Source organism: Sturnira hondurensis, unplaced genomic scaffold (genome assembly GCF_014824575.4).
Source record: "Sturnira hondurensis isolate 20B ecotype Veracruz unplaced genomic scaffold, ASM1482457v3 Scaffold0007036, whole genome shotgun sequence".
Taxonomy (NCBI): domain Eukaryota; kingdom Metazoa; phylum Chordata; class Mammalia; order Chiroptera; family Phyllostomidae; genus Sturnira; species Sturnira hondurensis.
In genome coordinates, this window is record NW_028079667.1 from 484,382 (window position 1) to 545,329 (window position 60,948).

General features: G+C 40.1%; 2 protein-coding genes and 1 pseudogene across 4 annotated transcripts; 2 read left to right on the forward strand and 1 right to left on the reverse strand.

The window, feature by feature from the left end:
- Positions 1–9,163: 9,163 nt before the first annotated feature.
- On the forward strand, positions 9,164–17,310 carry ODAPH (odontogenesis associated phosphoprotein). Its single transcript, XM_037051078.1, has 2 exons — positions 9,164–9,260; positions 15,565–17,310. Exons 1-2 carry the CDS (start codon positions 9,194–9,196, stop codon positions 15,957–15,959), a joined length of 462 nt encoding a protein of 153 aa, XP_036906973.1. The 5' UTR covers positions 9,164–9,193; the 3' UTR covers positions 15,960–17,310.
- Positions 17,311–23,985: 6,675 nt separating this feature from the next.
- On the reverse strand, positions 23,986–58,638 carry CDKL2 (cyclin dependent kinase like 2). 3 transcript variants are annotated; one of them, XM_037050945.1, is made up of 15 exons: positions 56,834–58,638; positions 54,337–54,535; positions 50,388–50,582; positions 48,252–48,430; positions 47,052–47,164; positions 45,819–45,958; positions 42,474–42,562; positions 40,211–40,346; positions 38,925–39,223; positions 38,390–38,483; positions 35,516–35,639; positions 35,188–35,294; positions 26,667–26,795; positions 26,004–26,092; positions 23,986–25,845 (listed from the first exon to the last, which is right to left on the reverse strand). In XM_037050945.1, the coding sequence occupies exons 2-14, from the start codon at positions 54,502–54,504 to the stop codon at positions 26,027–26,029; spliced, it is 1,839 nt and encodes a 612-aa protein (XP_036906840.1). In that variant the 5' UTR covers positions 54,505–54,535; positions 56,834–58,638; the 3' UTR covers positions 23,986–25,845; positions 26,004–26,026. The 3 variants fall into 3 exon arrangements, with proteins under 3 accessions (XP_036906840.1, XP_036906839.1, XP_036906841.1); XM_037050944.1 differs by having other exon boundaries at positions 26,683–26,795; positions 56,834–58,637; XM_037050946.1 differs by lacking the exon at positions 26,667–26,795 and having other exon boundaries at positions 56,834–58,635.
- Positions 28,185–30,052, forward strand: LOC118990426 (60S ribosomal protein L15-like; annotated as a pseudogene).
- Positions 58,639–60,948: the final 2,310 nt, after the last annotated feature.

Consider the following 60,948-nt stretch of genomic DNA (forward strand, 5'->3'; position numbering starts at 1 on the left):
CACACAAAGAAAAATAACAAAAAGTCCCAGGACTGGTTTTGACTGGGCCTGAATGACGTGGCTTGAGTCGAATGCCCATCCCTAAATATATCACAAAGGCTGTAGGACTGTATGCTACGATTGGCAGGTGCAGGCAGTCCTGGAGACAGATGAGTAGAAAAATGCTGGTTCCTCAGAGGAAACTCAGGGTTAGGTAATCAGAAGAACTGGGATGGATGCTGGGCTGGTGATGGGTTAAAGAAATGTTAAGAATTATGCCTGAGCCGTGACCTTTTATGGTAAGAATGAAATATAGGTATGTCATCTCCCAGGGAGAGCTAGCCCCTTTCCCGCAGAAGACTAAGCATCTTTAATTGTTAACTCAGTACTTTTAAACACTGACCATTCATTTGGGAAAGAATTGGCTATTCTCCCGGAGGGAACGGTGGGTCAATCGAGTTGCAACAGGCCCTTGGTGCATAGCCACTTCTGTCTAAAATATGTTTAACCAGAGCCCCCAAAGTGACACTGTGGAATCCCACCTGAGGGATGGACGCTTTACTTGGAACTGTTCCCAGATGAACCTCGAATGTGGCTGCCTCTGGGATTCCCCAGCATCTGTGTTCAGGTGTTGGTGATTTCCTGTCTGGCGATGTGTGCTCTTAATTCTTGCTATCTCTTTGCTCTTGCTTAATAAATTGCTTAACTATTCACCTTTGACTTGGGGTTTTTATTGTGTATGAATCCGAACCTCCAAATGAAGTGGCCAGGAGCTCATATGTGCCCCTTAACAGCACAGCTGGGCAAGCAACAGGGCATGGCAGTGGTGCTCAGAGATGTGCCGAGGACTTTTGTGTTCAGTAAATTTCTTTGTGTATGTTTGTCCCCCAGGATAAAGAGGAACAGTGGAGGGGCATTTTGGTTCTTGTTATGATTGTGGTAGACGAAGCTGTCTTTAAATGCACTATTTGGTTAAATGAGAAACACACAGAATCATTTTATCATTATATGTGGTCCAGAAATTAGATTCTATTTCTAATCTTGTGACAGAATGGTTCTCCAACTCACTGTAGACCAATTTATCCACCTCCATTCATTGCTATGCTCACATATTCATACAGTCTAGAAGAATGTGCTAAGAATCTGCCATGTGAAAAGCCCCGGGGGTCACCCTCAAACAAATGACACCCTTCGGAGGGGAGTCTTGTAAGCTGTGTCCCACACACTCTCTCCCTGCGGACTGTGTCCTTCCCACCAGCCCTGGGAAGGAGGTCCACGGCGCTTCTGGCATTTCCAAGAGAATTAAAAAATGTATCCTGGGTGATTTTTAAAAATTTTTACAATGGAAAGTTCCAAACCAAAGTAGAGTATAATAAACTGGAATGCGCCATTACCTAGCTTCAACAATGATTAGATACGGACAATCTCCTTCCACCGATACCCCCCACGCATCCCCTCTTCCGATTGTTTGGAAGCAAATCCCAGATGGCATCTGATCTGTAAACAGTTAGAATCTATTAATTTGGGGGACAAAGCCATTTATCATTATCACACCTACAATAAGCCCTTAATATCAAAACATCCAATTTGTTTTCACATTTCCCCAATTGTCTTTTTTCTTCCTCTTTTTTTAATTAAAATGTGCTTATTTGAAATAGCGCCCAAATGAAGTTCAACACTGTAATTGGTTGATATGTCTCTTAGATCTCTTCTAATCTATAGGTTCTCCTTCTACCTCTTTTTATTTATTTTGCCTTGAAAAGAAATTTTTTAACCAAGACTTCTTTCCTGCATGACATGACTGAATTCTAGGGGTGCTTTCAGGGGGCGTTCACAGCAGTTAGTCTGTGGCCAGGCTATCAGAACACACCGAGCACAGTAAAAGCAAGAATCCTGCAGCCTGACCACCGCGGGCCTGTCCTGGCTGTGCCACTGGTTAGCGGCACGACATCACCTCTCTGTGCCTCGGTTTTCTCATCTCTAAAGTGAGGTTGATAATAGCACCTATCTCGTTGGATTAATGAGGATTGAGTGGCCCAATGGATGTACAATAATTAGAACAGTAATGCTTAGAATACAGGAAATGATGTATTACTAAACAGGTAAAGAAACTGAGGGGCAGTGAAGCTGATTTATCCCACTGGTGTGATACTGTTTCAAACCACAAATAAAGGAAGGCTGTCATACTGGGCGTCACAATGCCCCTGCCCAGGACAGTGTTGCCATCCTGTTGTGAAAGCAGTGGGTGATGTCAGGACACTTCCCAGGCTTCCTCTGCTCTGCAAAATGGGAGAGCGGAGATGTGTCTAAGAGGACTGAAATGCCTCTCAGAAGAAACCCCAGCAGAAGATGCCCTTGCAAGCCTTGCAGGGCCATCATCCAGGCCACCAGAGAGCAGCACCTCCAAATCGGTACCAACCACAGAACCTTCAGATGCCCTGAAGGAGCGTCTGCCCATCCTGCCTACAGAGAACCCTGGGCTGCCACAGGCCTCCAGGGATAAGCCTCACAGCGCCAGCCACTGCTTCCTCAGCCTGACTCAGGGGCCAGGCCTGGTACCCACCACTCCCCAGGCTACCTGACTCATATAATCCTGACTCTGGGAGGCCCTAATGGCAGCCTTCCACATTACTCACTGTGGCCGACCCACCGTGCGAGGGGAATGCCTCTCCCAGACAGGTGGTTTCTGCAGCAGGAGACTAGCCTCCTTGGACACAACCATAGCTTGCCTTTGCTTCCCCAAGGCATGGCAGCCAAATTGGACCTTTGTTGCATGCAGAGGAGCCAGGTGAGATGCAGCTGGTCCACCCTCAGACAGACATCCAAGCGAAGCCTCAAGGATGTGAAAGGCCATCCCACAGAACGGCCCGCAGAGCTACAGAGGAGCAGTTGGGATGGTCCAGCCTCTCTGCACACTGCTGGGTGCAGGTCTTTCCCTCTCGGGCTCCTTAGTTCTATTTCTATTATGGCAATTTGAGCATCTAAAATAAATTACTTTTTATTCTTATCATTTTTATTGTATTCAAACCAAGTTTCTTCAGAATTTGTGCTCCCTGAAATTCTAAACACATTTCTGAACAATGTGGAAGGAGGGTAAGGGAGCCTGACAGGAGAAACAAAGCAGGAAAGTCACTACGAGATTCTCCCCACAACACAGTGTTCAGCCCCCAGTTAAAAGACAGGCTGCCCGGAGACAGAGGCGTGGGATACTTGGCTCACAGAATCTTTCTGTCTTGTATGTGTTAGAGACAGTTCAGTGCTCACAAACCAGCCGAAAATTCCTAAAGTCTTAGCACACATCTCTGGTCAAGGTGCGCGGGGCTATGCCCTGCATTACCTACACACACCCAGACTTCTGTTTTAGGAGAATTTGGTTTTTTGTCTGTTTATACATGTTTGTGCCCTAAACCTGCAGAGCAGCACATATACATGAAAATGAGAGACAAAGACTATGGGTGCATATTCGTCAGCATTCTCTGGAGAAACAGAACCAATAGGATGCATGTATAAAGAGAGGGAGGTTTATTTTAAGGAATTTGCTCACATGATTATGGAGACTGGCAAGTCCAAAATCCGCAGGGTTCCAAAAGCCTGCCAGTCTGGAGACCAAGGGGAGTGCCGATGGTGCAGCTCAAGTCTGGAGGCTGCCTGCCATGGCTCCTCCTTGCTCTTGCTCAGAGGACATCAATCTTTGTTCTATTCAGGCCTTCGACTGAAGCCCTACCCACATGATGGAGGCAATCGCTTTACTCAAAATTCGCCATTTAAAAACATTAATCTCATCCTAGAGCATCCTTGCAGAAATATTCAGAATAAAATCTGACCCAGTATCTGGGTACCACGTGTCAGCCAAGTTGACCCATAAAAACTAACCATCACAGTGGGAGTGGGAAGAGAAAGGAAGGAGACGAAATTGTCCTGAGCTCAGATCCAAAGAGCAGGGGGTGCCAGAGACGAAGAGACCCTGGGTAAAGCCACCTTCTTGCCCTACGTCATTTCCTAACAGGTGGTTGCCAGGCAACAAGATGCATGGACTCCTGTGCACAGGCAGAAACCCTTCCCTTCCCTGCTCTCCAGACATTCCTCTATCCCTGGTTTCCAGACCAGTTACTGGGTTTCCTATGTGTGAGGCACGGAGGCCACAGCTGGAATTAAGACTCAGTTCTTCTGCACACTTAAAAGTGGTTAAAATGGTAATTTTTATGTTGTCTATTTTATCACAATTTAATATTAAAAAATTTAAAAGCCCTGGCTGGTGTGCCTTAGTAAATTGAGTGCCAGCCTGTGAACCAAAGGGTCACTGGTTCAATTCCCAGTTGGGGCACACGCCTGGGTTGCAGGCCAGGTCCCCAGTAGGGGCCACTCAAGAGGCAACCACACACTGATGTTTCTCTCCCTTTTTTCCCTCCCTCCTTTCCCCTCTCTCTAAAAACAAATAAAATATTTAAGAACAAAATTTAAATGTTTTTTAACTTTTTTGTTGTTGTTCAAGTACAGTTTTCTGTCTTCCCCCCCTTTAAAAACAAAATTAAAAAAATAATTAAAACAACTTCGTTTTCACCATCAAAGATCTCAAGTTCAGAGAGAGGGAAGACAGATACAAAGCACATTTTTAATGTAGGGGCTCATTCATGGTAAGACAGGGCAAGCTAGAGAACCCAGAGCCCTCTTGGGTCAAGAGAGACTACGCTTCACCCACCTGCTCACCTCATCCTTTCTCCCCGCTCTGAGCAAAGCTGCTCTGGACATAACCGTCCGGCACACCGTCAGTGGGGCTGCAAGCCAGCTCCTCTTACTGCCCAGACACGACTATCTCACTTCTCCAGTCCTGCCACTTTACAGGACTGTGCCCCTCAGACTAATGTGCTGTCTGAAATGTTCACGTGTGTTAGTATTGGGTCACTAATGCACTAATGTATGCTTTTCTTCCAATTTTTATTAATGCAAAAATCAATATTATAAAAATTGCTTTTAAAAATTAAAAACTTAAGCATTTAAAAATTTAAGCATAATCTCACCACCTGATCACATCTAACCACAGCAGTCAAACCCTCAGACCAAATACCTTGCTATGATTCATGACTCCCCCATCTCTCACACCCTACTTCCAATTCACCAGGAAATCCTGTCTGTTCTATCTTCAAAATACGTCCAGAATCTCCCTGTTTCCCCCACCTCCGCTGCTGCCACCCCAGTCTGAGTCACTGTCATCGCCCCCTCCACCACTGCTATAGTCTATTATAGCTGGACTTCCTGCACCCGCCATCTGTTCTCCACAAGTGGTCGGAGCTGTCCTTTCAAAATGTAAGTCAGATCACGCTGTGCCTCTGCAAAATTCTCCAGTGGCTTCACATAATGACCTATTGCTCCTTGACCTCATCCTGCCACGGTCCCCCTGGACTCACTCTGTCCAATCACAACACCCTTTTGCGGTTGTATGTTACATGGCGAGCCTGCTCCTGTCCCAGGACATTTGCACTGGCTGTCCCCTCTGCCCAAAATGCTTTTTCCCCATAAGGCCTCATGAATAGCTTCCTCACCTCCTTCAAGCCCCTATTCAAACATCATCTTCTACTTAAAACTGGGACACCCACCAACATTTTTACCCTTATTTTTCATTTTTTCTATAGCACATATTATAAAACATTGTAACATTGTAACATATTCTACCATATTATATAATGTACTCTTTTGTTACAGTTATTATTCACTCTCTGTGTCTGTCCCACTGGAATGGTAACTGCACCAGGACAGGTATTTTTTGTCTGTTTCACTCATCAGGAACAGTGTCTGGCACATAATTAAATAGTTGTTGAATGAATGGTGAAAAAATGGACACATTCACGAAGCAACACTCTCCAGTCCCAAACTTCCTGCTTTTCCCCCCTGACTGGTACGGCTCCTGCAAAGCAAAATGTTGCCAGTTTGATTCCCAGTCAGGGCACATGCCTGGGTTGTGCATTTGGGGTGCATGTTTCTCTCTCACATCAATGTTTCCTTCCTTGTCTTTCTCACCCCTTCCCCTCTTTCTAAAAATAAATAAAATCTTTTTAAAAAGAAAACAAAACAACAACAAAACCCTCCATGATTCTCTGGGCTCCAAACCTGGGAGAAAGACAGGGACCTTTCTCTAAAAAGTTCAGAAAGCCTTCTTAGACCAGGGTTCCTTCTGCACTGAAATATGCCACTACAGCATATGGGAGACTTTTTATCAGGGAAACCCAGACGCAGACCCAGGATCCAATGAAAGCAATGAAAATTTCATCTTGGTTAACCTCTGGTTGGAACAAGGTCACATACCAAGAGGTGGTTAAACCCTGTGATCCGTCAGCCACCAGTAACTGTTTCTCCCCCAAAAAGCATTATAAATACTGCTGTATTTTAGCAATCCCAGCCATTTAGTAATAAAAAGTTCTTTTTCATTTTCCACAGGAGCATTGATTGGCCTTTGCCTGTTGACAGGTACTCTGTGTAAGTGACACTTAGGGGAGATGGGCAAAGACACATCCTGAGGTCACGTGATGCTGTAGGTGTAATCAGAGCGAATCAGAGCAAATCAGAGCAGCTCCTGGGCCCAAGTCCCCAGGGGTCCCATCTCTGTGCGCCCCGCTTCTTCTAGCAGCTGCCCCTCTCTCCCTTCTGCAGACGCAAACTCGCAAACTCGCAAACTCGGCCGACCGGAGTTCTTCCCCAGGCCATTTCTAAGTGGTTCTGGCTGGGTAGAGCTTCTCTCCTCACAGACTGTTAAACCACAGGTAGTAAAACAAAAGTCCATTAAAATAAGAATATTAATTAATTCATTCATTCATTAGTAAATGAATGAATGGATTCTAAATCAAAGTAAACATACACATTAGAAGAAAAATCTCATTTCTGAATCCCAGCCCAATAACTGAGTCAATAGCTGTGTCAAAATCTCAGTCAATAGCTGACTCTTGGGGAAACAAATGTGACTGCTGTTGGGTTCTACATCACCTCCTCATGAAGTGATTGTTAGAAAAACACCAATGCCAGCTGTCTGCTTGGGCCCTTCCCCTTAACAGGCTGGACCAACCACAGTGACCCAGGGCCGTTAGAGCTTTTTTGACCTTGGGAATGGGGAAATTTGAATCTCATCCATCGGCCTTCCACTAAATGATACAGTGATGGTTCACGGATTTTTAAAGTATACAACTGAAAAGATATTTTTATTAAAAAGTTATCACTTTCTGCAATAAGCTTTCAGAAGTATTTCCTTTTTAAGTTAAAGATTTTTGCACATGAATTTGATAACCTGGTAACCTCACAAAAGCATTATTGATTTTATGTACTGTTGAATATTTGGTTTCACTCCACAGAAAACATATAAATAAATAAGATGTGGGAATTCCTAGTTACTCTATACATCAACAGTGAAGAAATATGTAAGGATTTTCTGCCAAATAAGAGTTTAAGAAAGGGTTAAGAATTTGTTCTTTTTGAAGTTGTGTTTCTTTATTTTATAAATTTCAAGACAAAGATGCAAATGAAAACAATGTGTCATTTGCTTTTGTTATTTATTTTCATCAACATTTAAATTGGAAGCTCCTTAAAATCTCATATTGAAAGGGAAGACAATCAAGAGAAATAATAGAAATATCTGTTGACTAAAGCTTTGGTTAATGTACAGTAAATCCACAAAATTGAACACTGGGCGGCAGAGAAAGAGATGACATGGATCCGACTTTATTGGTGTGGCCCTGTGTTTCCAATGCAGGGGCCAAAGTGGCACCTGTAATGTGCACCCATAAAATGGGACATAAAGTGACATAAAATGGGACATAAAATGACAGATTTTGTTGCTCTGCTTCAGAGCCTCTGGTACTTACCGCCTCTCAACACTCAAACCCCTTATTGTTATTACTCGGTTAATATTTAATGTCCCTGCCAGACAGTGTGCTCCATGAGCGTGGGAACCCTCGCTCTTTAGCCCCTGCACCTAGACCCCGGTTTGGCACATGACACATGGTCAGCAGAGACCTGTTGCCGCCGGGGAAGTACCTTCATCTAAGGAGAGGACCTTGAGCTGGATGATCCCCGCTTCCTTTCCAAACTGCTGACAAATTGCCTGCTTAATCCTCTGCTCTAGGATTATGACCAAGCCTGTGGAATTTGCCATTTTCTAATTATGAGTGTTTGCCTTCTTACTCATTTTGGTTCTCGGTTTGCATAGTCTCCCTGGTTAGACTGTCAGCTCTTCGAAGCCAGGGACTGCTCTCTGTGTTGTTCATTCTGTAACGCCCACGAAAACGTTCTGCCCAAAGTGGAGGCCTTTTGAGCAACTCAATAATTTGGCAGGTATCATTTCCTAAGAGAACAGGAAATTGGACTCAGTATAAATTTATAATAACCCAACCTCTCCCTTCCACGGACCAGGCAGCAAGGTGGGTTCTACGTCAATCAGTTACCTCCCACAAGGCCCCAACCAGGGACCTGGCCTGCAACCCGGCATCCACCCAGACTGGGAATGATCAGATCTCTCAGTTCACAGGCTGGCACTTAGCCCACTGAGCAACACCAGCCGGGGCCTGAGACAGTTCTTTGTAACCCCAAGGCCCACACTTTCAATCACTTGTGACTCCCCCTCCACTGCCCCAGCAGCTGATAGTCCTTTCATGGACAGAATGGGTACAGATGTATCATGTTCACCTTTTTGGCAACTTGGTGCATAAAAAGGAATCCTGGAAGGGCACCTCTCTAAGTTAATCTTCCCAAACTTTGTTTAGACAGTGACCATGAAGGCTATTAGGGAAGATAAATTTCTGCTGCCCTTGGCCCCTGGACAAAAGCAGAGGAGAAGCAGCCCTAAACCCTACTCAGAGGCCTAGGAACAGAGGCCACTTTAAAGTGCCTAAGTCAGGAAGCCTTTAGAATCTAGATAATGCACACAAGTAAAAAAGGCACAGACGGTGGAGAAGACTTGAGGGAATCCCTATAAGAGAACAGGGAAGGTGTGGTCGTCTCGAGTCTGACTCCAAGGACGGATGAATGATGTTTGGCTCTCATTACGAGAAGATTCTGGTTGATAAATACTTTCTGGCATTTCCTTGCTGATTTCTCAGCCTCACACCACAGGCCCTGACCACGGTGGGCCACTGTGCACATGCACATTACCTGACTCAGGCCGCTGGTGACTCACCAGCTCCCCTTTAAATCAGGGCTGGGTGCAAGGCAGCAATTGCTCAGGGCAGAGGCCATGGCTCACAAGCTCCGCTTCTCCTTCTGGCTGTTGGCCTGCTGGTTGGTGGTAACTGTGGCAGAAGGTAAGGGTTTTGTTTTCATTCTACTGTGGTCCCACTAATCAGTAAGTTGTGTGAAAAGATGGAATTTGGCTCCATGATTATACATGTCCATAAACTGAAAATATTGATGTCGGCTTCTACCAGCTTGTGTGGTTAAAGAGAAAGAGGCTGAATTTTACCATTTGAAGACTTCGGTCTTCGTCTCACCACTAGCTCTGTGACTTTGGCCATACTTAACCTCTCCAACATCAGTCTCTTCATACGTGAAGTGACGGTATTAGTAACATGCATTATGATGGGGGTGGTGAGGCCCAAATGAGCTATCACCCAAGAAAAGCTCTTCGGGCTTAAAACACTGTATGAATACAAGTTACTACTATTGCTCTAAAGCTGAGAACTTGCCATCCTGGGTTGGAGCAACGTCTACCTCTTTCTATCCCCAGAAGCACAGTAATTTATACGTGGCGGGTGTTTAGTCTCTGTCAACTGCTTTAATTAATCACATCATTTACCTGTGTGTTGGTGCTCCTCTGGTGAGCAGGTTTCTTTCTCTAGGACTACATTAGATTCCATTTCTCCCCTCTTCCTATTCTTTTCCCTTTCCTCCACTATGAAAATTCCAAGTGGCCTCAGCCTTCAAATTGGTTTACAAACACCTGAGGAAATGACAGATGAGGACAAGGAAGGGAGGAGAAGAGGCAAAGAGAGGGGAAGGAGACCTTGGGAGACTTGGGTCTGATGTCTCAGTTCCGCTCAGCTCTGGGGGACTAGAGACCCTGGAGTCGAAATGAATCCTTCTCCCACCACATGCCCCTGGGGGCTATGCAGGGACCCAGCCAGAAGTTAGTCACCCCCAACAATTCCCTGCTATCACCCACCAATGCTCACAACAGAGCAGAGAACAGAGCTGCTGGGCAGACCTCCAGAGCTCATCCTGAGAGTTTCTGGGGGGACTCCAGTGACCAGGAGAAGGGCACACGCAGAGACCACACCTAAGCCCCGCCCGATCGAGTCCAAGACAAGGCCTCCAAGCATCACTTACTAAAAATGGCATGGTAATGAGGCACCATAAGACCGAACTAGCCACCTTCTTTCCAGAAAATGAACCATTTGTCAGGAAACTCTGCAATGTGTAGCTAAACAGGTTCTAATGAAGTCAGAAGTTTATTCACACCTAAAAGAACACCAATTACAATGGAAGAATTGATTTCTGAACTTGACTTGTTCTTCCCCTCCGGCCCTCAGACTGGCATTGACATCCTTCGAGTGTAGCTCCCCTCTCCCCAGGCGGCCCTGGTTCCCCCTCTCCACTCCTCCACACCCTCGCCCTCGGCCTCTCTCCTCTCTCTGGCAGGTTGTGGCTGCCTCCTCCTGTTTCCACCTCTGTTTATTGCAGTTCTGCTTCACGTGATGACGTTTAAATGTCACTACAGCACTGCCAATTTAAAAATCGCAACCTCGGCATCGAAGTCTACTTATGAAAATTTGGACATCACCCATGAACTTGCAGCGTCGCCGTACTTCTGAGCTCAGGCCGTGTTTTATCATCTATGCATTTGCCGGAGCACCTAACATAGTAACCTGCACCCTGCTGAACAGTGATCAGCCTCCTATTTGCTAATAAGAGAATTGAAATAGGCTTGTGTGGTGCTTTCTGGGCTCTGAATTATTTACCTATAAAATCAGAGATTTGACCAAGGGACCAGTCATTCTGGGAGCCTACAAAACAAAATGAGTTGCAGTTAACCAAGTTAAAATCAAATTGAGCTGAGTCATGAGTTAATTAACTACAGGATTTATACTTCTTTCCGGTTCCACTCCAAAGCATATGAGAATTTTTTCTAATACTCCATGTGCCGCATAAAAGAACTGCATGTCCTAAATCAAGTGTGAAGCTTACTTATCTTAAAATCAGCATAGTTCACTATGACCCAGCTATTGTCTGCCCAAACAACCACAGACTACACATAATTATATACACTTTTTAAAAAGGTCTTCTCATCTTACTTTTTAAAAAAGTACTAGTTGTTGGTATGCCATGAGTTTTATGTCTAGACTATGATAAACCCATTTCAAATTGATATACAAAATCTAAGCAATATTTTGGTTTAACTTTTTATTTTACTCTAATTTTAAATCTAAGTTATTGTGAACTTTCTAGGACTAGAATTAAATACTCACTGAGCTTTACAAAAGTTCACAGAAAGTAAAGTTCAGCACCTGCCCGGCCTTTCATTCACTTTATCAGCTATGCCCTGCACACCGCGCTCTAAGTCAGAACTATTCCAGGTGCTAGGGACACAGCCGTGACCAGAGAAGTCAATAGTCCCTGACTTCATGGAGGTCCTTTGTACCAAGATCAGCACCCTTTACTCCTGTCGACTGTGCACAGATTTTATGTATAAAGTCCAACCAGATGGAACCAAGAAAATGCAGCTCCTGCTAACAGAATCTTTCCATAACATTCAAGATGAATAATAATAGTAGCTAACACCTACCAAATTCACACTGTGGGCCAGGGATGTTCTGAGCACTTATCTCATTTCAGATAACACAACAAATCCGTCTGACAGGCAGTATTAACTTCTTCATTTTACACATAAGGAAGGAGACTCCGAGGAGCTCAGAAGCCTGTCTTGGTCACAGAGTTACTAAATGGCAGAGCTCAGGAAACCTATTAACTCCAGAGCCTTTTTGATACAACGCTGTTCTGTCTCTCAAAATGTTTTTAACCTGCACTTAAATATTTGACCTACTTTGGTCTGAATAAGGTTGCAGAAGAGCTCTCGTCCTTGACATTGAGAACTTTGGGTGGTATATCAGTATGTCACATAATGAGAACTACTTGCTTATTAGCAGTCACATTATCCCTGAGATAAGACCGTGGTACCTTTTGCAATTGTAGAAACTGAGATTGCTGCCAATCGATGAATTCTGTTCTAGGCACTGTGCTGGGGGCGGGGGGAGGTCTACGGGATGTGGTCAAGTGGATATTTCAGTGGAGAAGGAATATAACCTCTGTGGAGGAATCATCTGACTGATGAGGATCACTGACGCTTTCTCTCTGAACAAGGACACTAAGTAGTCTATTTAGAGAGGTAGAGAGAATTTTAAAGAGAATTCTTCAAATAAATGTAGATGAATGAGAATTTTGAAGTGGCTTTGAGAAGAGTATTAAAAGTTTAGAAGGCAGTGGGAACTGAGTACAACCATGGTAAACAAAAGAATTAACGAGAAGTATTAAGTCAGTCAAAGCTGGAGACTGTGAAGGGCATCAACCCACTTACTCAGATGGGTGATCTCAACCTTATAAGGAAACGGTGACAGTTTCCCGGATCAATCCCTATGGCTCCCACATTTTGGAACACTTGTGCTAACCCACCAGTGACCCGAAATAGTCATCATGTGTCTGGTCTGCCGGGAGAATGTGGTTTGATGAGGTCCTGCACACATTCGTAGGTCGGTTGATGGGACAGGCATGTTTGATCTTGAGCCCTTAGAAACTCCCAGGAGAGAACACTGAACATTGCTGGACATCCCAGAGTCAGGGAAAAAGCAGCCTGGCAAGCTCCAAGACCCCACTGTCCGCTGGAGGGTGTGGAGAGTGGGCCTTGGGTTTTAAGCAATGAGATAAGCACAAGGGTAGGTCAGTCGGCTGATTGCTTGGTTGGTTGGCTGGTTGGTTGGTTGGTTTGAACAGCTGGATTGCAGCTTTACTGAGTTGCAGAGTTCAAGGTCTAGCTAAACCTGATCTGATGATGAAATGTCAACGTGTATATGAAGGGTAAAGCTAGCCTCTCCCCAAGCAACTGGATCCTTGGCAGAGGGTTTTCGTGTTACAAACATTCAGAACTGATCCAGTTACATAGGTGCAAAGAATGAGTAATGTGGGATTTAATCATCTTCTGTAGTTTGAAGTGTCTTAATCTAGTTTCAGTCATAGAATTTCAATACTCAGTAGCCTGGGTGATCTGGGAGAGTCAGTATTTCCTTCAAGGGATAGACATTCATTCAAATGAGCTTTTAAAAAGAGTACAACTGGAGGTGGAGTGATTATTACAAGAATGTCTCCAAGAACCTTAAGTACAGGTAGCCCTCAGTTGGACCAGCTCTGAAAAGCCAAAACCCAAGCTACTTTCATCATCACTGTTACCAGAGATTCTCTTTGAGAGGCCTTCCCCATTTTATAGTTTCTCAGGAAAGACTGGCTTCTCTGCTTATTCCCCAATGAACTGTCCCAAACCTAATACCCCACCCCCTTCCCTACACCTTCCACTAACCGCGTCTTTTTGTTAAAATTATCAGATGAGAGTGTGATTGGTCAATGGCCAGCCAATGAATGAGTTGAGTGTCTAACAGCAGTCCAATCAGCCATAGCCAAATGTGTGCAGGACTGACCTTTCCAAGGGTTGTGGGTGAAACGGAATCTCTGCAAGGGGCTTCGAACACAGCGGGCAATAAGCATATCCAGTATAACCAAGAAACCTGAATTCAGCTGGTCTAGTGGTGAGGGCGACCTAGCTCTTTTTAAGTGCCTCAGTGCTCCCAGCTTCCTGCGGGGAGTTCATTTTCCCATCATTCACATTCAGCGGTCCTTTTCGGGCCTACATTTCCAGGCCTAAGTCTCCAGGGAAGAGAAGGAATAATTTTCTAAAGGGAAGCTAACTTTTTCATAGCCAAATAGATTAGATGATATAGCCAGAGGGAAGAACTTGACACTTGAACTTGATGCGAATTTCCTTCTCAGACACTGTCATCCTGGTCCTCGCTGCTCATTCTGCTGCTGCGCACAGAGGCTCCCTCCCTCCTCCCAAGGCAATGACTTCACTGCTGGGCTAGAGAGGCAGGCCTTTTGGATTCACGGAACTTTGGGGAGGGGGGTGGGGGTGGCAGCAGTTATTTTTCTTTTCTTTTTTTAAAAGACCTTATTGATTTATTTTTAGAGAAAGGGGAAGGAAGGGAGAAAGAAAGGGAAAGAAACATCAGTTGGCTGTCTCTCACACACCGCCAACTGGGGCCCTGGCCTGTACCCCAGGCATGTGCCCCGACTGGGGATCAAACTGGTGAACTTTTGTTTTATAAGCTGGCACTCAACCCACTGAGCCACACGGGCCTGGACTATTTTTATTTTCTTAACATTAAGTTCTTTTTCCAACTAATTTTCTGTATATTTTAAAGAAAGTCAATTTATTGGGGTGACATTGGTTAATAGAATTATTACCCAATAATTTTATTGGGTAATAATTTTAGGCTTCAGAGGCACAATTCTATAACACATCATCTGTATGGTTTATTGTGTGTTCACCACCCACAGTCCCCCGCCATCACCATATACCTCCCCTCTACCCACTTCAACCTCACCCTACGCCTCTTTCCCTCTGGTCATCACCATACTGTTGTCTGTTTATGAGGGTTGTGCTTTTTTTGCTCAATCCCATCACCTTTTCCAACCCCAACCCCTCCCTTCTGACAGCAGTCAGTGTGTTCTGTCTATGAATCTGTTTCTATTTTGTCCGTTTATTTTGTTCATTAGATTCCACGTATAAGTGAAATCATATGGTATTTGTCTTTCACTGACTGTAAAATGCACAAAACTTAAAGATACTGATTGATCACATTTTATACATCATACATATGTGTGTATATAAACACATGTGTACACATGTGTGTGTAAATATAAAGGTATACAGGTGTATATGTGGTATGTGTGTATATAATATATATATATATAATCTTTATCTCCGTATCTGTGTAACCACCCAGATCAAGATTTAAAGAGTTCCCTGATGACTTTTTCCACTGAGTAACAACTACCCTAACTCTAAACTAATTTTTTAAACTTTTTTTTAAACCCTAGATTAGTTTAGCTGCTCTTGAAGTTTATAAAAATGGGAACCTTTGCTCAACATAATGTCCACGGAATGCATCCACGTGGTTGTATTAGTAACTCTTCCTTTTCCTTGCTGAGTAGTACAGTATTTCATTTGATGAATATGCACAGTCTGTTTACATAGCTTCCTACTGACAGACATTTGTACTGACTCCAAGTTTAGTCTAATATGAATACAGCTGTTGCGAAAACCCTTGAACTAGCCTTATGTAGTAGACACATGCCCTCATTTGTCTCAGGTGAACCCCCGGAGTGCAACTGCAGGGCCTTTAGGTGTGTCCATGTTTCATCTCGCTGAACCTTGGCAGTTCTTCCAAACACACTTTGAGACCACTCCATTTCTCTTCTAATCTTGCTCCCCTGCTTCCCCTCAAGCATCTCCCTTCTGCTTTCGTTCTCAGGCCTGCTTTCTGACTTACATTTTTCTCCCCACAGGACAAGTGGCAGTCACCCCTCGGGGAGGCTCACAAGATAATGTGGATTCTACAGACTGCCAGATCTTTACACTCACCCCTCCACCTACCACCAGGAAACCGGTGACAAGGATCCAGCCCATCACAAGGGCACCCAGGCGTCCTTTCTATTTTTTTCCAGCATGGAGGCCCAGAGTCCACATTGGGTTTCCAAACAGACCCTTCCTTCCTCCAAGATGCAACCGCCATTTTCAGTTCCATCCGTTTTTTCGGCCAAACAGTCACTTTATTCCACATTATAGATATTTCCCCAGAAGAAGATTCCGGAGAGGAAGCTCATCTGAGGAAAACAGATGGAAGAGAGAAGCCCCAAACCTGCTGAAGCAAAAGAAATCAATACCTCAGAAAAGACTATAAAAAGATTTCTGTCTTCTTTTTCCAAACTGAAACTATTGAATTTGAAAATGATCTTAAACACCACTGACTATAAATGGTTCTCATTGTCAGCAGTGAAGATATTGCTGTACAGGTTATTCAAGTTTGCGAACTAGGAGCAATAGCCACATTATTCTTATTCCCAATATGTTATGATCACAGAATATTTATGCAAATAAAATCCCTAAATGAGTGGTCCTAGTCATTCCCACCCACACTGAAATGCCAAAAGAATCAGCTCGGTCTTCTAAAGTAGAGTGAGGGGCATTTAAACAAATGGAGATTGTTGTAAATCAAATGGAGACATTAATGACACCCTTTTATATTCACTGGAATATGTCGTAAGGTGTATTACAAAGTGAACTTTAAAACAAATGCTAGAAAAATGAAAGCATTATTTAAAGCATCTCTGGCAGTGATATAAATAGCAGTTATTTGTTCATTTACTGTATTTTATTGAGGCACAATTGACATAACATTATATAGGTTTCAGATGTACAGCGTACATCTGAACCTTGTGTGGTTGCCTCCTGCACACCCCCCACTTACACATTGTGTCTAATGATTCAATATTTGTATATATTGCAAAAAATGACCACCACAATAAGTCCAGCTAACTTCACCACCATACATAGTTACAAATTTATTTTTCTTTGTGCTGAGAACTTGCAAGATCCACTCAGTTTTATAACAACAACAAAAAGAAATGATAAAAGTAAAAGCAAAACAAGGTTATGGGAAGTCTGACTACAGATAATACTTTAAAGCTATTATAAACTGAATGACCTAACCACCCAACTCTTGCTTATTATCTAAATGTACTTTAATGTTAACTTTTTAAGCAACCAGTGCAAATTATCTTGACAAGTATCTCACTTTCTCTCCTTATCATCATATAGATACTAGCTTAAATAATATGCTTCCCCTAGACCTTTCAATATGGTTCTGGGCTCAAAAGTCTGTTGAGTTTTACGTGGCTGTTCTGCTAACTGGAGGACTTTGCAGACACAAGTACACTCAACTACAGAAACCTTGTATTCCTGGGGTGCAATGGAAGCAACACACCCTGGCTGCACGCACGGGTTACTTCTTCAGCCACTCTGTAAAACACCACCTCCTGTTTGTGCCGCTCGTCTTGCCTGTAACGTAGACACTTGGTTTTGCACAGGCAGTCTGTGTCTCACATCTGTGCCTCCCAAGAACGAGGTGCAAAAGTTACTGCTGCTGCTGCTTCTACAAAAGGACAAAAAGAACGTAAAGACGTGAGAATGTTGCCCGGGAAATGGAAAGAGAGGGCTGTGCTTCCTTGCTGCATTAAGACAAAAAGGAAGAACAAAACCTATTTCCTTTACTCACTTCATAGCAAATTTTCATTATAAGAACAGATATTTGCTTCTCAATGACAGGCTTCAATAAAACCTTGAAATCCTCATTAAGAAATTCTGTATTGTGTTAATAAACTTGCTTCCTTTTTTGCTTTCTCTTTGGTTAGCGAGGCATAAGTAGAAAAGGGCCAACTGTGGACAAACTTGAAGACAGAGAGAGATTTGCATGTGACTCTCACCCCCTTTCAGAACCACACCGCCCACCCCCATCACTGCTCACAGCTCACCACCCGCCCGGGCCCTCAGCACTCCCGCAGGAGCTCCAACTGTCCACACCAATCTGATTTGACTGACCTTTCTCTCCCCAAATATTAGAACTTTGGCAATCCAAAAGTTAACTGCTCTGAAATGAGTCCCTGAAGGCCTTGCTACGTGATCTTCAACATCAGGAAAACTAAGACAGACTAAAGATAGACGAACAGCTTCAATGAATTAGTCATCGCACCTCTTACAGAAAGCAGACCACTGCTGCTGCATTTCACACTGAGGGTCACTCACAAAATCATTCTAGGTAAAACTGCATCATTTTCACCCTTGAACATGTGGCCTATATGAAAAGCAGCCCACAACTCCAAGTAAAAGCACAGGTCTTTGTGAGTTTTTTAAGAAATTGCACCTTTTGGGTTAACAAATTTTTCTTTAAAATACAGCCCTGGCTGGTGTGGCTCAGTGGATTGAGCGCAGGCCTGCAAACCAAAGGATCTCTGGTTCAATTCCTAGTCAGGGCACATGCCTGGGTTGTGGGCCAGGTGTCCGCTGGGGTGGGTGCGGGAAGCAACCATACACTGATGTTTCTCTCCCTCTCCTTCTTCGTCCCTTCCTCTCTCTCTAAAAATAAATAATAAAATCTAACAAAAAAATACAGTGATGCCTAGCAGGTTTACTGACTTGGGTATAGTCCTCAGTCACTAAGACCTCAAAGTGAAGCTCTTATCAAATATGTTCCTCTTAGCATATAGGTGGGAATGGCCACTTTTGAAGCGATGGGAGGCTGTTGCAGGGGTGTGATTAACTTTTAAATTCATCTTTTGCTTTGTGGCAAAAATAGCTTATGCAAGTCTAAAGTTCTAATTAGGTTAAAAAGGCGTAACCTGTATGTAATCGTCAGACGAACCCAAACCAAGGGACCTTCACAAACCCACCGCCCTGTAATGGACGGTGTTGAAGGGCACCGCCAGTTTAAAGAAGAGACACGACAACTAAATGTGATCCCGCAGGTGGCAAGGAGAGGGAGAGGTCGCCATGAAGAATGCTTTTGGGACAACTGGCAAATTGTTCATGTGGACCCTATGATAGGAGACAGTTGGAGAGGAGAAGCTGATTTTCTGATAACACAATTCATATACTTCTTGGCTTATGTTCTAAATAAGAGGTTTACGACATGTTCTGCACACAGCAAGAATTTCAACTTCACGAACAACTCGCCCCGCCCATTTTCACACTCAGCTTTCCAGCGCCAGCTGACTGGCATCAAAGCTGGGAATGTGTCTGGGGCTGCACCACGCGGACTCCTGATGCTGCATTCCAAAAGAGTCCAGAGAAACAGCCAGTGTCAGCATGGACTAATTTTCAAATTCCCATTCATTGTGAGCAGTGACTCACATTTGGCCACTCATAGCAATCACATTTGAAAAGCATCTTTCCAATGAATTCCAAAGATGTTCCGAGTCTGTTTTGGATTGGCACTCTTGGAAGTGGCCTAATCAGCCTTCCACTGCCCTGCCTTTGCCCATCGGCCCACAATTCATCCTTATGAAGCAAATTTTCTTTCATAAAAGGTGCAGAGAATAAGTAGTAAAGATGGTAGGTAGAAAATAGGGGGAGGGCAAGAATAGTATGAGAAATGGAAAAGCTAAAGAACTTATGACACGTGGACATGAACTAAAGGGGGGGATGTAGGAGGACAGGGTTTGCAGGGTGGAGGGGAATGAAGGGGGGGAATGGGACAACTGTAACAGCATAATCAATACAATATATTAAAAACATTTTCTTTCATGATTCTTCAACTTCTTTTTCATTCAGGGTTCTCTGCAGAGCCCACAGCTCCTCCCACCAGCCCCATGCTCCCACTAGCAAAGCTCTCTGCCAGTTCTGTCTTGCTGACCCAAGTCACCGGCCTACCTGCTGACACCAGGGGAGCCCTGACAACAATCAGAGACAGAGGCCACATGTGTTTGGTCTCTTGCTTCCCACTATGCTCTAAACCCCTAAAACTCCTGGAAGACCAGACTAAGGGTGTTTTAACTATCAATGTCCACCAGGGTGCGCCACTTCATTGGCGGTACCATCTGGTGGACCATCTACTGTACTATTAAAGGTCTCCTTTGCTATCAGTTCAAATAGATTAAGCACTCTTTAAAAACGAGCCCTTAAAAATGGAAAAACACAGCTGTTTATTGCATGGATAAAATGAACAGATTATACCACTCCAGTAAAATTCATCACAGGTTTTTCGCATTTTCCCCCCTTGGTAAGGATATGGGTTACAGTGGGTGGGGCTTTCCTGCCACCTCCTGGATCGTGGGTTGACAGCACTGGGCTGTCCTGGGCAGAGCCTAAGGAGTAGGGTATCATCCCAGTGAAATGGATGTAAGGCCAACTGCAGCCATCCCTGCATCCAAGGGTTTCAGAACTTTACTTCATCCCTCTACCTCAAAAAGGGATGCTATCTCTTGTTAATTTATTTCCTTCTCAGACCCGGCAGAAGAAAGGGGACCTGATCGCCTTACTTAAGAAGAAAAGTGTAATTAACTCTGGCTGGTGTGGCTTAGTGGATTGAGCACCAGCTGTGAACCAAAGGGTCACTGGTTCAATTCCCAGTCAGGCTACATGCCTGGGTTGCAGGCCAGGTCCCCAGTATGGGATGCACGAAAAGCAACACACACAGAAAGTTCCCTCTCTTTCTCCCTCCCTTCACTTCTGTCTAAACATAAATGAATGAAATCTTTTTTTTTAAAAGTGTTATTAAAACTACAATACATTCCTCTGGCTCAGTTGCATTTCCGAATACAAAATAATTTTTGATGTAATATATATTTTGAGCCAAACTAGATTACCTGAATCTGGTGCTTGCCTTTGTTTTCTGGAGAGAGGAAAACAATCAACAGAGGAAAATCATCAATAGTCAAACTAAAATCTGCTTTTAAAATGACCTTTAAATATTTTTAGTCATAGAAGGAACTCACGTGGCCAATAAATCAGTAAAAATAAAAAATGTCAAAATATGTATAACCTCAGTAGGAATCAAGAAAATAAAAACTAGAGCAAAATAATTTTCACCCATCAAATTGGTAAAAAAAAAAGAAATTATTAATATCTAAAATGTTCCCATATGGAAAAATAGACTTTCTCATACACTGTTGATGGGAACGTAAATTGCTATGGGAGTTTTGGAGGACAATTTAGCATAAGCAGTCAAAATCTAAAATGCCTCCTGGCTAGTGTGGCTCAAACGGTTAGCACATCATCCCATGGGCCAAGAGGTCATGGGTTCAGTTCTCAGTCAGGGCACAAGCCTGGGTTGTGGGTTCAGCCCACGGTTGGGGCACATGCGGGGGATGCCACATCAGAGCACATTCAGGTGGCCACCAATTGATGTTTCTTTCACATCAATGTCTCTCTCTCTCTCTCTCTCTCTCTCTCTCTCTTCCTTTCTCTCTGGAATTAATAAATATCTTAGGGTGAAGATTTAAAAAATAAATGAAACATACCTTTTGCAGGTCCTTGGAACTGTCCACCTCTGGTGAGTGCTGGGATGGTTTCTTCAGCATCCATCCTCTTTACCTCTGTGGCTCTGCAGAGCCAGGGGGTGCCGTGAGCAGGCTGTCATTGGCCTGAACCAATCAGCATGATCCTGTTTCCCTTAGCTCCCATTATTAATTCAGACAGAGGAATTTAACAAAGGCCCAATCTAAGCCATTCCCCTGGCTCCAGTGCTTGATTATAGGTGAGTGGTATCCAGCTTTGGCTTTATCTGAATGGAGTTTTGTTTGAGGCTGGCTGGTGGAACACACTTCCTCCTCTTTCAGAGAATGAGGAAGTATATAGCTGTAGGAATTGAAGCTCCCGAAGTTTATATTATCTAAACAAAATTTTTCTTAAATTGATTCCAGATCTAAATAATCATGACCATATATTTACTTCAACAAACATGCACGGCTCTGTCACTTATTCAGTGACAGAGGAATTTACTGTGTAAATTCCTTAATTTGTCCAGGCCTGTTACTTTGCCTATAGAATACGACTAACATTCCTACCTTCACCGGAATGTATTATTACTATTGTCACATAGAAATCTCTGTGCCAGACCGTGTGGAACAGAAATAAGTGTGGTTCCCAGTCTTCAGAAACACAGAAAATTTAGTGAGGCAGGGACATTAGGTATCACTCTCACCCGTATGTCTTCAGAATCGCGCTCTGACTCTTCTGGAGGGACTAGGAGCAACTTCACTAACAGATTTTCTACTTAAAAATGTGTGTAGTGGGGAGACAGACAAGGAGATATACATGTAAGCAAAAGGAGAGATTGTCCAAGGAAGAAGGCTGAAAACAGGAAAGTGGCTGACAGAAACACTGTTGTCACAGGGTGGAAGGGCCGTTTTTCATTCTAGCAGCAACACTAATAGAGACCACTTGCCAGATCTAGAGGCAAGGAGATAGCTAAAAGGTGGTAAACTGACATTAAAAAAAAAAAAACCTGTTCTCTCTAGAGACGTGCTGAAATAAGATATTTTATGCCATTTCTGTACTTCTTTTTTTTAATTCATGTTAACCAACAATATATTTTCCAAAATCCTGTTAGCACTTTCCTCACTTCTACTGGAGATGACCCTATATGACCGAGTAAAATAAGAAGAGATTAAATAAGACCCTGTGCTCTGGCTGGTGTGGCTCAATGGAATGAGTGTGGGCCTGCAATCTGAAATGTCACTGGTTCAATTCCCAGTCAGGGCATGTGCCTGGGTTGCAGGGCGGGTCCCCACTTGGGGATGTGTGAGAAGCAACCAATTGATCTATCTCTTCCACATTGATGTTTCTCTCCCTCTCTTCCCTCTCTCTATACAAATAAATAAACAAAATCTTTTAAAAAATAAATAAGGAAGGCTATGCAATGGGGGGAATAAAATTGTACTGACAGCAAAGGAAAGTGACATTTTATAGATAGTTTTTTGTTTTCTCTTTGTTTTTTTAAAGAAAATTTCTCAGTGCATAATACATTCAATGTCAGGTATTCCCAAACACCTACAAACAAGCACCAGGCTCCAAATCACAAGTCACATACAAGCAGTAACAAGTGATGTCGCGATCCATGGTAAGGTGCTTCTCAGAAGCACATGTTAAGAAACAGATAAACTGAAACACATAAACTAACATTTTCAAGTTAGTTCATGTCTAAGCTATCAAAATAAGAAATAAGATCCTTTAAAAAGCAATGTGAGAACATAATTTTTCATTCACATAGAGCAGTGTTAAGGGCCCATTTCTAATGTAAAAATTATTAATACAAAACAATAGAAAAAACCCCACTTAGTCCAGTTCACTAGGACTAGCCTTAAAGCCTCAGGAGCAGTGACCCTGGTATTTCTAACTCTCAGCCAGTGGGTAGGTTGTGTAGAGGCTTAGAAAATAAATCGACCACATTTTTCAGTCTAATCTGACTCACAGCTGAATAGAGATCCAGCCTGATACTGAAGCACAATTAAGATAAAGAAACCAATAATGGCAGAGTGACACAGGATAACACATCTGTGTTTCTATTTCAGTAAGAAGTCGGCTGTTCTAACCAAGCAAGGGATTCCCCCCAGGAGAGGAGGCGCTGGGCCTCAGCGTGGCACAGCCCTCACGAGCTGGTCTTTACAGACCTGTTGCTTCACGCATTTTATGACCAGACTGCTCGTATCACTGGCTGCACAAAAAAATTAACTTATCATCCCTAGATCCAAAGTTTCCCCCAAAGAACGAGTAGATTATTTCAATATCTTTGTTAAATACCATACAGTGTTATATACATTGTTTATAGTCTATTAATTAAATAAATGCAAACAAAAATTATGGAGCTCAATAACATATAATATTTATTAACTTCAAAACATACATACACACCGCAAGCCCATTTTCCCTAACAAGTTTATATACATATTTCCTATTTATATGTGACTTAATCATATCCTTGTGAGGAAAGACAAAGCAATCTTACACTGAAAAAAAAGTAGGATTATTTTACTTCAATGTCTATAGCCCCAGCTTGCAAAATCTTCGTTTTCAAGTAGTTCTGCCAAGTTTCTAACCAGATATGATCCTCAAGTCTCAGCTTGGACTTAACAGTATGTAATTTTTAGTTTCTTAATTCTAAAGTTCATAAAATGTTTTAATGGATAAGAGATACCAAAAGCAGCCCTGGCTGGTGTAGCTCAGTGGATTGAGCACGGGCCTGCGAACCACACAATCATGGTTTGATTCCCAGTCAGGGCACATGCCTGGGTTGCGGGCCAGTTCCCAGCAGGGGACTCACGAGAGGCAACCATACATTGATATTTCTCTCTTTCTCTCCCTCCCTTCCTCTCTAAAGATAAATAAATAAAATCTTTAAAAAAAAAACTAAAAAAAATTACACACTGCAGCCTTACACTATTATATTTAAAAAAGAGAGAGAGAGATACCAAAAGCAAATATACAATGAAAATATAACTGACCCTAAACCCTCAGGCATTGACGTGATATTTTCACACCGATCTTTAAATGAAAATAGGACAGCCTGTTGGCTTCTAAGTATTGTCTACTTTTTATGTTGTGGTGGCTGTTGGTAACATTTTCCAAAGTAAAAATAATATTTTAATGTGAGGCCTATTAATGTCCATCTACACACTAACTTTGTTCAGTCTGTGAGCCGTACCTGGTCTCAGCCGTACCATCACACACCGGGACAGAAGTTAAAGAGAGACCTCGAAATCAAGATCAAATGTTCATTGATCCATCTGTAGACTTTCACATTGCAGCCCCTTATTTTGCCTCCTGAATATCCTACTTTTTTCTAAGGCTCAAGTAACTATATTTAGAATTTCAATATTGAGCTTTACAGGATAAGTAATAGAGAAAAGTGCTAGTTAAATTCTTGGTCTAAGTTCTAGCCAATGTCTTTTGGGGGGAAAAACACACTATTAATTGGTTAAAGCAAAAAAAAGAAACCAAAACACACAAATCCTGGTCCCCTAACAACCCTTCTCTAAAATGACAGATGCGGAGCATGACTGGAGACCCAGAAACCAAAAACTTGGAGCCAAAGCAATTTAGCTCTCCCGCCTGAAACTCGTGGACCCATGCATGAAAAAAAATGTGTGTACTGTAGGTTAATAATTCTGCACCTTGGTTAAAAGCTTTTCAGAAGGCCTAAGTGTTTAAGGAAACGAGGAGACAGGAATATCTCCGGGATTTTATATAGATGTGCTACCCAGCATCTCCTTCACACCAGAAGTGGAAAGGGGTGGTGTTCCGAATGACAGGCACGCCTCCCCCCCCCCCCAAAGCCTGCTCAGCGGGTGAGTTCAATAGCAATTGGCCCAGAGAAAAGTAACCAGTCCTAGTCAAATGGCAACCCTGTTTCCCATCTCCTAATTTTGTTTGCATACCTTTTTTGTCAGTGATTCAGTATTCAACTGCAAGGTACACCTACAAAATTCTCCTTTACCACTCTTGCTCTAATCATGTTCCAGCACACAGGGACATTAGCACCTCAATCTTACAGCGCAGAAAAGTACCCAGTGCCAGCCACACTAAGTCTCTAGAAACAAAGGTTTCTTTGTGAAACTCGCACTTGTGTGGCTCTCAGAAGACCAGCAGAGGCAGATGCCCACGATGCACTGATCAAACAACAGCAATAACCACGGAAACCAAAGAAATACATCGGTCCATAGAGAGCAGTTACATGTCTTCTAAAAGCCTAGAAACAAGCAAGATTCTTAAATGTGTTTTTGTGGTTAAGTTAGGTAAAGGAAACATTTTCTCTGATCTATTTTTTTCATTTTCTTCAACAGCTTCTAGTTTATAGTGCCCACACCCACCAAACACACTCCTACATAAATGTGCACATTAACACAAATAACACACAAAGTCCGATGCACAAGTAACACGAACTCTTACGTCTTTCTTTTTTTTTTTTTACTTACTTTTAATCTTGGGTAACTTTAAATACACAATCTACTAATAGTAAATATATATTCAAGTAACAAGAACCATGTATCACTATTCTTTCATTGGATTTATCTTGAAATAGCATCAGTCACTTGAAAAGTGATAGGACAGCAGTTGGGGAGGGACACTTGTTTAATCTTCCTTTAAAAACACCTGGAAATCTTCGTCTTTCCTTCTGCAAGACCTTTCTCAGAAGATGCGGGCAGTTCAGGAGTGAACGATCAAAACCACGGGTATCTCCTCCTCGGGTACCAGCGCTTCTGTCCCAAGTTGCATCTCAAGTGCTAGAGCAGCATCTAAAAGCACAGAGGGGGAATACATGCCACCAGAGGTTTTACATAAAATCTTTCCATTGTAGATTTCTGTCTCGCTCTCTCCCAGTGCATAGGCAAATATACAATACCTGTTTCCCACAAAAAGTTACATAGCTTCAAATATGAGAAAGCAAACCTACCCAGTTTGGAACCAAACTGACATTCAGTACTGGTGTTCCATTCGCGGCAATTCAGCCTCCGAGTCATCTGACAAGGGAGATCCCGGTACCTGTAGGTTAATAATGCAGCATTATAGATCCTCAGTAACTGTAGAAGTCCCACTCCCCAAACACCCCAATTCTTGTTGTTCAAATACCAGATGTTTAAAATTAACTATTCATAGCTCGAGCTGCTTGCACAGAAGATGAAGTAAGGAGACGTTATTCTTTGTCCTCTTTGTTGCTGCCTATGTTAAAAGATACTTTTGATGTGCCCAGGCAGGGTAAACCCACTACAACTCCCTTTTCCTCCTTATTATGAAACAAGAAAACAAAACAAAAAGCCCTTTGGGAAAAAATTTTTAAAATACCACAACTGAGGATTAAGGAGAGGAGCCAAAACTTGAGGATGTGACCCTTTGTGGGGAGGTAGGTTTCCAATTTAGTTTTTTCACTCTGTGGCTTTGTCCAAAGAGCTGCTGCCCGAGTCCCAGAGCAGTGAGGAAGCATGACTGGCTTTAGCCTGTCTGAAGGTCTGAGAGAAACCCCATTTTATAGAGAAACCAGGAAAAGGGGTCCCTGCAGGCCAACAAGTACAGGCGGACTTCTGAACGGAGGAAAAACAGAGAAAGGGATCCTCTACACTTGTATATAAACCCACAGAAGACTTGGTCGACCTCCCCAGATGTGCATGCATGAGACAGCTTCAAACCAGCACAGCAAAGGCTTAGAGAACTGAACTGAGACGTGAATCACCTGTACACGTCTTTGGACCTGCAAAAGAACGGGACAGGCGCAAACCAGGGTCACAAAGACCCGGAGAACTGAGATTTGTGCCACCTCTCACAGAAGCTAAGGCAGAATTTACAGTGTGAACCAAAAGGGTGACTTCTGCTAAAACAAAAATATCAACATTTTTCAGAGCATTACGATAGGACCTTGAGCCTACACAACATAATATCCACAATGTCCTAGATACAACCCCCAAATACTGGCCATAAAAACATCTAGGAAGGTGTGATCAATTCAATTAACAACTATCAATCCTGAGGTGGCCCCGATAGTGGAACTTAACATAGATACTTTAAAACTTTAATACTTGAAAGTTGTTATAACTATGGTACATGACATGAAAGAAACATACTTGAAACAAAGGGACAGGAATTCTTAGTAGAAAAGTAGAACTGCTAAAAAAGAACTAGGTGGGTACTTAGGACCAAAACCACAGTACTGAAATCTGAAACCTCACTGGATGGGCTTAATGGCAGAATGCAAAGGACAAAGAGTCAGAGAAATGACAGGTCAACAGAAAGGACCCAGTCTTAAAAATAAAGAGAAAAAAGACTGTAGAGAATGAACAGTCTCAGGGACATAGAGGAAAATGCCTGAGGAGCTAACACATATGTCACTGGAATCTCAGAATGAGAAAAGAGATTGTGAAAGAAAATAAAATTGAGAAACAATGACTAAAACCACCCCCTCCCACACCATTTGGTAAAAGATATAAAGTTTACAGATTCAAAAAGCTCAGGAAACCCCAAACAATATAAAATTAAAAAAGAAAACTATGCCTAGACACATTATATTTAAACTAATGAACATAGAAAGCAACCAGAAAAATGAAACATTACATGGAGAATAACAATTCAAATGCCTGACAATTTCCCCCCAGAAATAACAGAGATCAGAAAGCAGAAGAATTAATATCTTTGTAGTCCTGGGGCAAAATTAAAATAACCTACCAACTCAAATTTTATGTCCAGTGAAAATATATCTCAGGAATGAAAGCAAAATAAAGTAATTCTCAAATGAAGGAGAACTAAAAGAATTTGTCATCATCAGACCTACTCTGCAAGAAATGCTAGAGGAAGTTTTTCAGGTGGTAGGAAAATACCAGAAAATAAAACTGTAATCTTTAAGAAAGAAGGAAAGTCCTGGCCAGGTGGCTCAGGTGGTGGGAGCAATGTCCCATGCACCAAAATACTGCAGGACCCATTCCGGGTCAGGGCACATACATAGTTGTCAGGTTCGATCCCCAGGTGGGGTGCATACAGGAGGCAACCGAATGATGTTTCTCTCTCACGTCTATGTCTTTCAATGTCTCTCTCTCTCACCCTCTTACCTTCTCTCTAAAATAATACAAATACACATTCTTGGTTGAGGATGTCTTTAAAACAGAACAGAAACGGTAAGTAGCTAGGTAAATGTAGAAGACTGCTTTTTTCTCATAAATTATTGAAAATATTTATGACTGTTTTCAGCAAAAAGTATGACATAGTGTGGTAAAAGAGTTTTCAATGTATGTAAAAAAAATACATCTGATGGGAGTGACATAAAGTTCATGTTGGTGGGAAGGGAAAGGTGTTTGCAAGGTTTCTACCTTTTATAAGTGGCCTAATATTTACTCTAAGTAGGCTGTGAAAAATTAGTTATGCATATATACTGTAACCCCTACATGACTAAAAAAGTAATACAAAGAGATATCCCCCCAAAAGCCAACACAAGAAAGATTCCAGTACAAAAGAAGGCTGGAAAGGGAAAACAGAGGAATAAATAACAAACAAATAAAAGTAATAATAAAAACAGAGCTAGATCCAAACATATCAACACTCACATTAAATGTTAATGGCGTAAATATCCAGGGGTATAGTCAGAATTCTAAAGCTATGCCCCTAAGATGCCTCTCCCTGGATAGTCAATCAAACTAATTTAACTTCTGGGTGAAGGGACTTTGCACATGAAAGTAATGTTACCAATCAGCTGGTCCTAAGACACATTATCCTGGCAGGCCCAATGTAATCGCATGTACCCCTAAAAGCAGAAGAGTGCATCAAAGAAATAAGGCAAGGAGGAGGTCAGAGAGACTCAAAAAATACAAAGATTTAGCCACTGTTGCTGTCTTTGAACATGGCTCACTAAGCCATGAGCCAAGGAATGTGGGTGCCCTTTACAAGTTGAGGACAGTCCTCGGTGTCAGCCAGCAAGGAAACAGGAACCTCGGTCCCACAACCACATGGAACTAAATTCTGCCAACAGCCTGAATGAGCCTGGAAACGGACTCCAGAGAGAAATGCAGTCCTGCTGCCGTCTGGGTTTCAGCCCATGAGACTCCAAAGGAGAAAAGCAGCTTTGCCCAGGCTCCTGACCCACAGAAACGGTGAAATAATAAACACATATTAAGTTGGTAGTCGTTTGTTAGCAGCAATAGAAAACTAATACATGTGTCAATTATAAGAATTGGAATTGACAGAATGGATACAAAGGAAAGACCCCCTACTCATATGCTGCTGGCTAAAGGAACATTTTAAATATAAAAACAAGATAGGTTGAAAGTAATTCAAAAGTAAAAAGATATACCATAAAACCATAAATACAGGTTCTTCCTTTCCATCCAGCCGCAGCCATAAGGTAAGCCAAGATGGGCGCTACAAGTACATCCAGGAGCTTTGGAGGAAGAAGCAGCCCAACATGGTGCGCTTGCTTCTCAGGGCGCACTGCCCGGAGCACCGCCAGCTGTCTGTGCTCCACAGGCCCCACCCCCGCCCGGGGAGGCTGATAAAGTGGGCAGGCTGGGACACCAGGCCAAGCAAGGTTATGTCATACATCGGATTTGTTGGTGCCGTGGTGGCCCAAATGCTCTGTTCCTAAGGGTGTGACCTACAGCAAGCCTGTCCATCGTGGTGTTAACCAGCTGAAGTTTGCCCGAAGCCTGCAGGCCACTGCCTCGGAATGAGCTGAACACCACTGTGGGGCTCTAAGAGTCCTGAATTCTTAGTGGGTTGGTGAAGATTCCACGTACAAATTCTTGGAGGTTATCCTCCTTGATCCATTCCATAAGGCTATCAGAAGGAATCTTGACACCCAATGGATCATCAAACCGGTCCACAAACACAGGGAGATGTGAGGGCTGACATCTGCAGGCAGCAAAAGCCAGCCTTGGAAAGGGCCACACGTTCCACCACATCATTGGTGGTTCTCGCCACGCAGCTTGGAGAAGGTGCTGTACTCTCCAGCTCCAATGTCACCACTAACATGTGCCATGTTTATAAAATTCTTCCTTAATGAACAATCCAGAACAGTCATGTCTGCTTAAGTGTTCTTTAATTTGTTAAAACTAGTTGTCTGCAGATTGTTTCGTGAACACATTTTCAGATTATAAAAGTTAAAATGCAATAATCTTTAAAGACTGTAAGTGATGGTGTATCTTGTTTCTCATAAGATAAACACTTGTTTTTGCTTTATCTCAGTGATTTTCAACATTTTTTCATCTGTGACACACCAAAATGTATACTAGTCTTTTGCTGGTCTGACCAAAAAAAAGCATAATTTTGATTCATTCACATCAGGTGGCTATTGTTGTGTTGGCTGTGGTCATTTTTTTATTTGACAATCTAAGGGGAAAGAGGTCAGTGCCCCTGACTAAATAATTGGGTATTGAACATTTAAAAAATTCTTGCAATATACCAGTGTGCCGTGTGTGGCACACCTGTTGAAAATCACTATTTTTTCTTGTTAGGGAGTTTTCTATGTCAGTGTTTAAAAAGCTGTTTAGTATGATAGGTGTAAAATAAATCCTGTGAAAAAAGGAAAAAACCCATATGTATAAGTAGGCTGGAGTGTCTATTTTAATCTTTGATAAAATAGACTTCGAGGCGCGGAGCATTATGAGAGATAAAGAGAGACATTTCATAGCGATAAAAGGGACATGCATCGGGAAGACAGAATCATTGTACATGTGCATGTAACTAAAAATAGGGATTTAAAATATATGAAGCAAAAATGAACAGATAGAAGAGAAAAACAGACAATTCTACAATCACCATAAAAGACTTTGACAGCATCCTTTCAGTAACTGACAGAATCACACAACAACAACAAAATCACGAAGGACACAGAAGATGTGAACAACGCTATCGAGTAACTTAACACAATCACATTTACAGAACATTATATCCAACAGCTGGAGAATATACATTATTTTCAAGGGAAGAAGGCTCGTTCACCAATACAGACCACAAGCTGGTCTGTAAAACACATCTTAGTGGATCTACAAGAATCAGAATCACAGAGGGTATATTCTCTGACCATATGGAATTAAACTAGAAACCAGTAATAAAATGTCTGGGGAAACCCCAAGTATCTAACCATCAAACAAACATTTCTAAATAATTCATGGCTTAAAGAAGAAGTTATGAGGGAAATAAGAAAATGTTTGGACTGAATGAAAATGAAACTGCAGCCTACCAAAATGTGTGGTGTCCAGCTACAACAGCGCTCAGAGAAAAGAAACGTGCAGCTGCGTGTACAAGTACACAGCGTGCGTGACTGTGTCAGGGGAGGGGAGAGACTCTGTGGATTACGCAACACTTTCCTTACAATAATCTATCTCACAGGCTTTTCCAGAAGGTACGTAGCAGACTTTCGTTATGTGAAAATTTTGTGTTATGTACAGAAATGAAATGTAGCTCAATAGATTATGAATATACAAAGTCATATAAGAGACAGCTCCTGCCAGGTCTTTTACTCTTGGTCTCCTGGCATTTCTCTTTCCACTCAGACTTTTCATGCATAAGCTCATGTTATTTTGGTGTTAATCTGTGCCTTTCACTACACTTACTTTATTTTTTATTGTATTTTAAATACAACTGGAAATTGAAGAAGTAAATTGAGAGTAAAAGTGCCAAACCAGTCTATATGGATAAAAAGATTAGATCAAAACAATAAATAAAAACACTGAAATGCCCTGGCTGGTGTAGCTCAGTGGATTGAGTGCGGGCCTGTGAACTAAGGGATTGCAGTTCGATTCCCAGTCAGGGCACATGCCTGGGTTGCAGGCCAGTTCCCTGCAGGCCAGTTCCCAGCAGGGGATCCATGGGAGGCAACCACACATTGATATTTCTCTCCCTCTTTCCTTCCCTTACCCTCTAAAGATAAATAAATATAATCTTAAAAAAAAACCACTGAAGTGTGAAGGCAGACAAAGCCTTTTTTCTTCCATTGTCTGAAACTACATCACGTCAATGCCCAAAAGTGGTTTTGACAATGGTGCACTCTCAAAGAGCAAGTGAAAATTCCTGCACCTTTAAGGTCCACATTAAACTTAAGTGTAGAAGTATACAAGGAATTTGCTGAGACTCTATAATCATAAATGCAAAATTTGTGAGTGATTAATGTTCACACAAGAGGAATTTGTTTAGTTTTGATTATGTTGCTATAGAAATTCTTGGCAAGGGACGAGGCAAAGCATAGCAGTCAATAAAACTTTTTCTCAGCATCACTGGGCAACTGACTGTAATTATCTTCAACAATATTATCCCCCTTGTTTAGAGAGCTCCACAGAATTATTTAAGGAGTAACAATAGAAAAAAGCATCCACATATAGAGAGAACAACATAGAGTTGTTCTCTATGAAATGCAAATTCTTAAGTAATGAGGATGGAAAATTTAATTCAAAAACAAGTTTCCAAGCATCAAGCGAAGGTGAGAAATCTGATCAAGTAAACAGAAAGTACAATGATACATATGCAAAGTTTGTAGCAAGTTATGGTTGGCTCAGGAGATTAAAAAGTTTTCCAGTTTCCTTAATGTGAAAATGAGTTATGTGACTGTTGTTGATATAAAAGTAGGAGAAACATCAATACTCTTAAGAGTTAAGAGAAATTATACAAAAAGATGACTACAGAAAGTAGCAAATCTCTAACATGGATGGAGTCTATCAGCTTGAGGAAAAGTGTCAAGCAGTCAACACATTGTAAAGAATAAAAACAATTCCAGAGTTTCACTGAATGAAAGATAAGTTATAGGCGGATATTTTGCCTCACCAGCCACCACTGCGAACAGCAGTTTTTCCCAGATCTTGTGCAGGCTCAAGATGGAGACATGGTAAATATGTCACCTCCTTGCAAAACCACAAGAAGAATTACAACTAAATCTCAAAACAAGTAACACGCAGAACTATCAGAAAATCAAACTGTACTGAAGTCTGAAAAAGAAGGATTTAAAAAAATTACATTCATCCAGATGGGCAGGAGGAGCAGAGACACGGAGACAGGGAGGAGAAGCAAGGAGACGTGGTGGGGCACAGAGAGGCACAGAGAGGCACAGAGAGGCACAGAGAGGCGGGGGCAGCAGTGGATGGAGCCCAGGTGGTCCCACATTCATGTGCAGTGGATACAAATCAGGAGGGATACCTTGGGAGCGAGTGATCCCAGCCCTGGGCCAGATCACACAACTCAGGGCTTTTCAGCACCAAGAAGATATATCCCCATAACTTCTGGCTATAACAATGAGTAGGGGTTGAGGCAGCAGAAGAAACTGCCAGATTTTCAGGAAATTCTTTTTAAAGTGCCACACAGTCTCAAAATGTATGCAAACCCACCCACTCTGGGATTCAACACCAGGGCAACAGCCGAAAGGGTGCCAGTTGCATACGAGGACTAGGTGAAGTGACCGGAAATAGGGTGGGTGCTGGGCAATCCTCCAGAAGCCAGGCAGCAGCATGGTCCAAGTCCTCTCCCTACACAGAGCCACGAAGAAAGGAATCAGTTTGCCCCACCCTGGTGATTACGTAAGGCTCCACACCACACAATTTACAGGTGCCTTTTCTATAGGCCATGCTACTAAGACAGGGAATCAAAGCAGCTCTACCTAGTACACAGAAACAAACACGACAAAGAAATATGGCCCAAGTGAAAAAACAGGAAAAAAAAACCAAAAAGGAACAAAACAGGGATAGCCAATCTATCATACACAGAGTTCAAAACACTGGTTATCTGGATGCTCACAGAACTCACTGAATATGGCAACAATGTAAAGGAAGAAATGAAGGTTACAGTAAGTGAAATTTTAAAAAAATGTATAGGGAACCAACAATGAAGGCAAGAAAGCCACAATTCAAATCAATGACTTGGAACATAAGGAAGAAATAAACATTCAACCAGAAAAGAAAGAAAAACAAGAATTAAAAAAAACAAGGATGGTATAAGAAGAATCTAGAACATCTCCAAACATGCCAAAATCTGTATCATAGGATGAGAGAAGGAGAAGAGGAAGAGCAAGAAATTGAAAACCTATTTGAAAACTAATGAAAGAAAACTCCCCTAATTTGGTAAAGGAAATAGATATACAAATCCCAGAAACACAGAGAATCCCTAACAGGTTGGACCCAAAGAGGGTCACACCAAGACACATGATAATTAAAATGCCAAGTGTTAAAGATAAAGAGAGAGCCTTAAAAGCAGCAAGAGAAAAGCAGAGTTACCTACAAAGGAATCCCTGTAAGACTACCGGCTGCTTTCTCAAAACAAGATTTGCAGACTAGAAGGAACTGCCAAGAAGTACTCCAAGTGATGAAAAGCAAGAAACTACAACCTAGATTATTCTATGCAGCCAAGCTATCATATAGAATCAAGGACAGATAAAGTGCTTCCCAGAGAAGGTAAAGCTAAAAGAGTTCATCACCATCAAGCCATTAGTACATGAAATGTTAAAGGGACTTATCTAAGAAAAAGAAGATCACATCAAAAAGGCAACAAATTCAGTGATTAGTGATTCACTATAAACATCAAAAAGGCAACAAATTCACAACTATCAATAACTGAATCTAAAAAAGAAAACAAAAACCAAAAAAACTAAGCAAACAACTACAACAGGAATGGAATTACTGATATGGAGTTCATTTGGAGGATTTATCAGCTGGGAAGGGGAAGGAGGAGAATGAGGGAAAAGGGACAGTGATTAAAAAAGCATAACTGGTAGGTTCAAAATAGGGAGATGTTAAGATTAGATAGAAAATGGAGAACACAAAGGACTTATATGCACGACCCATGGACATGAATTAAGGGAGGGAATTGCTGGAGGGAAGGAGGTGCTAGACAGAGCTGGGGAAGGGGGAAAACGTGGGGACAACTGTAATAACATCATCAATAAAATATACTTATAAAAAGAAAGGTAGGTTATAACTCTGAAGCTAATGCAATGAAACAATATAACCTACTGCAAAACCTGTAGTTACATACACGCCATAGCTAGGCTACACACACACACTTTTTAGAGACCCCATCAACAAACCCTCCCAATACTTAAGCGCAAACTCTCCCTAAGATACTTCAGAGAAATTGTGAGAGAGACCCAAGTTCCACCCCGCCTACAAGGAGTGTTTCTGTACCTGAGGCAGCGCAACACTGGAGGCATGCAAGTCAATAGCAGCCAGAGAAGGAATTCGAGATTCTGGAAGATTTTTGTTCTCTTTCCTTATTAGCCTGGAATTTCGAGCTGAATAAAAATAAACATAAACACAGTGCAAAAATTAGACACATTCGTTTTTTCACATTCTATATATATCCCTCTATGTTGGCTTATTGTACATAAGTCTATACATATTTACATATTTAAATATGTAAAGTTACTATGAATTTTTAATATTCTGTTCATTTAACATAATCTTAAATAATACAAACAGAAGGGCTGAAAAAGTAAAAGCATTATAAACATACCTATGCCTTCCAAGGCTCTTAGTTCAGGGAGATGATTATAGTTCAATTCAGGCAAATGGACATCTGTCTTTGAGTATTCTCTTCTTTTCCTATTTGCCTGAAGCAGGCTCTTTTCACTAGTGACCTAATATCATGATGATTAACACAAGTGAATTAGCTTCTAGGTAAGCTGGACTTGCCCCTTTTGTAACTACTGCATTTATATCCTAAAATTTATGCGACTGAAGGTCTAGAATAATACAAAATTTGAAGAACGTCAATAATACACAAAACAATTTCACCTAGTTATTTCAAACCTCTTCCTCAGTAAATCTATGAGCTAATCACTAACAAGTGGATACCTCGTCGATGTTTCTTCTTCTCCCTCTCCCAGCCTTTCAGTTAAGTCCTGCCAATCAGGACACTGTCAAAGATGGGCATCGGGCCAGCAAGGTGAGGGCTTATGATACTTGCTGAGCTTTTCAGCACAGAGTAGCTAATTTGGGACAGTGCCACATATGTCACCTGTTCTAGCTTGTTTTCACTTTCCCAATATAACCTTTTTACTCCTTTTTAAAATAAAGAACTACAGCTCCAATTATTTTTCTAATCTTTCTCAGTATTTTTACCACATAGTTGATAAAGTGTGAAAAACAATACAGTGAAGAATAGTAGTAGCGCTTCAACTCTGCACCTTTATGAATTTGACATTTTTCCAATCTGTTTCATTTGAGAATGAGAGAAAACTCTGCATTCCCTTCCACATTTTCAAAACGGATGATACATAGAAAGTGTGTGTGATTTGCTAAAAGAAAAAAAAACACCTATAAATAATGAAATCATATATGTATGTGTATGTACATATGTTATGTGTGGATATATTATGAAATACACAAACACATATAATGACAACATTAAACCATTGAGGATTCTTGATGTCTGAAGTTTAATATTCTCTGAATTATGCCACTCTGCCTCCCAGAAAATCCTGAAGTGAGTTTTTGAGTTTCTTTCTTTTGGATGTTTTTGTTTGTTCTTTTAATAGAACAGGTGTTAAGGCTCTGGGTTCAAATCAGCTACAAAATAAAAATAATCAGTTCAAAAAACTACTTGCAAATACAAAAAAAAGAATGAGTCGAAACTACTAGATTTACACATTCAAGTAGTGGCAAGTAAAACACCTAAGAGATGTTTATAATAATGTATACTTATTCACATCTCAGAATCAGGGGATGAAGCATGGGAGAGGGGTGTCGACCTTCAACTGAGAAGTAGAAGAAAGTTTAGGCTTAGCTCTGCCTCCACTGATTTTCCAGTGGGGCTTCTCCCCACTAATTTTTACCCCCTTTTTTGATGGCCTCTTCCCAAGAAGACAAACAGAAATAATACCTAAAATTACTAGCCAGTGTTGGTTATGTAATACCTGAAAGGAGGGTGGTATCCATTCCCAAAAAGCGGCACTGAGCCAGCTGTTTTTGAAAAGCCTTGCTGAGCAAGGTAATCTTCCACAGCAGACAGGGATGTACAACAAAATACCCACAAGAAATCAAAAGGTAGGGTATGTCAAAAGGAATGTACTATGGGTACAGAAATTGTAGGCTAAGAAGAATTGAAAGATAAGCAAATACAATGTCCAAATCCTGAGAGATGAAAAGAAAGGCTGTATTTTTTAGTCCTGGGGATAATCAAAAAGTAGAGAAGGAAAATTTGTGAGAAAAATACTCTTTGGGCATTAGGTCAGAACCTCTCTTTCTCTGGCAGAAAAATTCATTCATTTCTTAGGCAGTTTCAACATGCTAGACACCGTTCTAGGCGTGGGATAAAGCAGTGCAGAAACAAAGCCCAAACTCCTGCCTTGGAGGCTTGCATTTTATGGGGGAGACAAACAATATATAAATAAGAGAATATAAAGAATGTCAACTATATATACTGGAAAAAATAAGCAAAGTGAAGAGATAGAAAGTAATGGGAGACAAAAATGAGTTATAATGTTTGGGAAGAGCACATTATAAGATTTTGTGTAAGCCAAGGAAGAGGGGGAAAAAAGCAAAATTTTTGCAAGAACGTTCTAACCAAGGGAAGAATGTTCTGAAGCAGATGAAAAAGCTATTGCAAAAGCCTAAATGTGGGAGCATGTCTGGCTAAGCTCCAGGAATAACAAGGAAATCAGTGTGGTTGGAATAGACTGATCAAGAATGAGAGTAGCTGTGAATGGGACAGATGGATGGGGAGTGAGTCATTCAGGGACTTGGGCTTTACTCAGAGATGAGAAGCCAGTGGAGGATTTGAGATGGAAGAGTGCAGATATTTTAACTTTAAAAAGAAGCTATCTTGAGCACAATAATGTTCCTTTGAAGCTGCAGAAGATCTACAAACCTTGTACGTGCTTCTACGGTTACAATCTGACACTATGATTTAATTGGCTGACCCTCTACTTGAGCATGAGCTTCTTGAAAAGAAAGATTGACTTATTCATCTTGTCTTATACATAATAGATGATCAATGAATATGTGAAATGAAGAAATGGAATACTTTCACCAAAAATCCAGTGATGAGATGAGACAGTTTATCTTTCCCTCCACTCTTACATAAGAACTGATTGCCAAGCATTGGGCTAAGAAAATTTACTGTTACGTAAAGAATTAAAACAGATGGCATTTTAATAACATCTTATATGTTAACTTCCAGACTTACAATACTTTGTAAAACTTTTTTAAACTTTAAGACTTTCACATTTAGGATTGTGGCAGGCTGGAAAGATATATGTATAATTAAGTTTCCATTTTCTGATCTGTCTCCAAATAAAATTCTAGTTCTTCACTATCATATTTAATATTAATAAAACTTTAGAAATGACTTTGCTTGCCCTTCTACCATAGAGAAAAGTTCACTTACTGATGTGGTCACATTAATATTATAAATGCCTGATGGAGAATGTTTATTTGGTTTAACAAATGGAATACAATACTTCTTGGTTTTCTCATCCACTCTGTAACAATAACAAGACAAAATTTAAGTTAGAAATAGCAGTTATTCTTTTCCAAGCACAAAACCAAATCATACAGCCCCAAGTGACATGCAGTTTAATTAGAAGTTAATGCTGACTTGTAAGTGCACTATGCACACAGATCTGTGAAACCTTCTGGCCTGTCCTCCTACAGTCACCCACCCAGTTCCCAGCTCCAACCAAAGGCACTACCTTCCTTTCAGGAAAATTCCCCACGGCAGCTTCTTTGTACCACTGAATGCCCACAGCATACCACGCAGCAACACACGATGATCTGTTTTATTATGACAACCTCCTCTCACGTTATTACACTAAATAGCTGTAGATTCTCTTCATCTTAAACAATACACCGAATTGACAATCACCTATAATTTGCAAATATATCCTTAAATAACCTTTTCTTCTTATTTTCTTAATTCATACCTGTAACTCTGAACTCCTGGCATAGTCCCCATGCCAGAATTAATACCAGGAGCGACTGCAGAAAGGTTGTGTGCCAGAGGGGGAATTGCTGGGCCAGGATTCCTCGTGTGGTCCACGCTGCTATTGCTGCCGTCTCTGAGGCTTGTTGAAGGCACTGTTTTGATGTGGCTAGTCCCGTTGTCATGGAGACAGCTGGCATTTGCAGCTCGACTGATTTTTTCAACTTTTTCTCCATCAATTTTTGACCCTTTTATTTTAAATACTCTAGAATCCTTAACTTTGGGATCAGCATTGGAATCCTGACCATCAATAAAAATGTTGACACATTAATGACCTGAGAAGAATGAAAAATCCCCTCTACCTATAAAGCACTTGCCAACTAAAGCAGAATTCCATAGATATCACCTTTTTGTGCCCCTGTTTTCTTTATTCTATCTACGAAATTAAAATTAAACCCAAGACTCTTGGTTAGACATTTTGAGTGGAAATGCAAGTCACACTAACTCTGATGTGTACAGGGCAGAGCAAAAATAGGTTTCCAGTTGTTCCTCTGGAAAATAATACAGTCATTAATAAATAAAATAGAAGAATAAACTGCACTTCACATACTCAGAACTGTTAACCTACTTTTGCCCCACCCTGTATAGATCAGATTTATACTACACACATTTCTACTTGTATATATTGTAGTGGGAAAAAACATGGAAGAGGAACCAAGCATGGCCACTTCTGTTCTTCCATATTTAGACTCAGGGACACAACACTGAAAAGTCTCTCCCTTTGGTTCACTTGAAAAACTGGGAGTGGGCGGCTGGTAGAGTTGAATTACCTTACCAAGAAGAAATTCTGGGTAACATACCAGGGAAAAGTAAACTTCAAATAAATTCAATACCCAAATCTCAATTTTAAAATGCTACACTTTATATAAAATTCTAATCATGTTATTTTCTCTCCTGTCATCTAAGGGGAAAATGGTGTGTGTGTGTGCGTTTGTGCCCATGTATATATCTACATGTGGGTGCACACACGTGTGTCTCAATGTTCTTGCGTGAGTGTGACTCCCTGACAAGCTCTACTGCACGGGCTGGTACACAGTGGGCACTCGCTACATAAGTTAAGATTTTTGAAACACATAACATCTATAAAGAAAATACTTTTTTACAAAGAAGCTAAAAGTGAATTTGTTCACCACTCAGAAAATTTTTTTAATCTCCATTTTTTTCCTTCTAAAGCCTAAGGACATATTAAATTTAAAATTTAAGACACATTAAAACATGGCCATTTACCTGCATCGCCAGTGTGCTTCTCTCCTCACCAAAGAAGTCATCTTTCTCCTTTTCCTTCTTTCTGTTTTGGGACTTTTTAGCTAAAGAAATATTTCTGGCATCTTTCTGTATTTTTAACTGTAGTTCCTGAGCAAACCTACAAGAAGTACATTTGTCAAGAAAACAAAATTATATGAGATACATAAATCAAGGAAAAAATTGGTTTTCAAGATACTTATTTTTAAAAATTGAGTATTAAACTAGGCTGTGTTATTTAAAATGAGAAAAATTATGGTCTCTGTTAGCAGTCCTGAAAAGGTAGTGCGTATACCCCTGGGAATCACTAAGAACCCTTCAGGAGGTTCAAAAAGTCAAAGCTATTCTTGGCGTAACCCGGAGACTTCCCTTCCTTCCTGCTGACGTCTGCACTGATGGTCTGAACGCGAAGGCGGATAAAACTGCCGGCGCCACAGCAGGCGCAGAGGCAGCAGCACCAGCTGCAGTGGCAGCCACTGCCTTTTTCATAGCTAGTTTTATGGAAGGGTGTCCATGGTAAAGCAGTAAAAACAGCTGTAATTTTATTAAATCTGAATCCTTGAGCACATGTCTTTTTTCATAGTCTTTGTGATAAAATGAGAATATGCAAAAAGCACTTTGGCCACCCACTGAAATGCCATGGCTGTCCTAAGGAAAGCACTGTCTGTCGGTCTGTCCGAGATGCAAACCAAACCAGCCACATCTCCATGGGACAGCTCTTTTACTTAAAAGAAGGACTGGCAGAAAAACCATGGTCATTCAGACTTGGGGTATTTGACAGACATTTTCTTTTTTTTATTATTTCTTTTTTTTATATTTAATTCTTATTCAAGTACAGTTTTCTGTCTTATATTCCCAGCATTTTCTTTAAAAAAATAAATAAAGGAGCTTAGCACTTCAAGGAAAACAATTGATAATATTTGTGTCAATCATAAAATTCAAATTTTTATGTAAAATTAGATTCTGTTAAACTTGTATCCACTACTGTGAGCTTAGCAGACTCGCAATATTTAAAGGCTTTTCTAATAAGATAGAATGTGACTTCTTGATGTTATATAATGAAATATGTCAACATTTTAAAGATATGCATAACAGTAAAACAGTATTTTACAAATGACTAAAGTATGAAATTACAAAAGTATATACATAGGCAAAAGATCTAAGTACAAAATGGATTTTAATTTTTTTAATCCTCACCCAGGCATTTTTTTCACTGCTTTTAGAGAGAGGGGAAGGGAGAGAGAACACCAATGTCAGAAAGAAACATCAACAAGTTGCCTCTTGTATGCACCCAGACCAGGGATCAAACCCACACCCTAGGTACAATATACACCCTGACCGGTGGTCAAGCCTGAAGCCTTTTGGTCATGGGACAGCAGTCCAACCAACTGAGCCACACCGGCCAGGGCAGTACAGGATGGATTTAATGTAATAGAGTAAAAAACTCAATGATACGGTTTCAGATACCACAACCAACATTTTAGAAACTACCACTGTCAAGTTTTAGTACAGCATCAAAGTTCTTACTGTAGAGTCAAAGAATACCCAAAATTATCTAACAAAGCTTTTAAAACACTTCCCCATTTCCCAACAACACATTTATATGAGGTCAGAAGATATTTCAAACAACATACCACATCACAACTAATTGAATGCAGAAGTAAATATGAGAACTCAGGTACCTTATACTAAGCTAGATATTACGTACATCTGTAAAAATATAAAGCCATGTCATTGCCACTCATCTCACTGTTTTCTCGCTTTCTCAGCTGCACCGATGCCAGCAGCTCAACAGCACAAGAGAGCATGCCCACCGCTCTGGCCCCCACAGGGTTGGCACGCCAGAGTCTCCAGCACAACAGCAGTGTCATGGGACTGGTATGGTGTGAGTTTGGCAGCAACAGGACATGGCCCCTTTGCAAATGCATCAGCACCCAGGATGATGGCATCACACAGCTGGTAGCGACATAGAAATCAGTGACCTGAGTGGTGCACGTCACCACAGAGGAAGACAGAAAGAAGAGTAGGAGGGGACTGCTTCATGAAAATCCCAAACCCTAACTTATTGAATACAGGGGACCCTTCCTACAAGCCTTATAGTTGCTAAGGGTGAATGGAAGTAAGGGGGTACACATATTTGAGATCCTATAAAAGTAGCTGGGTAGAGAAATGCTGTCTGTTACTGTCACGGAGATCTTATTCCAGCTCCGGGTTGAGGTGACCTGGAAAACATGAGTCGGTACTATACCTCTCAGCAAACCCATCCATGTGGAAGAAATCATGGTGCAGGAGCTCAGCGCAGAAGGGCCTTTTGTCGGGATCAATATGTAAGCATTTCTGGAAAACCAAAGACATACATCTCATACTTTTAAAAAAGCTGCCTACATTTAAATTTCTAAGTATAGAAAATATTTCTTTATAGTCCATGAATTTTAAACAGCTATGATAAATGATAAATGAAGCACAAATCTATACAAAGGCCACCAGACATTCTGATCAAGCTCTAGCTCTACTGTGAATTGGTAAGAAATACAGGACACAGAGCAACATATTAAACTATATTTATGTGGGAAGTTCTAAGGCACAGACAACATAGTTTCCTCATCATATAAATGGCAGGGTTTAAACAAAAAAAGAGACAAAGATGAGCTTATAAATTAAGAACCTTAAAAAGATATAACTCATTGCTTGATATGTTGACTTCACGTGAGTCCTAGTTTAAACTATACAAAATTATGAGAAAATCAGTAACATTTTGAGCATTGATTAGATGTTTCATGATATTAAGGAATTAGTGCGAAGTTTTAAAATTTAAGTCTCTTGAAGAATAGAAGGGAAAGGACCTTCGCCATGATTATTATTGTGCTAGCTGGATGATTTCATTGTAATGCAGGTCTTGTTCTGATTAATTAAAACCACTCAATGCCAGTAGAAGTAAAAAAAAAAACTCAAAAAGCAACTGTAAATAAACAAGAAAAGTCCAACATAAAATTAAGGTATTTGTAGGTAAAAAAAGGTACTATCTGAGATTTGCTTCAAAATGCTGGAAAAAATGTAAACAGGGTGTAGGTCAATGAAAGAAGACTGTCAAGATGTTGTTCTTTTTAATTTAAAAAAATGCATTTTTTGTTTTATTTTTAATTTTTTTATTTTAATTGTTGTTTAAGTACAGTTTTCTACCCTTTATCCCCATCCCACCCCACCCCCCCAGTCCTCCCCACCTTCCTCCCATCTCCACTCCCCATTTTTAAATTTTTTAAATATATTTTATTGATTATGCTATTACAGTTGTCTCAATTTTCACCCTTCGCCCCACTTCACCTAGTAAGCCCTTTTCCCTGTGACAATTCTCCCACCCCTTAGTTCATGTCCATGGGTGATGCATATACACTCTTTGGCTCCTCTATCTCCTATACTATTCTTAACACTCCCCTGTCTATTTCGTACCTACCAATTATGCTTCTTAATCCTGCACCTTTCCCCCCATTCTCCCTCTTCCCCCTCCCACTGATAACCCTCCAAATGATCTCCATATTTAGACTGTTCTGCTTGTTTGCTTAGTTTCTTTTTCCTTTTCTTTTAAAAAATGTTTTATTGATTATGCTATTACATTTGTCCCATTTCCCCCCTTTATTCCCCTCCACCCTGCACACTCCCTCCCACCCACATCTCCCACCCCTTAGTTCATGTCCGTGGGTCATACATACAAGTTCTTTGGCTTCTACATTTTCTATGCTATTCTTAACCTCCCTGTCTATTTTCTACCTACCATTTATGCTACTTATTCCCTGTACCTTTTCCCCCATTCTCCCATCACCCCCTTTGCTAATAACACTCCATGTGATCTCCATTTCTGTGATTGTGTTCCTGTTCTAGTTGTTTGCTTAGCTTGTTTTTGTTTTCATTATTTTTTTTAGGTTCAGTTGTTGATAGTTTTAAAAATATTTTATTTATTTTTCAAAGAGGGGAAGGGAGGGAGAAATAGGGGGAGAGAAACATCAATGTGAGGTTGCCTCTCATGTGGCCCCCACTGGGGGCCTGACCCACAACCCAAGCATGTGCCCTAGACTGGAAGTGGAATCAGTGACCCTTGGATTCGCAGGTCAGCAGCACTCAACCACTGAGCCACACCACCCAGGACTACTGTTCATATTTCTGATCTTCTTTTTCTTAAATAAGTCCCTTTAATGTTCCATATAATAATGGCTTGGTGATGAACTCCTTTAACTTTACCTTCTCTGGGAAGCGCTTTATTTGCCATTTGATTCTAAATGATAGCTTTGCTGGATAGAGTAATATAGGTTGTAGGTCCTTGCTTTTCATCACTTTGAACACTTCTTGACAGTCCTATCTAGCCTGCAAAATTTCTGTTGAGAAATTAGCTGATAGTCTTATGGCAATGTCTTTGAATGTAACTATCTGCTTTTCTCTTGCTTCTTTTAAGATTCTCTATTTATCTTTAACCTACCATAACCTGCCAACACCTAACAAAGAAATATGGCCCAAATGAAAGAACAGATCAAAAGTCCAGGTAAAGAGCTACCTAGCCCTCCACCTGGACTGGAAGTTCAAGAGGTTGTTAATTGTTGAAGCTCGATGGCAAATACAGGAGGGTTCATTATACTATTATTCTTTCTATCTCTTTTCTGTGTGAAAATTTATACAATAAAATGTTTTACAAGTTTTACTTTTCTGCTATAGGGGAATAAGTTAGACTAATACTTTCATTTTTATTCCCTTTAAATCACTTTATATACAGATCATAAAGCTGGTCTTAATTATAATATCTGCACGTGTTAGAAGATTACGTAGAAAAGTAGAAATGTATTATGCTAAAAACTTACTATAATTAGTTATAAGCTCACTAAATTTTTTAAATGACCTCCACAGAAAATTTAAAAAGCAAAAAAAAATCTTATATAAATGTTAAATGATCCTGGTGACTTAGAGATATTTATTTTACCAATACTTTAGGACACTCCTAACTAATAAGAACTTTTGAGCTAATAATTCCCAAATGCCCACTTCCAGGAATGATGTGCTCCACAGAGACTCTCCCTAATATTCCCCAGTCAAAAACAAGGCAAGGGTAATGATGATTTGTAAATTAGCTTCAGCAAACTCAGTGGCTACGCAGAAGCCCCTCTAACAACACACCACAGATCACTTGTCCACCTTGTGGCTCAGACCAAGCGTAGTATCTGTCCTTCTCTGTCTAACAAGACACCACAGGTCACGATCCTATGCCCCACACTTTAATTGATTTTCCCACTACTCTTCTCTTTTTTTTAATTTTCTTATCCTGCTTTTCTTTTTCTTTCCACTTAAACAAGGCTTGCATTTTAAATGTTAAACATTAAAAACATACCATTGTGAAGATGTTTTCACACTTAAAACATGCTAGATAACTCATCCTAAATGGTTTCCTAAGTGAAATTTTCAGGCCCTTATCTCTAAAGCCAGCACCTCCAGTCCTCCCCTCATACAAAGTTGTTGACCTAAACGATCAACTGGACAAGAAAAAAAGAAGAAAAAGGTCAAGTCTCCAAAATATAAATTCCCTGTTAGACGGTGAAAGAAAAAGTATGATTACCTTTGCTAAATCTATCACAACTTCAGGGAGCTTGGGATATCGTCTTTCAAGAGGTTCCATTTCCTTGATTTCAGGCAACCTTACTCCAGCAAATGCAGGGTTTTTATAAAATAGCTCTTGATGTCTTGGAATGAGATTACCTGGCGGTGAGAACAGCACACAGCTCTGTCATTATACATCATGATAGAAATGGCAGGGACAGGTGAGGTGGAGTAGAGAAAAGAGCGAAACGCCACTTATGGAAGGGGGGCTCTCTTCGTCTGCAAAGTCAGCCGAAGAGAGTGCTCTTGACGTGGGGGCTCCTGGCAGTCTTTATAGAGGTTTGGACATAAATCAATTCCAGGAAACAAACTTTCTTATCTCAACATACTCATTGAGAGAAGTTCACACCCAGTAAACACAGAAGTGAACACTGGGGGACCCCTAGAAAAAAGAGAGATGAAGAACATCTTATAATTTTTAAAAATATAACTACCAGCACTTCATTTTTAGCAACAAAGCATAAGTGCTGACTGAAACAATGAAAATATTAATAGTCATTTGGCCCAACTCTAATCTAGGTAAATCAGTCCTACCATTTAGGAATTTAATTTTTGGTCAACTGATTTTGTAACTATGTCCAAGGTCTGACTTGAGCAGTTCATCTTTTTTCTCAACTTCAGTACTTATTTGAGCATAAAATATATATAAAACTACTAGGGAAACTCAAAACCCAATAGTTAAATAGCCCCCAAGTATTTTATCATTATTTTCTTGTTCCAAGCTCTATCTCCCAACATGAAACTAAGAGACTTTGCTAGTCTAGCACTGACATTCCGCTAAAGCACTAACACCAAAGGCCACGTCTGCAACAAGATTAAACTACCTCCAAAGTCTCCGTGTCTCTCAATTTGAAGGTGAGGATGAGGGTGTAGTCATGTAACACCAATGCTTGTTGGTCCATAGGTAATAAGTGAGCATTTGCAACCTCTCTATGGGTGACTTACTGAATGTAAAAGTGGAGGTATGCATAACCTTTGCTCTTTACTTGAAGGGCAAGTGGGGCAGCAGGTGGGGCAAGAGCCCGATCACACCATACGTCACACCAACCACAGCCAGACTGAGAATGAGTGAATATACACATGAAGTTTTCTTGTTTGCTTCCTATTTTATAAAATCAATGAATGCAAACCAAAAAACATAGGAAACAAAAACCCTCTAACATGTAAAACACAGACAGCTGTATAAGCTTACCCAGACACCCTATAATATGATATAGCTGATCAATATCTGAATCTCCAGGGAAGAGGGGCTCCCCCATGAGCATTTCAGTCACCAGGCAGCCGATGGCCCACACGTCAACAGCCCTGAAGAAAAAGCAACGTGGTGTAAAATCTGGCAACTTAATGTTTTTATTGTGACTGAATCTGCTTTGCATATTACTATTTAGTATTCTAGGTATTGAGAACAGTAGTAGCATGCCTTAGATTACCTATGAAAAGACATTTTCCTATAAGCCTAAAATGCCAATTCCCAATTTTATTTAAGTCAGATTTCCAGAAACTTGAATCGTGTGACATAGAGAAAAAAAGGCTTCTGAAAAGTCACAACAGTTATGTGTACTTTATTCTGAAAATAAGCCTTTTGGGTTTCCATTTAGAACCTATTCATTCTATGTTTACACATAACTCTCACCAGTTAATCAGTCTATCCCGCCAGAATGAGGGATATTCTGAAAACTACCAGAAGGAGGCAGTCATGAGGGACACAAGGGCACATACAGTAATAAGAAAGAGAACCGAAAGATAATAGGAGAAAAAATTTAAACACTGTCTTTAAAATTAGTCATAAGAACTTAAAGAACGTGCTGGCATGATTAACATAAGGATGACTACCTTGAAGTTGCTCAAGGTCATAGCTGAACTATAAAATGATATAAAAGTTATAGTATGGCAATAAAATCAGAACTCAAAGTGATCAAGGAAATATTAAATGATGTGTACTCTGAAAATAGAATTATAGAAAATATTTTTTAAAGATTTCTATAAAATCAGTAAAAGTTACAATCCCTTCTTCTTTGATAAATTCATTTATGGAACAATTTATGTGTTAAAAACATCTCACTCCATTATTCCTACCCCAACCGTTCTCATTTCAACAGTCAGATTTAGCCAGTCACTGTTACCTCTCTTTATGAGTGAAAAATAATATGTTTCCAAATCACAATAAGAAAAACAAAAAAACAAAACAGACCACTTGCTTGCCTTGATTTCCTTACCCTTAAAATAAGTATACTCACCCCAAGTTGTTTCACAAGCATTTTTAAAGGGGAAGAAACAAAATTACAAATTATTTTATAACGTTTCCTAAATTCAAAACTTCCTTTTAGGTTAGAGGAATCTTTTATTGCACTAGAAACATGTTAACCACCCCCTCACCATCATGGTTTCTTACTTGCCATACTTGACATCACCAACCAACAGTTCCGGAGCTCTGTACCACCGTGTTGCCACATAATCAGTGTAAACTTCCCCGGGAGCTGCCAGTGTCCGTGCAAATCCAAAATCACATAACTTGACAACGCCAGACTGGGAGACCAATATATTCTCTGGCTTGATATCTCTGTGTATGATCTAACACAGAAAAACAGACATACCATACATTGGCACATAAAGTTAAGCAAATTAATTATTTTTTGAGCATCTGCCATGTGCAGGTCACTGGTTTTGTTCCCATAATAAACATACATAAAAGCATATAAAAGCATATTCCTGGTTCTTCAGAATCTGAAATCCACTTGGGCAAAACATAATATTTATGCTTAAAATTTTATATAAAAAAATACTAGATGATATATATATATTATTAATTACCAAATCAATTGTTCTGTTAACTAGTGCCTGCTCCCAAGACTAAGAGAGTAAAGCAATAACTGAAGATTGCGTGCTCAAGGAAAAATTTTATGAAAGGGGTGGGCTGTACGATAGGCCTTTAACACTAAGAATGGCGTAGGTCAAAATGAAAGGGCAATCCAAGTGAAGGTAACAAAGACAGGAAAAGGGTACAGACAGAAATAGGTCAGGAGACTCTAGAGAAATGTCACTTCCCGAGTGGAGGTCATGCACTAGGGAGGAAGGATGCCTCAACTGCCAGCCTGAGAAATCTGAGCTTCGGTCAAGGCTCTGGGAGCCCATGGAAGTGGCCTGACCAGTAAGTGTTTAAAGAGGTTGGCCATAAATAAACTAAGTCGGAGAGAGGCACTAAAGGCAGGGAAGAGAGCGGAGGGACAACTAGGAGATAATAAGGGCCTAAATCAGGCTGGTGCTCAAAGGAACGGAAAGGAAGAGACATAGTTTAGAAATATGGTCAATCTACCACCTATTGGGCTTAGGAAGTAATCTCAGATATTTTCTTTAAACCAAGGAATCTAAAAAAATGGTGGCTTCATTACCAAAAATTAAAGTCTAGAAAAAGTCAGTTTTGATGGAATGATTAGTAGTTTAGTTTTAGCCACAGGGGCTTTTATGTAGATTGCCAAGCACCTAAGTGGAGAAATTATTCAGGCAATTAGAAGTGTAAACAGGGTCAACAAGGTCAGAGGTCAAGGTTTCTAAAAGAGAAAATATGGACACTAGGAGAGAATACTAAAAATTCTATAGTTAGGCAAAACAAAATATTAGACCTAATTCTCTAATACAAGAAAACTGTATTTTGAAAAAATCTAAAAATATACGGATTTTTAAAACTCTTTCAGAGTACCAGCATCCTAAATGGCAACCCGCCATTGCTGAGCATCTTGCACAGGCTACCAACTTCCATTACATCCTAGGCATCCATGGCAAGCTCAAAGGGCCAGCCCACATCCGCTACCATCTATTACTTTTATAATCACACACAAAATATCATTTACAAGATTTTGTAAAACTGGAAGAATAAGTGTGTTAAGCCATTCATTTTGCACTTTGTGTCATTTTACCTAGAGGTGCTTTTATATGATATGCAAAAAATACAAAATCATTGTGACAGACTCTAGGGTAAGAACAGGGATTTTTATGCTGCACAACTCTGCGAGAGAATCTGAGCTAACCTACACATGGATCCTTGGATGTACACATTTGTCAAAACTCATCACTTAAAATTTGTGCATTTCACTCAGTAAATGTCATCTCAAAAAAAGCAAATATGAAACTGTAGTTAATATGCATGGCTGAAATATTTACAGTTGAAGTGTACTGATATCAATAATTTATTTATGGATACACAAATAAGACATTAATAGATAAGTATATGAATTAATAAACAAATACATCATAAAAAATACAGCAAAATGTTAACAACTATATAATCCAGGTGGTAGGTATATGGGTGTCCGTGGCACTCTGTCAACTTTTCAGTATGGCCTAAACTTTTCCTAATAAAATGTCTGGGGGGAGGATACATGTACTGTGACACATGAAAACTGGCCATATCAAAGTAACAGTTCCTTTCTATGACTACTGGTCCAAACTTTACACAAGTATCTCACTAAGTTACATGATGCATCTGGAGGGTGAATCATTGGCAAAATAATTATTTAAACTAAATACTTACATTGTGACTATGACAAAATCCAATTCCATTAATAATCTGAAACAAATACTTTTGAACTACTTGGTAGTCTAGTCCATTTGGAAAGAGTTCCAAGTCATCCAGAATGGTATGGTCAACAAACTCAAAGACTAGGTACCATCGTTTTTTTTTCTTACACACTTCCAAAAGATTCACCAGATTTTCATGCCTCAGTTGCTGTTATTAAAAAAAATGCAAAAATGGTTTTTACACAATCAAATGACTAGCAATTAGTCATAATCTAAAATAGATCTTAGCATAAGAAAGACATAAATAAAATGCACAAAAGTATACATTATAAACATATAGACTGTTTTTAAAATTATAGTTAAAAGACCACATTGCTCTGTCATCCTCTCAGCACAGTAAAGCCAACGAGGAAGAGAAATATAGTTCCATCTCTGATGAAACCAAGTAGGATCTATGACCCCTACCCACAACAAATGAGGTGAAACTGCCAATGCAGTCAAGGTTTAGGAAGATACCAAGAGATCCTCTGTGGCCACAAAGCTGGCAGAGCAGAGCTCTCCAAGGCTGGTGACATACCCTAAAAAGGAAAAACAGAACAAAACAAAAAAAGCCAACCTTCCAAAAAATCAAGTTTCCAGAAAATAAAACTCACTTATGCTGTCTGCAATCAGGCTAGATGTGGCCTGAGTAGAGGAGGAAGGCAAAGGCAGCAGTGGCTGGAGAAGGCATGGGGGCAGGGGGTGCTCCTGGGGTTATTTTAGTATTCTCTTTCTTAGTTTAGATTGGGGTTACATGGGGTTGTTCAGTTTTTGTAAAATCCAGATACATTCTTACGATATGTATACTTTTCTACATGTATCTGTCAATAAATGTGGGGGGAAAAAAAGAGCCAGCCCTGGCTGGAATGGCTCAGTGGATTGAGCACAGGCCTGCAAACCAAAGGGTCACCCGTTCGATTCCTGGTCAGGGCACAAGCCTGGGTTGCAGGCCTGGTCCGCAGTTGCAGGCATGTGAGAGCAACCACACATTAATGTTTCTCTTCCTCTCTTTCTCCTTCCATTCCCCTCTCCCTAAAAATAAATAAATAAATAAAATCTAAAAACAAATCCAGATATAAAAAAAACAGATTTATAAAAGCACAGCCACTGGACTGACAGCTGACTTCTCAAGAGCCACAATGGAAGCCAGAGAATGAAACAATGTTATTTTCATTTTGTTACAAGAATATAATTGCTAACTTAAAATTCCATGCCCAGAAAAAATATCCTCCATAAATAATAACAAAATAAAGACATTTTCATGTAAATTTAAATTAAAGTGTTTTTTGCAACATCATGGATGGAACTGAAAAGCATTATGCTGAGCTTATTATAAGCCAGGTGGTGAAAGACAAATACCATATGATATCACCATTAACAGGAATCTAAACAACAAAACAAACAAGCAACCAAATATGACCAAAGACACTGAAATACAGAACAGGCTGACAGGGACCAGAGCGGAAAGGGGAGAGAATCATAGGGGAAAAGGGGAAGGACTCACATGAACAAGTATAAAGGACACATGGACAATAACTAAGGTGGGGGGCGGAAGTGGGAGGGAGGTGGGGAGCACTGGGGGGGGGCAGGGCTGGGAATATAAGACAGAAAACTGTACTTGAACAAGAATTAAATTAAAAAACAAAATATAAAAATAAAAAATAAAAAATAAAAATAAATAAAGTGTTTTATCTACAGTAGATCCTCACGAAAGAAAAATTTTAACAAGAGATCACATAGAAATAATCTTAGATGAAGAAAAAAAGGATGCACAAAGAAAACAGTAAAAATAAACTTAAATAAAACTTAACAATAATTATGTTTTCTGGTATTTAAAAAATATATAAGGGTTAATGTATGACAATATTAGCATAAAATACAAAAGAGAATAACCAGAGATAAGTATTGCTAGGTTTGGAAGAAGGATAAAAGTACTGGATATTGTTAAACTGGAATAAATATGTAGGGTAACCACTAAAAGATAGAAAAATATATAATTTTCTAATTATTTGAGGGAAGTAAATGACAAATATAATCAATCCAAAGACAGAAAGAAAAAAATAATACAGAACCACTAAGCCAGATAGTATATTTTAATTTGGGTAGATGTACACCCAAATATATCAGAAACTATATTATAGGTAGATGGACTAACTATTCAATTAAAATGCAAAGATTGTCAAACATGATAAAAATTAAAATGCAACTACATATTCATAAGAGACACATATAAACAAGGACTGAGAAAAACTGAAAGTAAAAAAAATGAAGAAAAAATATACTATGCAAACACTAACCAAAATTAAACTGGTATAACCTTATCAGTTTCAGACAAAAAAGACTTTTAAGAAAAAAACACTACTATAATAAAGTTATTCCATGAAATAAAAGATTTGATTAAACACAAAAACACAAATTTGAAATATAGTATTCTACACTAATTATATGGCCTTTCTATTTATAAAGTTAAACCTTAACTGAATTACAATGAAAAAAGGAGAAATCAATAATCACAGAGGAAGATTTTAACATATTTCTTTTCAGTACTGGATAGAACAAGCACACACAAAAAAAAGTTAGTGAGAATTTAGAAGATTTAATCAACTCAAATACTAAAGCTAAGTTAATGAAATACTTGCCAAGCACATGATGTATTATTTTTGTTTTCTATATTCAGGACCAAAAAGCACGTATCAAGAAATTTCAAAGGAATAAAATCTTACATAGTATACACTCAGATCACAGAACAATTGTGTCACAAGTAAAAAAGAGGGGAGGAAAACATAGAAAACTTCCACATGTTTGGAAATTAAGAAAAATAAGAAAATATTTTAAACTGCCAATCAAAATTTCTGCAATACGTACCAAACCGTTCTGAGAGGGAAATTTATAGCCTTAAATGCATAAATGAGGGCAGGGGAGCGGGAAATACAAGAAATAAGCACCTATATCAACAGGTTAGGAAAAAGAACGACAAAATAAACCCACCCAAAGTAAGTAAAATGAAAAACTAAAGGACAAAAAAATGAAATAGAAAAGAAATACATAATAGAGAAGATCAATAAAGCTAAACATTGGTTCTTTCTAAAGATAAATAAAATTAATAAACTTCGGATAAGACAGATTAAAAAGAGAGAGAGAGAGTTGAGCTAACATAGCGGGCTTGAGACTGCCATCCTTAGACAGGCCTACTTGCAAAGTGAGCCTTTGGCTAGTACCTAGGAACTTGGATTTCAGGAGGGTTCCCTTCATCTCCAGAATTGACAAAAATGGCTCAATGTGCAAACAATACTGTTTATACTGAATACCTACATTCCTTCTGGTAGTCTGGAATTTTGGTATGAGCCAGGCAGAAGTGCCTACATGACTAGCCACCAATAAAAGTCCTGCACACTGAGTCACTAATGAATTTCCTTGGTAGACAATATTTCACATGTGATATCCCAACTCCTTGCTGGAGGAAATAAGTGCGCCCTGGGTGACTCCACTAGAAGAGGATTTTTGGAAACCTGTAACAGGTCTACCTCTGGAATTCACTCCATGTGCCTTCTCCATTTCCTGATGTTGCTTTGCATTCTTTGACTGTGATAAGTCACAGCCATGAACACAGCGATTGCTGAGTGCTGTGAGTCCTCCCAGTGAATTGCTGAGCCTTGCAGTGGTCTTTGAAACTCCCAATACAGATGATAACTAGCTAGCTCTATCTAGCTAGGTAGGTAGGAGGATAGGCAGATAGATACAGAGAAAAGCAACAAACAGTTTTAAAATTATGTTTATATTCATGTTATAAATGAATATTCATATATAATCATTTTACGTATTGTCACAAAAGAAATTTATACTCCAACAGTAATTTTCCCCCAAAATGTAATCCTGATCAAGAAACAACTAATGTTTTAAACAAAATATATGTATTTACTCACCTTTAGTAACTTGATTTCTCGCATAGCAATTTTTTTAACCATTTTGTCATCATCACTTTCTAAGAACTTCTTGATGGCTACAATTCTTCCACTATCTTTATTCCTACACTTCATCACCATTCCGTAACTCCCTTCTCCAACCAATCCTAGGTTCTCATATTTTTCCATTTTGATTCAAAACCAGGAGAATTTTTTCTTGCTGTAGAAACCAAAACATAGAACTTAATAATGCTGAGTATGTTGATTTTCCCCACTATCTCAGCAAATTAGTTCTTCCCCAACTTGTTTTCTATATCAGAGAGGTCACTGCGTTGATGGCTCTCCTTTGCTGTCTCACAATTTCTTATGGTTTCCAATTCTAAGTTATGTTTTCAAAATATTCATATTCATTTCATAATAGACAACATAAATGCAACTGAAGCCATTAACTTTAAATTTAAATGACTAAATTACAAAACAATTATAGCTCACTTTACAAAAACACAATTTCTTTTCATTCAAAGGTGAAAAAGGCACAGGTGAATTGGCTTTCTGAAGATCCTGTTTAATTTTTTCTTTTTACATCAGGATTAAAAAATCAAAGTTGAAAATTTTTATACACTCTCTACTGAACTGGGAAGAATATTTACCCCCAAAGTGATCACTTACCAAGTAAACACTTAGAATCTTTAATAAACTTTTTTCTGTTACTTTTACTTTTCTTACTATAGTAATTAAATTCCTATATTGAACTTACAAAATAACAGCAATGACATCACAGTATATGGGCAGATTTTTTTAATGAAATAGTCATACCAAATACAGCATTTCAAAACTCCTTTTAATGATTAGTCACTATGAGAATGACCATTTGAATTTTGTGTTTAAAATTCTTTTATATTCCCATTACATGTGATTTTCTAGATAAAGACAATCTTAATAAAATCTTTCTTATTTCACCCAGAAAAAAAACTCTTCAGCCCCAAAACAGATAGATTTTAATTCGTCAGTTTTTACTGCCATGAAATACAAAGGCTAATAAACTGCAATTTCAAAGTTAAATTTATTTTTTGAATCTGGTGTTGCAGCCCTGGCTTGTGTAGCTCAGTGGATTAAGCTGCAAACCAGAGTATTGCGGTTTGATTCCCAGTCAGGGCATATGCCTGGGTTGCAGGCTAGTTCCCCGGCAGGGGACACACCAGAGGCAACCATACATTGATATTTCTCTCTCTCTCCTTCCTTTCCCCTCTAAAAATAAATAAATAAAATCTTTTTAAAAAATCTGGTGTTGCAATTAAATTCTAGAACCAAAAAGTAAAAAATATTGTTCTTAATCCCAATATGGTCCTAAAAGTTTGTGTAGTAAAAAATATCTTTAGGTAACTATGTATTCAAATGATGACTCAAAGTTAAAGTTTTTAGAATCTGACAATACAAACACACTCACTCATAAAACTTAGGGAAAAAACATTCTCAACTATTACATTTTGTATTTATGGCAATCTAAGACTAATTTACCCAGATTGTGAATTGTGATGTTTTACTTGCTTCCCCTTTCAGTACACTGATGACAGAGACAATACAAATATCCTCTTCATTCTAGCAAACTATGATAATCCAATGAATACATTTTTAGCATTATGCATGTAATACTTTAGGGTTTTTAATATAGATATACATGGAACCAGAGACTGATCTGGGGGTGAGGGGGTGAATGAAAATAAACCCTAGTCACCACCAACTCAAACTATTTCACTGTTTTACTACCAGCTTTGATATTAGGTTCTACTATAAACTCTTTACACAGCAGTGTCCCAACGCTACTTTCCATACATTTGACGTTTTAACTTCCATTTAATGTCTATTAACTATTGAAAAAAACTTCTCAAAGTAATTTTATGTCTTCTTTCTGTAATTATTTTTCCTTCCACTTTATGTTTTATCAAAGACTAGGTGGTTTGGGTTTATCATGTCAAGGACAAACACAGATGGAGTCTATAACTTACATCATCTAAAAACATTCTGCAACCGGCATCCTCAACATTTGAAAATGCAAAGTAAAGGAAATTAAAATTACCACGAACATCTAAAATGTTCTGAAGCATATCATAAGCTAAGATTATATAAATTGACTACTTCAAATTTATTCTTGCAGCCAACTGCACACTGGGTCACAGCCCAGTGAACATACCTATTGTACAAGTGGCACTGCCTGAAAATACCTCAAAAGCATCACGGCTTAAAAAGCCCCTTGTTTCCTGAAACAGTTACTCTTGAACCGTAAGTTTTCATGCCTTCTACTTCTGAATGTAAGGGTAATACAAATGAAGCCTGGCGATTGGCAGTGTGGTATTTCTGGATGTGTGCCATGTAAGCGTATGGTTCCAATACCAACAATTTAGAATACAACAATTTAATTTGGATTAAAACAATGCTAATTTTTGTCGTATTAAAGAGATTGAAATCTATTGCACATGAAAGAGCGAGATAATATAAGACTTTAAAAGTATATACTCACTGTTCCTTTAATATCCTCTCACGTGGAAAGACCCAAAGGTTTTCAACTTGGAAACAAATTTGAGCTGAAATTCATCTCGCTCGCAGGTATAAAGGATGCTGATTAGCTAACTACCAATTTTAGTGCTAATACGATTCCTTAAGCGGACACAGTCACCAGTCTCAGGTGAAGCAGGCACAGAGGCAGATTGGCCCTGGCCCGCCCCAAGCTCACACTCCAGATGACCACGGGCCGCATGCTGTCGTCGTCAAGGCAACGACCTCACTCCGCCGCCAACCATAGGCACAAAGTCTCCAGAGAGAGATACGGCCCAGGTAAAAATGCGTCCACGGTAGGCACTGACACCTGTTAAAACCAAGGCTTGTAGAGAAATTAGCTGGGGTGGGAGGGCAACTTCTCCCAGCTCGGAAGGTGCCCAGTCCGTGGATTCTGCGAACCTGCTCTGCTCCAGCTAGCCCTGGGCGAAGGCGTTGGCCACCCAGCTGCAAGGGGGTGGGTCCTTACCCTGCGCCAAGCTTCCCGTGTTCTGATTGGCTGCGTCCTGTCGTCATGAGCTGTGATTGGCTTAGCGCCAACCACCCTTCCCCTACACCTGGGCTCCGCCCGTGTTCTGTTCACTGACGTCCCCGCAGCAGCTTCTGGACACAAACTACGTTCTCAGGTAAGGAGATAGCTTTCTGCCTTCGCTGGGAGACTTCTCCTCGTTAATGAGGGCAAGAAACGATTATGGTGCTCACCAGGAGGGTAAAAGTGGTAGTGGTTTGTAGGACTGGGAGAAAAATGGAAGAGGGAGACCATGCACAGAGCGAGGAGAAGCGGTGTTCCCCACAGCTTCCCAGCGCGGGAGGGGAATTGCCCCCGACGCCCTCACTCAGGAGGGTTCGGTGTGAGCGTCGGGGCCAGTCTGGGCCAGGTAGGGGATGAGGGTATCAGTCGAGGAAGTGATGATTAATAGGTGAGTCAAGGTTAAAGTACGTGGGTGACGACAGAACTGAAGTTAGGAGGGACACTGAGGATAACCTGGGCACTGAAGATAAGGGAAATGGAGATAACATGAATGAAATAAAAGGGGCTAGAATGGTTGAAGACCTAGAAGAAATGAACAAAACTGGCCAATGGCAGCTAAATTGTGCAGTTGGAGGTTCCGATCTTTAAGCACAGACCAACTCGATCCATATATAACCCGGCAGACTGGTAGGTCAGAGTCATGCCCATGATGAGGTCAAAGAAACAGCGTTTTGCTCATTTTCAAAGAATTTGGAGTTTAGGCCATTCCCCTGCACCGAGGAGGCCTTCAGAACTGTTATTTTCACATTAAACCATGAAAACTAAACATTTTATAATCGTATTTGGCCTCTATCGATCCAATGAAGTGCTCTGGATAGCATATATTTATATCTATACTCAATACTAAGGTATTAATTCCTTTTTATATACTAATAAACATTTGGTTTATAAATTAACCTTTTGTGAGTTTGGTTAGCATGAATTAATCTCCCAGTGCTTAATTACCAGGATCAAACTGCTTAAAAATCTAGTTCCTGAACCTGTAATACTAACCAGACCTGGGACCTGGCTATGGCAAGAATATAATTCTTTGGTCAATCCAAGATATGTCTCAATATAGTAATTAGCTATTATATCCTTTGCTGTGACCAAGCTGGAGGGGGTCATGCCCAATTTTGTTACCTCTATAGGATATAGGGGCAGATTCCCTTTATAAAGTGGCAAATCCAGGTTTGGGGGACATGAAACTTGAGAAAAATGCAAGAGTATTTTGCTTTTGCAACTTTACAAAAAGAGTCAACATAATCATGTTTTCCCATCACCAGAGGACATTTTTTCATTGTTTTTAGAGAGGAAGGGAGAGAAACATTGATATGAAAAAGAAGCATTAATTAGTTGCCTCCCTAATGCACCAGGACAGGGCTTGAGAAAATAATTTTTTTAAAGAATTGACTTTGAAAGCCAACTGTAAAGGAGACAGGGTATTCAAGAATTACACATCCTGGGTGAAGTCGCTGACATTTTTGCTAAAGAAGGGGGTAGCATTGTATAGATGCAGGATTAGGTATTTTGTTTTTGTTTTTTTAATAGGGAAATCTTCATGGGGAAAAAGAATGGAAAGGCTTTAAAGAGGTAAGAAAATGAAAAACCAAGGACAAGTAATGAAGAGAAGGTAATAAAGTATAAAAAGGGCTTAGCTTTGAAGAGTGTTAGAGAAAAGGAGTTTAAAGAAAAACTGGGAAAGTGTTGGGCAGACACTTCAGCTGGCCTGGATCGTCTCAGCAAAATCATTTTTGTATAAAATATAATGGTGAGATTAAGTCTTAAGGATTTAAAGGCAGAAATTCCTTGAAAGGTAGTTACTAGAAATCATTTTTATATCAAAGGAATTCAAAATAGTAAATGTGCCCACTTGAAACCAGCTGGTTGTTTTCATGGGACTTGGCATCTGCAAGGACAAGAATGGAGAAAATAGATAGTATGTAAGATACCTCTTAGAGAATTTGTAGCGCAGATTAAACAAAGGAGTTAAGAAATCAAGGATGATGAAGAAAGTACCACTGCCCTGGCTGGGTAGCTCAGTTGGTTAGTGTTATCCCAATATGCCAAGGTGTGGGTTCCATTCCTGGTCAGAGCACATACAGGAACCAACCAACAAATGCATAAACAAGTGGAAAAACAAATTGATGTTTCTTTCTCTCTCTCCTCTTTAAAAATCAATTTAAGAAAATTAAAGAAAGCACCATTGAAATGGCTTGCCATGAGTTCCAGCTAGATAGGAAGACAAATGATCACAGAAGTTAGCAAATAAACTGAAAATGCAGAGGCACTGAGGGAGAGAAGGTCATCACAGGCATGAAGAATGTTTAAAAGGAGTGAAATAGGAGAAAACATTAGTCAAAGAAATCAATTGTGAATTTAAGATCTTAAAAAAGGCACTATCTTCATCAGTTGGATTCAGAACTGTATCTCAGGATTACTCAGTAGAAGTTGGAACTAACATCAGGAGCAAAATTGGAACCTCCCCTTTGGATTTGGGAAAACAGTAAGAATGTAATACTGTCATGCAGTTCTGTGGTTGACATGTTACTTCCATGATGTATGAAGCTGCTGATAAAGGTTTCTTACCTACCAGATTTTTAAAGTGTAAGAAAACTCCTACCTTAGAAAGGCAACAATGTTCTCAGAAATTGAGGTGATTATTGACCTTGGCCACCAAAAGCTGTATCAAGTCCTCTTGGTGGGTGGCTGCCAGGGTTTTGCATGAAAGCTAAACAACCAACCAACATGCTTCTCCTCTACTCCCACCATGCTGTGGTTTCTCAATTATCATTTTTTGTGTGTTTGCTTAATCAAGTTGTAGCTGCAAAAAAAATCTCAGAAATGGCACAAAATGATCCGTCTTTAGTTCCAAAGGGTGGAATGTTTGGCTGTTCTTTGGGGCAGCTTAAGTTCAGTGAAAAATGTCATGGAAATTAAGTTTAAAGAAACTGAGAAGGCCACAGAATGAAAAGTCATGAGCTTTTCATGAAAAAGCATGGACAGCAGGGAAAGAGGCTGAGAGGGACATTATAATATAACCTAAAAATCTAAAGAAAACAGTATGGTAGGGCATGAGGTTGGCAACAAGAGAGGAAAGCTTGAAAGATGGTAAAGAATTAAAGGTTAGAAGAGACTAAGGATTATATGACCCATCAATTCCACTCCTAGGTGTATACTGAAGAAAAATGAAAAGTTAACATTCATATGAAAATTTGTACATGAATGTTCATAGCAGCATTGATCTTCATAATAGCCAAAAAGTGGAACTCAAAATGTCCATCCACTGATAAATGGGTAAATTTGGTATATCCATGCAATGAAACACTACTCAGCCACAAAAAGGAATGAAGTACTTATAGAAGCTACGACATGGATGAACTGTGAGCATTATGCTAAGTGGAAGAAGCCAGACATAAAAAGCCACATATTATGATTCCACCTATATAAAGTGTCCAGCACGGACAAATCACAGAAGTAGTAGATTAGTGGTTACCAGAGACTGCGGGGAAGATGGGAATGAGTGACTACTAATGGGTACAGGGTTTCTTTTTAGGGTGATGAAAATG

Coding starts and splice junctions, on each gene's coding strand:
- ODAPH (XM_037051078.1), top strand. CDS start 9,194: ATGGCTCACAAGCTCCGCTTCTCCTTCTGGCTGTTGGCCTGCTGGTTG. Junction 9,261..15,564: donor GGTGGTAACTGTGGCAGAAG/GTAAGGGTTTTG, acceptor TTCTCCCCACAG/GACAAGTGGCAGTCACCCCT.
- CDKL2 (XM_037050944.1), bottom strand. CDS start 54,504: ATGGAAAAATATGAGAACCTAGGATTGGTTGGAGAAGGGAGTTACGGA. Junction 50,583..54,336: donor GAGAAATCAAGTTACTAAAG/GTGAGTAAATAC, acceptor TTTTAATAACAG/CAACTGAGGCATGAAAATCT. Junction 25,846..26,003: donor TCAGTTTGGTTCCAAACTGG/GTAGGTTTGCTT, acceptor CTGTGCTTTTAG/ATGCTGCTCTAGCACTTGAG.